General features: G+C 40.7%; 1 pseudogene; it reads left to right on the plus strand.

Annotated features, from left to right (window-relative positions):
* Window positions 1-2,842: 2,842 nt before the first annotated feature.
* On the plus strand, window positions 2,843-48,083 carry LOC104101460 (MADS-box protein 04g005320-like; annotated as a pseudogene).
* Window positions 48,084-72,089: the final 24,006 nt, after the last annotated feature.

The following is a 72,089-nucleotide window of genomic DNA, read 5'->3' on the forward strand; positions in this document are numbered from 1 at the left end:
ATTGACGTGGTTCGAATAGAGTCGGTTCCTCCTCTCTTAGGTTAGGTTGTCAAGCACACATCTAAAAAGGAGTTGATCGTCATTAACTATGAAGTTTTTTAACTATTCGATATTTAAAATATTCTCGATTAATTCGTGCCTAATAGACTCATTAAAGGGTAAAAAAAGTCTTCTAATTAAGTCAATTTTTAAGTTTTGTTTGCAAATTGAATTACATAAAAGGGTGAATATGTCCAAAAAATCTTAAATCATCGTTTTCTGAGGGGGAACTCCATGACTTGACATCCAATTCTCTGTATCATAGTACGTAAAAAGGAGTATTCTCTATCTCTCTCTCTCTCTCTCTCTCTCAAGAAAGAAAGGAAAAGAAAAGTTTTTTCTTTATTTTCTTATTTTCAATTTCTACTTTTTTCCTTCTTCTTTGGAGGTAACCTTTGTTTTTCTTTCCTTTCCTGGTGTGGAGAGCACTTATACTGGAAAGACTCCAAAGACATAAATTCCCCTCCACTCGTATGGAGAATCCGAGAATATTTGGAGTTTTTGTTTTTTGGAGGGGGGAGGGGGCGAGTGTAATATTAGGAAAAAGATGCATGTAAGAAAATTTGCAAGCAATATAAACTCGTTTTTTTATGGATTTATACTTTCAGAAATATATATTTTTTTAACTGCTCACTAAAATAATAGTCGATAATATATTATTTGTTTTGTATATATGAGTACTATATACATATAATAAATATAATTTATATATTTCTTAACTAATGAATTTAAATTTTCGGCTGATCGACGTATTTTATATTTTACCCTTATTTTGAGTGGGGATATACCATTTGATTGCTATTATCTCAAAATACTTTAGTATGCTTTATCACCATAATTTTGAATGCGATCATTCATGACAAATTCAAAAGAAAAAAAAACAGAAAGACCAGTTGGGCAAAAGATAAATTTTTTAGTTATAAAGAAATGTTTTTGAAGTATTAAAGGATACAACAACAACGTCCTAGTAAAATTTCACAAGTGGAGTTTGGGGAGAGCAGTGCGTACGCAGACCTTACCTCTATATCCCGAGAGAGTAGAGAGGTTGTTTCCGATAGACCCTCGGCTCAAGAACACGAAAAGAGATAATATATCAGTACCATCAACAAAATTCATTGAAATAATAACATCATAAGAACCAGTAAATAGATGAAAAATAAAAACAATAACTAGTAAATAAGGCCTGATACTATGAAAACGGAAGAGTAGTGTGTGAAAACGGAAGAGTAGTATGAACACAACATTGACCACTAGCAGTCTAATACAAAATTCTATCAGACTATCCTCACACTGGTACGAGTTGGAAATATACTCAACTACCTCCTAACCTACAACTTTAATACTCGACCTCCACAGCTTGCTATTAAGGGCCATGTCCTCGGATATCTGAAGCCTCACCATATCCTGCCTGATCACCTCTCCCAAATACTTCCTATGCCACCCTCTACCTCTCCTCGTACCCACCAATGCCAACCGCTCGCACCTTTTTACTGGGGCATCTGAGTTCCTCCTCTGTACGTGCCCGAACCATCTGAGTCTTGCTTTCCATATCTTGTCATCCATGGACGTCACATTCACGTTCTCCCGAATATCTTCATTCCCAATTTTATCCATTCTAATGTGCCTGCACATCTACCTCAACATCCTCATTTCTGCTACTTTCATTTTCTGAAGCAATATTAAAAGATATTACAATTAAAAGTTCTCATAGAAAAAAGTTAAAAGAAAAAAAGAAACCAGGTTAGCTAGTAAAAGATTTTAGGTCTCTCTCTATATATTTAGCTCTTATAAAACAGTAACCGCGAAGTAAATAATATTGCCTTTTCCCCTTTTTTTCACCATCAAGGAATGTAATGGGATAGAGGGGTCTTGACTCGCACTTTGGGAATGAAGAAATTTCTGAAGAAAGAGGTTTCCTCGCTGGGGCGGAGATATAGAGCCGAGTGCGGGTTCGGTCGAGCTCAATAGTTTTGGTTCGAACTTTATATTTGTCTTAAAAAATCCATTGAATATGTATAAATTGTTAATTTTGAACACAGTAACTTAAAACAATTAAAATCTCGAACCTATAAACTTGAAATTCTGGCTTCGCCTCTGTTTCCTCGGTTATACACGACCTTAATCTTGATTAATCAGGCCAATAAATTTTAAATAAGAGTGACTAAAAAAAACCTTTTTTCATATCTTCCTATTAATTTTTTTTCCTTGGCTAGGAAAATATTAAGTTACAAAAGATCAGAAGAGATAACAAAAGCACTTGCAGAGTTTGCACCAATGCATTTTCAAGTTCTAAGAGTAATATATATGCGTGAGTTTAACTTAGATACACTAAAATCGTAATTTTTTTTTATATTATTAACGTACTTTAATTAGTTATACATATAACTAACATTACGTTTTAAGTTAGTAATTTGATTATTATGAATAATTATATTCTTTAATTAGAAGTCTTTTTTATGTGATATGATAGTATAAATTTTCTTTGTGACTATTAAATATTTGCATGTATTTGTGGAGCTATGCTTACAATGTTGTATACGTATATAAAGAAACCTAAGACCTGACGCACAATAAAAACTACAGCTATTATCCTTACCCCAGAAGATAAAAAGAAAGAAAAAGAAGAGGTAAAGGATCAGAAAAGAAGGAGAAGAGGGAGCAACCAAAACTATAATTGAACTGTCTTACATAGACTTTTAATTATGGCAAAACACACCAGTTTTCCAGACTAAAACAACTGATTTAGAATAGAATTAATCTTGTTACATTTTTATATTATATTTCATTCAGAAAGCCAAAAAAAGAAAGCTAGCTAAAATGGGAAGAGGGAAGGTAGAACTGAAAAGAATTGAGAATAAAATAAATAGACAAGTGACCTTTGCAAAGAGAAGAAATGGACTGCTCAAGAAAGCTTATGAACTTTCTATTCTTTGTGATGCTGAAGTTGCTCTTATCATTTTCTCTAATTAATACTGGCAAACTCTATGAATTCTGCAGCAGCTCAAGGTAAGTTTTTATAGGACAAAATACGTCTTCAAAATATTTAGCGTAATATAACATTAAAGAAAGTTATCGGCCGAGCTCGCCCAAGACGCAGCGAGGTCAATGGCCGAGGTGCCGACATGAGCCGTGGTCAAGATATCGACGGTTATCGAAATCAAAATGCTAGCAAGGGTCGAGGTCGAGATTGACTATTGATAATAAGACTTGCAACGGTTAATTTGTTAAGATAGGGTACTAAAAGGGAATATTCCCTGCATTTGCACTATTAGGGTTTTCTAAGAAAAATGCCTCATATATATAGAAAGAAGAGACAATGATATGGGCATGTAATATTAACTCTGATAAGAACACTTTTGAGAAGAGGACTCTCTCTTTGGTAAAAACACAAAAGTTACCTTTACAAATATTCTTGGTGATATATTATTCCCCACCTTTCCATCAGATCCGAGGATTGTTCATGCGAATCCTGGATCTATCTATCATTCATCATTGTCACGCAAAATATTCGTCTCACTCATCCATTATTAGGCGAATCATTCTCTTTATTTACTTAAATATAATTTATTGACATTTATTGTTATCTATAATACCCTTAGCGTCCTTGCTTTAAGAGTATTTTGCATTTATTGTCACCAACCATATACGGAATCTGTCCTATCTACTATACGTTTTTGTGCTTAATATCTAGAGTTATTATCCTTAGTCAGAATTAACCCCATACTACGTAAATTTAATAGTTTCACCGGAGATTACATTTTATGGTCAAACAATTTGGCGCCGTCTGTGAGGATTTTCTAACTAAGTCGTTTAGTTTCTTCAAGATCTACTACCGGCACTGGTAGCTGACGTAAAAAAAATGAAAAGAAGAACCTTTTTTTTCTTTTTCTTCTCTCTCTGCATGCACCGATCTAACATGGCCGGTAACAGAGAATAAAGAACGAGAATGATAAGTGACCTCCCAACCAACCTCATGGACATCATCTATGAAAGCTCTGAAGCAGTGGACGAGGACACAATGCCGAACGCCTCCCCTAGGCGAGGTGGATCGCCCCCTCCCCAATGCAGCATCACAAAATCCCTCGGCAAGACAGCCTCCACATCCGTGGGAGAGGAGACACCGCCAGCGATAAAGAAACTTCTTGAGGCCTGGCTAACTGATACACTGACCAGCGTCCTCCATAAAACCGCTTAGGATGCAGCTGCAACAAATGCGAGAACCCGTGTTGCACCACCAATAAACGAGCAACACGATTAACCTCCCCCCCGAACCCGCGACGACAGGTATCACTTACAATATTGTTAACAATGCAGGTGGTGATGCTCTCACAACCATTCTGAAAAGGATGGAGAAAATGAAAAATGAGAACAAGGAACTTCGGGATCAAATGAGAGAGCATCAAGAAAGGGTCGATAAAATACCGGCCGCTCCTAAGTTATTGCCGAAGAGAGATGTCGTTCGGTTCGTCGAGAAGCCGTACAGTGATAGTGCTGCCCCATATGCCATACCAAAGACTTTCAAAATGCCACCTTACATGAAAATATACGATGGCACGACCGACCCCGAGGATCATGTGACCCACTACATCATCGCTGTGAAAGGCAATGACCTCTCCAAAGAACAAATATCCTCCATTCTGCTGAAGAAATTCGGCAAAACCCTAACGGGAATGGCATTAACCTGGTACTCGCAACTGCTAGCTCGTTCCATCGAAACCTTCGAGGAAATGGCCGATAAGTTCGCGACAGCCCATGCCGGGGCCAAGAAGGCCGAGGCAAGAGTGAATGATATCTTTGCTATCAAACAGTCCCCGGGAGAAGGACTGAGGGACTTCCTCGCCCGTTTCAACCGAGTAAGAATGACTTTACCCAAAGTATCAGAGGGAATGGCGGTAGCCGCTTTTCAAAACGGGCTAAACAGAAATAGTTCAAGAGCAACAAGAAAATTATTAAGCCGGCTTATGAAGTACCCCCCAACAACTTGGGACAAAATACATAATGCATATTGTGCCGAAGTTCGAGCAGATGAAGAAGACCTCAATGGGCCGATTCATCGACTGACCTCAGTACAACCAGAACCCAAAAAAGAACGGAGAAGTGATATCAGAAGAGATCCAGCGGCCTCACGGCTAAACTGGGAACGATATCTCCTATATGTCAGAACTACCGCTGTATCCTCACCTCGCCATGAAAAGGGCTAGCCCCTATCAAGAACGGGGACTCACCGAAATGAAAGAGGTATGCCCCATTTACTATCTGCTCACAATTTTTTTGTGTCACCTACAGAGATCATCTACACCTTGGAGAAACTCGGACCCAAGGTTAAGTTGCCACAGAAGATGAGATCGAACTCGAATACCAGAAAATAAGATGCTCTCTACGAGTTCCATCAAGAGCGAGGACACAAAACCGAAGACCGCATCGCCCTAAGACAGGAAGTCGTAAACATGTTGCGACAGGGACACCTCAAAGAATTGCTGAGCGACTGGGGAAGGACCAACTTTTCTAGGGGACGCGAACATCAAGGGCCGCCGAAGCCGCCCTCTCCAGCCCGCACCATCCACATGATCATCGGCGGTGGGGACGACGCTTCCGTCAACAGTGTGAATTTCACCACGACCTACAAGCTCAAACGGCCGATCACCCACGAACGGTATGATGAACTCGAAGAAAGTATCATCTTCGATAAGCCAGATACAAACGGTTTGGCATTCCCTCACTATGACGCTCTTGTTATTACTTTATGAATTTTAGATACCTACGTAAGATGAATTATGGTAGATGATGGGAGCGGCGCATGTAGTATCCATCCCCAAGTACTCACACAAATGAAACTCGAGGACAAGATAGTACCACGCTGCATCACACTAACAGGCTTTAACAATTTAGTTGAACGAACATCTGGCAAGATCACACTCCCCGTCCTGGCGGGTGGCGTCACTCTAGAGACCACGTTCCACATCATAGACCAGGATACGACATACAACACCATAATAGGGCGACCGTGGATACACTCCATGAGAGCCATACCCTCCAGCTTGTACCAAGTCATCAAATTCCCAACTCCATGGGGCATATTCAGCAAACGTGGGTGGCAACGCACATCCCAAGAGTGCTACTGCATCGCCCTAGACTGCACGACCACCTAATAAATGAGAGATAAAGAGAAGCAATCAATAGGGTTGAGGTCGATATGCGACGACATCAAGGACGTCATCAGAGACCCTGAGGTGGCCGAGGCTATAGGGTCAACCATAGAGGACTTCGATCCCGTTCAGCTAGATGTCAACGACCACAACAATAAAGCTTATATCGGCTTCAAACTCCAAGAACAGGGTAAGTTTCGCAAATTTCTAATTACTAATGCGGACCTGTTTGCTTTTAGCCATGCAGATATACCAGGTAGCCCAATGGAGATCGCCACACACAAATTGAACGTTGATGCACTCTACCCCCCAGTAAGGCAGGTTTGACGTAAGTTCAATTCCGCTATCAATGATGCAGTGCGCGAAGTAGTGGAAAAATTATTGGAAAATGGCTCTGTCAGAGAGTTGAAGTACTCCAATGGTCGCCAACGTGGTCATGGTGAAAAAGAAGAATGGAAAGTGGCGGATGTGCATAGATTTCACCGACCTGAACAAAGCTTGCCCCAATGATTCGTTTCCACTACCTCATATCAACCAGCTCATCGATGCGACAGCCGGGCATGAGTTGCTGAGTTTCTTGGACGTCTACTTGGGCTACAACCAGATCCTTATGAAGGAAAAAGAAAAGAAAAAAGCCACCTTCATAACCCACCAGAGGACGTACTGCTACAGGGTCATGCTATTCGGATTGAAAAATGTGGGGGCAACTTACCAAAGGCTGGTGACAAAGATGTTCAAAGAACAACTTAGAAAAACAATGGAGGTATACATCGACGACATGCTGGTCAAATCCAAAAAGAAAGAAGATCACATTGGCCATTTAAGAGAAGCCTTCGGCATACTCAGGCAATACGACATGAAATGGAACCCCGAGAAATGTGCATTCGACGTGGCCTCAGGGAAATTCTTAAGGTCTCCTAGTGTCGCAGCGGGATATCGAGGTCAATCCTGACCAAATTAAGGCCATCAAAGGTATACCAGAGCACTTGACTACCAAAAAGCAAGTCCAGAAACTGACCGGTCGTATCACCGCTCTGTCAAGGTTCATCTCGTGGTCCTCCGATAGGTGCCAAAATTTCTTCGGCGTAATCAAAATAGGAGAACGGCCTCCAATGGACCCATGAGTGCGTCCAAGCACTGAAGGAGTTAAAGATGTACCTGTCCTCGCCATCGTTGCTCTCAAAACCGGAACCAGGACAACCTTTCCTCGTCTATCTCGCCGTGTCCGAAGTAGCTATGAGCGCAGTCTTAGTCCAAGAAAATAAAGGTATGCAATCTCCCATCTATTACATAAGCAAGACACTAGTCGACACCGAGTTGAGGTACCCCCATCTTGAAAAGCTGGCTCTGGCCTTAGTCGTAGCTTCACGGAAGCTTAGACCATATTTCCAATGCCACCCCATCTCGGTCGTCACGACTTTCCCCTTAATAAGCATTTTACACAAACCTGAACTTTTGGGAAGATTGTCCAAATGGGCCATCGAACTAAGCGAGTACTATATTACATATCGACCGCGAACGACGATAAAGTCTCAGGTCCTCGCCGACTTCGTCGCTGACTTCAGTTCGCACATACTGCCTGAAGTCGAAAAGGAAGTCGTCCATGCTTCTCCCTAAATACACGACCTCTGGGTCCTATACACTGACGGCTCATCCAACGTGTTAGGGTTCGCGCTGGGATTCATACTCGAAGTCCCAACAGGCGAAGTGATTCGCCAATCTATAAGGTGCCCGAACAAGACTAACAACGAGGAAGAATATGAGGCCGTAATTACAGGACTAATACTAGCACTCAAATACGGGGCGAAGCGGCTAAGGTTGCACTGTGATTCTCAGCTCGTGGTCAACCAAGTCACATGGACTTTCCAAATCAAGGAGAAAAGGTTACAAAAATACCAGACCGAAATTTGCAGACTACTACCTGAGTTCGACAAATGCCAGCTTGATCAGATTGCCCGAGCACAGAATATCGAGGCGGATGGCCTTGCCAAATTAGCAGAAGCCACCAAAAACATCACAAGAGGAGACCAAAATTGAGATAAGAACTATAAACCTATCTTGGGACTAGTGCAACCGTATTATTACATATTTGCAGAACGACATACTCCCAAATTATTAAAAAAGAGGCCAAGAAGCTGTGAATGCAAGCGGCCAAGTACAACACCATTCACAATGACCTATACAAAAGAACATATGGCAGCCCCCTGGTGAAATGCTTGGGTCCAAATTAGACGCTTCACGTCCTTGAAGAAGTGCACGAAAGCCGCTGTGGAGCTCACTCAGGCAATCGAGCTTTTGTCAGGTGCCTCATACGAGCAGGATACTACTAGCCCACCATGAAAAAGGAGGCTGCAGATTTCGTGAAAAATGTGAGCAATGCCATAAGTACGCCCCAATGATCCACCAAACAGGCGAACACCTACAATCAGTAACTTCCCTCTGGCCGTTCATCTAATGGGAAATGGATATCATGGGCCCCCTCCTGGCAGGTAACGTACGATTTCTCCCGATTTTAACTGATTATTTCTCTAAATAGGTGGAAGCAGGAGCATTCGCCTAAATACACGAACAAGAAGTAATCACCTTCATATGGAAGAACATCATATGCGGTTTGGGTCTCCCCAAAGAAATCAGCTGCGACAACGAACCTCAATTTGCAGGAAAGAAGGTCGCCGACTTTTTTGAAAAATGACACATCAAGAGAATACTATCGACGCCTTACCACCCCGTGGGCAACGGGCAAGCGGAGTCCCCCAACAAGTTAATACTGAACATCATGAAGAAGAAGCTTGAAGACGCCAAGGGACTGTGGCCGGAGATATTACAAGAAACACTCTAGGCCTACTGAACAACGCCAAAAATGAGCACAGGGGAAACGCCATACTAATTAGTCTATGGGAATAATGCAATAATACCAGTCGAGGCCGGGGAACCCAATCTAAGATATTTCCATGAAAGCGGACCCCAAAACGATGACAGTAGAAAGCAGAAACTCGACGAAGCCGGGGAATGAAGAGATATGGCCTATGTAAGAATGGTCGCCTAAAAGCAACAAGCAGAACGCTACTATAACAAGAGGGTAAAGATCAGGCCACTTGATGTCGAGGACTACGTGCTTAAAGCTAAAACACAAGCAAGCAAATACCCACGGGAAGGCAAACTAGGACGGCCCCTACAAAATCACGGCATTAGCAAGCAAAGGGTCATTCATACTAGAAACAATGGAAGGAAAGCGACTATCAAACAACTGGAACATTACACACCTCAAATACTTCAACTTTTAAAGGACGAGGTCCCCAAAGTCGCACTATTTTTTCCCTCACTCGAGTTTTGTCCTAATTGGATTTTCTCGAGGAGGTTTTTAACGAGGCGAGGACGGGGATACTTTAGGATTGAAGTGCGCACAAACGAGGGCACTGGACAGCTAGTTTATTGCTCGATCTCTTACTATTTTTCCAGTTCGACCAATGATGGGACTAGATAGACTGAGACTGAACTACCAGCCAATGCCCGGAAAATATGTAAATCTCTCCAGGAATATGAATAAAGCACAGGTACATGAAGTTTATTTTTGCTCTCCAAAATTAAAGGTAACATTCGACCTCGTTCGAATTAATACCTATTCGGCCCACAACCTCAATTAAATAAAGGTAACATTCGACCTCGTTGGAATTAGCACCTATTCGGCCCACGGCCTCAATTAAATAAAGATAACATTCGACCTTGTTCGAATTAGCACCTATTCGTCCCATGACCTCAATTAGATCAAAGGTCATATTCGACCTCATTCGAATTAACACCTACTCGGCCCACGGCCTTAACTACATGAAGGCTACTTTTAACCTCGTTCATCCTACTCAAACAAATTTGTTACGACAAAGGCAATCAAGAAACTAAATCAGAAAAGTGCACAAACCAGAACAAAGAAAAGGAATCAGGTATGAATAACAAAACTAACGCTTCATACTCAGAACATTTGTTTTTACAAAGGATGCACGCCTACAAAAAAGTACACACAAGTCTGCGGCTAAGCAAAAAAGAACAACTAATCACCGCCTTGCCCAGCAACGCCACCAGCTTGATCGCCCAGACCGTATCCACCTATATCCTTGCCATCGCCAGCAATATATTAATCCTCATACCAGGCATCCTGTTCGATCCGATCCATGCCCGCATCCTCCTCGTCGTCGCCGGCCTCCAGTGTAGCGAGATCATAGCCACAAGCAAACCGAGCTTTACGTGCCTTAGCACGAGCGTCCTTAAAGTTTGTTTCTCACGGCCACATATTTGAAGACTGCCGACAACTGAGAGAGGAAGTAGCCCTGTTATTCAACAACGGACACCTCCAAGAATTCCTGAGCGATCGAGCCAAACATCATTTCAGGACTAGGGACTCAAATAAGCAGATCGAGCAGGAGGAACCTCAACACGTAATTTACATGATTATCGGTGGGGTCGACGTCCCCTAGGAGTCGATGTTAAAGCACACCAAAGTGTCCATCACAAGGGGAAAACGGACTCGAGATTACATGCCAGAAGGAACCATATCTTTCAACGACGAGGACGTTGAAGCCGCAAACGCACAATGATGCACTGCTAATATCTGTACTCAAAAATAAATCTCGAGTTAAGCGTGTGTTAATTGATCTAGGTAGCTCGGCCAATATCATCATATCGATGGTCATAGAACAGCTGGATCTATGAGACCAAATTGTGCTTACAGTCCGAGTTTTAAACGGATTCAACATGGCATGTGAGACCACTAAAAAGGAGATAACCCTATCAGTGAACACCGCCATTACCGTTCAGGAAACAAAGTTCTGCGTGATCGAAGGAGATATGAGGTACAATGCTCTATTCGGGAGGCCATGGATTCACAACATGAGGGGAGTGCCCTCAATACCACACCAGGTGTTGAAATTCTCAACACTAAGAGGGATTAAAATAATTTACGGAGAACAACCGGCGGCAAAGGAGATGTCCGCGGTAGACTAGGTGGTCCCGATATCTGCATTCTCAACATCAAAGAACCTGAGTTCGATCACCAAGGTAGAAACCAAATAGCAATCACCAATACCGGACCCGACCGAGATGGAAAAGTAGGGAATGAGAGAGGATGACGACTACGGAGTTCCCAAGTCTTTCATAGCCCTCGACGATACCGATGCCACCAAATCAATGGTCGAGGAGCTGGAGCAAGTCATATTGATCGAGCACCTGCTCGATCGGAAGGTATACCTAGGCACGGGGTTAAGTCCCGAGCTTAGGAAAAAACTCATTGAATTTCTTATAGCTAACATAGATTGTTTTGCCTGGTCCCACCTTGACATGACTGGGATCCCGCTGTAAATAACTACTCACAATCTAAGCTTGGATCCGAAGTTCCACCTGGTCAAACACAAAAAAGAGGCCTCAGTCCGAAGTCAAGCATGCATTCATCATAGACGAGGTATCTAAACTTCTTAAAATAGGATCCATTCTAGATGTTAAGTACCCAGATTGGTTAGAAAATGTAGTAGTAGTCCCTAAAAAGGGGAATAATTTAAGAATGTGTATAGAATATAAAGACTTGAACAAGGCATGACCCAAGGACTCATTTCCTTTGCCTAACATCGATCGCATAATTGATGCGATGACCGGCCACGGCCCCCGTCCCCATCAGATCCCTGAATATATCCAGCTGGGCCTCGGCATGAATCCATTCCTCGTACTAATCCCGCAGAATATCAGGAAAGGCAGAAGTGCGGGACGAGGACGGCTGAGCCAACAACTGCACCTTATCGGCCTCGAGAATTGCACTCGATCACTAAGGCTCGAAGCCTCTTTCTCCAGTTCCCCTATCCGCTCATCAAGATGCTACTCCCTCAGCCTGGCCGTCTCCAAAGCACTCTCCCACTCAGAACAAAGAATGCAGATCATGATTGTGAAAGCCTCCGCCTTTCGTGTAGCCGATAACTGAGCCAACACCGCTTTCTCTAAGCCCGCCGCCTTATCAGCAACCTCGCCACTCAGAGCGTCCACTTTGAGTTGACACTCCTCGAGCTCGACGTGCAATGAAACCACCTTGGCTTGAAGATCGGTGCATTGAGCCTCAACCTCTTTGCTCACCTCGAGTTTATCTTCTTTGTCCCTTAACCCCCCCTCGAGTTTGCTGCATTTTTTGATGACCTCACCAACTCGTCATCCTTATCCTTCAGTTCATTTTGGACAGCCCGGAAATTGCTGCTCCCTCTGAGACGCGTGCAAAGATCACGATGTTTATCACGGTATTCGCGATACTTCCGCTCCATCTTCTGAAAAATAGCCTTACGCCTCTTCTCCCGCCGGGCACTCTCGATCTCCAAAATCATGGTCTGATAGAAAGACAGAAAACGAGGAATGAGAATGAAACTGAGCTCAAAATAATAATAATAATAATAATAATAATAATAATAATAATAATAATAATAATAATAATAATAATAATAATCAAAAGGCTTACCCTAAGAGCGAGGGCGGCTATACTCCTCGACAAAGTAGCATCCTTTAACTTCTCAAGGGTTTTACCCTCCACATTGGAACAGAGGGGACCAAGAGAAGGGAACATGTCCTCAGTATCCACCAGCAAATCCCGGTCCAAGGGGATCGCGATGGTCCCCTCTAATCTCACCTCAAGTCGGGTGAGCCCTTCCCCCATCATCCGCACCTCCTCAGCATCCATATCGAAGTCTGTCTCGTAACCTTCTTTGGCCACGCTTTTCCCCTTTGTGTCAAGGAAGAAGGATCCTCGGCTGGTAGCGAGGCCGATGGCTCATCCTACCATAAGGCGTTAGGGACTCTCGTCGACGGCCCCTCAAAATCTACCACAGCCTCTGGGAGAGACGTACCCTCCTCGAACCTCGATGACGGTGGAATCATGGGCGGTAACTCGGCGTCATCTCCAAGATCTATGGTCACCATATTTCGGATGATGAAATCCTCCATCACCGAGCTCCCCGCACGGACAGCTTTTTCTCCGACATCTACAAATTGCTTTTACAGGAAGCAAATTACCACCATTCCACGACGACTCCTCTTCATCGTCCTCGTCTATTAGATGATGTAGAGGAGAAGTCGAGAGTCCCACGGCAGGCATAGTCGATGACCGAGCAGACCTCGCAGCGGCAGAAGGAACAATAGCTTCCTTCCTTTTGCGGAACGCTGGAGCAAGAGCCTTCCGCTTTTTCGAAGATCCTCGGGCTGCAAAAGAAAAGTTAGAAAATTGTCACCTCCTGCACAAAATCGTAACGAGCAGGCGACCATGAAGTCAAAACGGCGTGAACAAAAGATAGCCAACATATGGATGAATACAGATAGACGAGCTCACCGGTCACTGAAGGCGCGAGCCCGAATTTCTTGATAAAAGCCAACCATTCACGAATCCCCACTGTGAGAGGCAAGACCTTGATGACCCAGTCATAAATGTTCGCAATCAAAGGAGGGGGCGAAGTCTCAACTGCACGAGGAAAAGATGGAATGTTAGACTACGACTAAAAACGGGCAAAACAAATGCTTGGCAAGAGTTACTTACAAGCATAATTCCAAGCCTCAGGGAATCCGCTCGCGTTGGCCACCACGTCCTCGGTCTTGACGAAGAAGTAGCTGAGCGAGAATTGATGATTTGCTTTGTCATCTATCTTCACTAGCAAACTTTTTCTTCCTCGGTGACGAAGTTGCAACATCATCCCCCTATAGAAACTAGGGGCGAAGAGGTGCATCGGGCGACAGAGAGAGATCCCACGGCCAGCCAATTTCGCATACTTCGTCAATATGCGGATAAGTTTGTAGATATAAGGGGAGAGTTGGGCCGGGCAGAGGCCGTAGTAGCGATAACATTCCTCTGCCAATGGGAGAAGAGGAAAGGAATATCCTACATAGAACGGATACGCATAGAACGCATAGTATCCTGGGCGGTGTATTTGTACCACATCGCGTCCCGCCGGAACCAAATCTATGTGAGTCGAAATTTTGAACTTTGCCCTAAATTCAGTTAGATCAACCTCGTTCATCACCGATTCCGAGACCTCAGGGTCATCTTCAGGTAACTTCGAAAAGTCAGATCTAGTCTTTTCACTACGAGGAATTATTTCCTCCACCGTAGGAAATCGATCATCCTCAAGGGAAACAGAAACATCGTCGCCGTGAGGAGCCATACGAACCGCCAAGGGGGTAGGGTTAGCCACTACACTGGAGCCAGAGGTTGCGTTAACCATATTCTTGAAGGAAGATGTTTTAAGCACAGGAGTTGGAAGCAATAAAGATCGCCGGAATCAGGAGAGTTGACACCCAACGATGAAGCAAAAAGGAGACTAGGGTTCAATATGGAGTATGAAGGAAAGAAATGCAGGGGATTCGATATTAGGAGGATGCAAAACAAACAAAAATGGACTCAAATACCTATTTATAAGTGTTCAAGCACCAAAACCGAGAAATCAGGCCATCATTACCCAGCACAGGTATCGAAACATCAAAGGCGCAGGAAACGACGCATGGCGTCCGAAAAACGCATCATAATGATGGATGATGTCATCACGTCATTCTGAAACAATGCATCCCCAAAGTTTGCATCTCACGAAAAGTCATATTGCCACCTCGCCTAAAGCACCGCTATCCAACTTGCTCATCTCATTTCGTCCACTACGACTTACAAAGTTCGCTCATCTAGGCCGTCTTAGCTCGGGCTTAATAAGCGGAGGGACTAACTGTATAGGCCAATATCCGTCTTCAGAATATTTAGCGTAATATGGTATTAAAGAAATTTATCGATCGAGCTCGCCCAAGATGCAGCGAGGTCAATGGCCGAGTTGCCGACACGAGCCGTGGTCAAGATATCGACGATTATCGCAATCAAGATGTCAACAAGGGTCGAGGTCGAGATTGACTATTGATGATAAGACTTGCAATGACTAATTTGTCAAGATAGGGTACTAAAAGAGAATATTCTAGTGAATATTTACTGCATTTGTACTATTAGGGTTTCCTAAAAAAAGGCCCCATATATATAGAAAGAAGAGACAATGATAGGACATATAATATTGACTTTGATAAGAACACTTTTGAAAAGAAGACTCTCACTTTGGCAAAAACACAAAGATTACCTTTACAAATATTCTTGGTGATATATTATTCGCCACCTTTCCATCAGATCCGAGGATTGTTCATGCGAATCCTGGATCTATCTATCATTCATAATTGTCAGGCAAAATATTCGTCCCACCCATCCATTATTGGGTGAATTATTCTCTTTATTTACTTAAATGCCATTTATTGGCATTTATTGTTAGCTATAATACCCTTAACGTCCTTGCTTTAAGAGTATTTTGTATTTATTGTCACCAACTATATACGGAATCTGTCCTATCTGCTATATGTTTTTGTGCTTAATATCTAGAGTTATTATCCTTAGTCAGATTTAACCCCATACTACGTAAATTTAATAGTTTAACTGGAGATTACATTTTAAACAACGTTCATTAATTTACCCCCAAAACAAATTAGTAGTATATTTTTCTAGTGTCTGTTAGGGCCGCATACCTCGCCAGTGTAGGCCTCATATGCCTTAATTACGTTTTGGATCCTTCCAGATCAATCTTTCATCAATTTCCAGTTAATCGTACTAGGTATACCCTCGTGTAAGCACTCCGCCAGGTCCGTACTAGAAAAAACTCGGTCAAGGTATAAGATGATTCGGTCTTTTTTATGCCTTTATCTGAAAAAGATCGATCTAGATTTACTCGAAGATTAGAGATGTCACTGGTACTGTATTTCTATTATTGGCGTATTAATTGAGGGGTGCTTCTTATCATATTTGTGGTGGGAGAAAAATGTTTTGTGGGCTAAAATTTTCCATATATTTTGCCCTTATTTTGAATGTTATATACTAAGCAAAATTATACTTTCCATTTCTTAGAGCTTCTGCTCTTTCTTTTCTAGTGCTGATTGTTTATTGATGTGAGATCTGAGTCAGAATTTGATTTAATTCATGTTAGTGTGATATACACACAAGCTAAATTATAAGGTTAAATTATCTGCTTATTCAAGAATGCAAATATTACATGAGATCTAGGTTAATTTTCTTGTAGAGTACAAATAACATAACATATCAAGAATCTTGATGAAATAGATAAAGCACCAATTTCTGAGAATGAGGGGAGTCTATGATTTTAACTCTGGTTATGATTTGATGTGCACCTCCATTTTTCTTTCATTTTATGACACTTTATTTTAAGCATGGCATAAAGTGAGCTTTGATTAGAATTTATGCATATATTTCGAGCATTTATCTAATTAATTAGATTTCCTTTATCTAATAAGTACTGCTTATGTTATATGCAGATATAATAATTCTTTCAGAACTCGTTAATTAATGATATCAATAATCATATTAACTGATGGGATAATTTTAACCTTTCTAAACCTAAGAAGAAAATTATCATGCATAAGAAAGATGCAGGCTTCCTACGAAAAGGAAAAACAATTTAGGCTCTACCTTTCGATAAGGGAGGATTATAGATGGGGTTTAAGTTTTATGCATTAACGTTACAAAAAATAGTTATACAATCTGATTACTTATTAGGTATTTACAGTAAATAACTTGATAACCACTAATTGATATCAATGCAAGGCCTCCTTTCCTTGTGTCAAAGTTATAGATTCACATTTATGGTTAATTAAATCTTCAAATTTTCTGTCTCTTCATCATTTTCTTTTAGTTCTTTCAGAAGCTTTATCTATTCATTAGTTGTCAAATTCTTTGTACAGTAGTGAAATGATTCTAATAAAATACTGCATTATTTGACATAGCTTGTTGATTAGATTTAGACATTTTATCGTGGTATCTTGTAACATGCACAGTGTTACAACATTCTTAAATAACAATCATTGACTATAAAAGTCATATTTTTTCGAAACCAATTTTAGTATTATGTTCAGGGATGGACCCACATCTTGCTAAGGGGATTCAACTGAACCTGCTTCGTCGAAAAATACTATTGTGTATTAATGTAAATTACAGCTCGTAACTTTATATAAAATATTATATTTGAACCTACATGACAATTGCTTTGCTCCCGCAAAAGTGATCAGGCGGGTTCATAGTTCATGTGTTCAATTCCCAGTCAGTGCTTTTATACTTCTTTTTTGTATAGATAGCAACAAGAATGTGCAAATGCTAGGCCTAGTAAAACTGTTTTGCATCAAATTAAATTAACCATACCTTGGCTTGTTGATTTATTACTCCAATGGCTTATATTTTCTCGTTTTCTCTATTTTAATTTATTGTTTGTTTTCTTTACTTAAACTCAAATAAAACTTATACTGAAGTTTACTTTACTTCAAAAGGTAATTTTAGCTCTCTCCTTCTTAAAATTTGCTAACCCTTGCAAGTATATTTGATGAAATTATATATTATTTGTTAATTTAATTTATGTTGAAACTTTTCATTGTTTTTAATTAAATATTAATTACACTACTGTATAAGCTCTCTTATTTATTTATTTATAATTTTGGTATTGATTTAGTTTAGTTTGTAACTCTTTTCTTAGTGCCTTCTTTTATAACTAATAATTTGTTACTTATAAAACTAAAAAATATTTTATAATCTCAAATTTCTTAGAGTTAATAATTTTTTGATTGGTCAAATATTATTTTTTGGTTAAAGTATAACAAAATTTTAAATTAGCTAAATTTAAATAAGCAAAAATTTGTTAGAATTATAAAGTGTCGACTTTAAGATGAATTCATTTTAAGATCAGTATAATCCCACTAGTGGGGTCTGGGGAGGATAATGTGTACGTAGACCTTACCCCTACCCCGGGGTAGAGAGGCTGTTTCCGATAGACCCTCGGCTTCCTCCCTCCAAGAATTCTCCACCTTGCTCTTGGGGTGACTCGAACTCACAACCTCTTTGTTGGAAGTGGAGGGTGCTTACCACTAGAGCAACCCACTCTTGACAACATTTCACTATAACAACAAAAATATATCAGAATCAATAAGGCTGTTATAAAGGGGTTTGATTGTATATAGGATGAAAAGAAGTAATCAAAATTTTTATTAATTGCAAAACAAGATCATAAGATCTAATTTCTTCTGAACTTAGGAAAACCTTGAAAGTCACTGTTTATATGTATATATCTAATATTACCTTTCTTTTCATTTCAAGTGAACTATATCTCAGAAATAAATACAGAAATATGATCTTAGAGTGCTTCTAATAAGAAAACCATACACGCATGTTTATCATTATTTCTTAGGTGTTAAGTAAAGTCAATGATCACTGGTCTGTTTAGAGTCATGGTTGGCGAAATAGATAATTTTCAGAAATAGTAAACAAATAAAAAGGAAACATGAACATTTATCAACATTGGTGATTGTTTTGCATATGATTATTGACTTTCGAATTGATCGTGTCGAAAATTGCTCTAAGTGATATGTAACTCTCTTACAACAATAATAATCCAGTGAGTTCACAAGTGGAGTTTGGAGAAGATAGTGTATACGCAGGCCTTAACTCTACCCTTGGGAGGTAAAGAAGTTAATACCAATAAACCCTCGTCTCAAGAAGATGCAAAGCAACACTAGAAACAAGCAATATCAATCATAAAGGCCGAAAATGTAATAATATTAATCTAAGAAGCGGAAAAATAAACGAGAAGAAGTAGTAGCAACAAACAGTAACAACGGCAAGATAATATTAATAAACAAATGCGGAAGATAGTAGGAAAGCATCATGTAACACTAGCAATCTAAGAACAAGACACTATAACCCTAAAAATCCTGGTACGGAATAGAAAAATACTTGATTACCTACTAACCTTCTACCCTAATTCTCCACATTCACACCCTCCTATCAAGGAAAATGTCCTCGTTAACTTGAAACCGCGACATGTCCTACCTGATCACCTCTCCCCAATACTTCTTTGGTCTCCCTCTACCTCTTCTCATACCCAGCAAAACCAACCGTTCACACCTCCTTACTGGGGCACCTAAGCTTCTCCCTTTCACATGCCTGAACCATCTAAGTCTCACTTCCCGCATCTTGTCCTTTATGGGGGCCACACACACCTTTACCCAGATGTATTCATTCCTAATCTTATTCAACTTAGTATGCTCGCTCATCCATCTCAACATCTTCATTTTTGCTACTTTTATTTTTTGGATATAGGAGTTCTTGACTAGCCAGCACTCTGCCCAATACAACATAGTTGGTCTAACCAGTACTCTATAGAACTTATCTTTAAATTTTGGTTGCACATTCTTGTCAACACAAGGCGCCGGATGCTAACCTCCATTTCATCCACACCGCCCAACACGATATGTGACATCCTCGTCAATCTCTCTATTCTCTTGGATAATAGACCCAAGATACTTGTAATTTTCTCTCTCGGGGATGACTTGTAAATCAAGGCTCACGTCCATGTCCGCACCCTCCATTACCTTACTGAACTTGCACTCCAAGTATTCTATCTTAGTCCTACTCATTTGAAATCTTTAGACTCTAGGGCTTGTCCCCAAACCTCTAACTTGTCGTTAACACCATCTTGCATCTCGTTAGTCAATAGTATATCATCTGCAAATAATATTATCACGACCCGAAATTTCTACCTTCGAGACTGTGATAGCGCCTAACATTTCACTTGCTAGGCAAACCAACATTAGAATAACTTTAGCCACTTTTAACAATTCAATTTAATTAATAATAAAGAAACCAAATAACTGGAATAAAATCTGAACTAAAGTGAATAAATCAAAATAATAGCAATGTCTAAAATATCATCCCAGAACTGGTGTCACAAGTACACGAGCTACTAGAATAATATAAATACAATAACAACAACAACAACAACAACAACAACAACAACAACAACAACAACAACAACAACAACAACAACAACCCAGTATAATCTCACTAGTGAGATTTGGGGAGGGTAGTGTGTACGTAGACCTTACCCCTACCCTGGGTAGAGAGGCTGTTTCCAATAGACCCTCGGCATCCTTCCCTCCAAGAACTCCCCACCTTATTCTTGGGGTGACTCGAACTCACAACCTCTTAGTTGGAAGTGGAGGGTGCTTACTATCAGAGCAACCCACCTTGTCAATACTAGAATAATATAAATAAAGGTCTAAATAAAAAAAATAAAGTTGTCTGAAAAATAAATACACAACTAAGATAAAGTAGAAGGGAACTTCAAAGCTACGAACGCCATGCAGCTATACCTCAAGTCTCCTCTGGTAGCTGAATCCGAGCAAGTCTACGGTACGCCGCTGGGACCAACTTCGGTATCTGTACAAGAAGTACAAAGTGTAGTATGAGTAAAATTGAACCCATGTACTCTGTAAGTGCCGAGCCTAACCTCGACTAAGTAGTGACGAGACTAAGGTAGATCGCTTACATTAACCTGTATGCAATAATAATAATAATAATAATAGGAATAGAGGTAAAACGAGTAACTCATATCCACAATCGAGGACAATTCGGCAGTCACAATCAATTATTACTTTTATCATTCTGTTGCGGCGTGCAACCTGTTCCCACAATATAATCTTTCAATCAATTCTATTGCGGCATACAACCTGGTCCCACAATACAAACTTTTATTCAATTCTGTTGCGGTATGTAACTCGATCCCCAATATATCTTTCAATCAATTCTATTTATAAGGCAACAAGGTATACAACAATTATGATTTATAAAAGAAACAATTAGGGACAAGTAACAAATAAGTGTGAAATCAGGGAGGAGATATGCAATTTAATATATGAAATGCTAAATGTCAATTAGCAATTATGACACAAAAGTCAAATAAGCAGATAGTAATTAAGGCATGAAATCAAGGCATAATAGTATGCAATGAAAATAAGAGAATAAATTAGTATAACAATTAATTCATGAAATAAGGCAATTAGTGAAATACGTAAAAGCATGGAAACTAGCAATTTGACGACGTATAGACACTCGTCACCTTGTCTATACGCCGCTACACATGAAATTCACGTAACACATAGTTCAAGGGTTCTATTCCCTCAAGTCAAGGTTAATCATGACACTTACCTTGCTTCGCAATTCAAGTAATCACTCGACCACGACCTTTCCTTTCGAATTAGTCTCCAAATTAATCAAACCTAGCAATTTCTTGGTCAACAATTCAATTGGAGCTTTAGAAATTATTCACAATTCGAAAGAGGCTTAATTTAAGTCATTTCAGAAAAGTCAACCGAAAGTCAACATGAGGCCCACTTTTCGAAACCCGACAAAAATTTACGGAATCCAAACATCGTTCCGATATGAGTTCAACCATATAAAAATTATCGAATTCCGACATCGAATCGCCTTTCAAATTTCATTTTACTTTTTTGGAAGGTTTTATAAAAATCTCATTTTCTTCAATTAAATTCACGGATTCATGATATAAATAAGTATGGAATCATGAAATATAATCAATTTAGGATAAAGAACACTTACCCAGTTCAAACTTGTGAAAAATCCCTCTGAAATCACCCAAATCCGAGACTTAAAACTCAAAAATGAACTAAAAATGTCAAACCATTGAACTTAAGGACTGATTTGCGCACCTGCGAGCTCGCATCCATGGCCACACCTGCGCAATATAATGTCGCACCTGCGACATCGTAGAAGCGACCAATCGACCGCAGAAGTTGTCCTTCCTTCGCAGAGGCGATTGCGCACCTGCGCCAAATTTCTCCACAGAAGCGAAGCAATAATCCAGTGCCTAGGTCGCAGAAGCGACGCATTTCACGTAGAAGCAGAGCCGCACCTGCGCTCCAACATTCTGTAGGTGCGATTGCACCTGGTTCTGCCTAGAACCAGCTTCAATCAACATGCTCTAAACAATCTGAATCTTGTCCGAAACTCACCCGAACCACTCAGGACCCCATTCCAATTTACCAACCAGTCCTGTAACATAACGCGGACCTACTCGAGGTCTCAAATCACGTCAAATAATGACGAAACTACAAATTGCGCGTTGATTTGGACTTATTAGTTTATGAAATTTTAAATTCTATAACCCTCGTCGAAACATGTCAAATCAATCCACAATCACCTAAAATATTATAGGTAAGTCCCAAATAACATAACGGAGCTATTCGAACTCTCGAAATCTCAATCCGAGTCTGATATCGACAAAGTTAAATTTATGGTCAAACTTTGAAAATCTTTAACCTTTAGGTTTCTAGTTTCCGTCAAATGGCGATAATTCGAGCTAGGGACTTTCGAATTTGATTCCGAGCATATGCCCAAGTCTCAAATCACAATACGGATCCATCGGGACCATCAGAATACTTATCTAGATCTGTTTGCTCAAAATGTTGATCGAAGTCAACTCAAATGAGTTTTGAACCATTATTTCACACAATTATCAATTTTACACATAAAAGATTTCGGAAAAATATACGGATTGTGCACGCAAGTCGAGAAAAGCTAAATGGTGCTAATCGAGATCTCGGAGCATAGAATTAAATGTTAAATTTAAAGATGACCTATCGGGTCATCAAAAATAAACACAATGACACCTCTCTTTGAATATGGTGCGTCAGTGCGTCCATCGCCAAGGCAAATAAAAACTATGCAAATTCTTCTTCCTTTCCTTGTATTATTCCACTAACCTCCTGACAAGGTGGATGGATTTCGTAGTCGAATGTTTTGGCATGAATCCGAACCGGTTCTCATATATAAACATAGTCCTCCTTACCCTCACTTTCACCACTCTCTCCTAAACTTTTATAGTATTACTAAGCAACTTAATTAATACCCCTATATTTGTTATAATTTTGGACATCACTTTTGTTCTTGTACAACGGGATCGTTGTACTCCACCTTTTGTTTTCAGGCATCTTCTTCATCCTAGGAATAACTTTAAACAACCCAGTCAGCCACTCTAAGCCTGCTCTACCTACGTGCCTCTAAAATTCCACCAAATTTCGTCAACCTCAATCTCTTTATCCCTGCTCATCTTACGCATAGCCCCCACGTCTTTCTCAATATTTATGCGCTGACAATAACTAAAATCACGATGATCCTCGGAGTGCTCCAAATCACCTAACACAATATTCCTGTCCCCCTCTTCATTCATGAGTTTATGGAAGTAAGTTTGCCATTTTCGCTTAATCTGTGAATCTTCCATTAAAACTATGCCTTCCTCATCTTTGATACACCTCACTTGTTCCAAATCACGAGCCTTCCTTTCTCTTACCTTGGCCAGCCTGAATAGATTCTTGTCCCCACCTTTGTTCCCCAGTTCTTCATACAGACAACCAAATGTTGCAGTCTTGGGCTCTGTGACTGCTAACTCCTCCTCCTTCTTAGCCTTCTTATACTCTTCTTTGTTCATCTTTTATGTGCTCTCCACTAATTTCAAATACGTCATTTTCTTTGCTTCCACTTTTCCTTGGACCTCTTTATTCCACCACCACTTCCTTTTATGATCACCAGAGTAACCCTTCGAGACCCATAATAGTTCTCTCACAACCTCTCTGCAATTCGCCGTCAATGTCCACATACCACTTGCGTCCCCGCTACTCTTCCAGGCCCCTATAGCCAGCAACTTTTCACCCAACTCATGAGCTTTGTCCTTAGGAGTTGAGATGAAAGTAGCAGAAATGAGGATGTTGAGATGTACGTAACTCTCTTAATTAATAACATTAACCAAGATGTGATTTATATGTAAGTAATAACCCTAATTTATCCAAAATCAAGTAAGGCACGTGTAGAAATAACAGGTAACAAACATATGCCTAATATGTCCTAGTTCTCTAGGTCAAAATCATTAATGAAGTAAATAAAATATTAGATGATGAATGTTTAATTAAGTAAATGAAGCATAAACGTTCGTATATGATGACCACTGTCACGACCCAAAATCCCACCACAGGCGTCGTGATGGCACTTAGTCTCTAAGACTAGGTAAGTCGGTTACAATTTCATTTCGAGCCATTGTTTTTAAACATATAATTATAACAACCTCCCAAGACTGGTAAAAAGAGTCATGAACTCTAACTGGATACATGGAATGATCTCAAGGATCGAATATATAATACTATTCGAATAAGAGTTGATAGTACAATATAATGGAAAGACTCCAAGGGGCTGCGACGACCAAGCAGTCCTACCTTGAATCCCTGCGATCACACTCTAATCTCTACCCGAATCTGATATCTCCAATACCTGGCTCTACACAAAAATGTACAGAAGTTTAGTATGAGTACACCACAGTCGGTACCCAGTAAGTATGAAGACTAACCTCGGGAGAGTAGTGACGAGGTACAGTCAAGACACTCACTAGTCAAATAATATGTGCAATATAGAATACAAAAATAATAGAAAACAAATAGCAGTGATGGCAACAATAATCAACTTGTGACATAAATAGAAAGGCAATAGGAACACCATAAATATTACTCAAATGAATAATAAACACAAGTACAACCAATTAATCAAGTCCTTCAAAATATACATCTTTTATGTATGAGTTTTTCAAATAAAAATCTTTAGAATGTAATCCGTACAATTAAATATATCCCGAATATACTTCCTTCAAATAAATATCTTACGAATATAATTCTTTCAAATAAATATCTTTCAAATATAATTCTTTCAAGTAAATATCTTTCGAATATAATTCTTTCAAGTAAAAGTCACCATGTGACACCTCATTTAACTTTCCTGGTGTGAGAAATATATTCAACATATCGCATCGAATGGCATATATTCAACCACCTCATCGAATATATATATATATGTCTCATTCTCACCTGTCTCATTCTCACCCAATGTATATATGTAGATCAAATCAATTGGCACGGCAACACCCTTCGTGCATTTATCTCTTTCTCACCGTGCATACATATAACAGTACCAACTAGGTGGGAGAAATGCCAATAACAATAAAAGAAATAAAGTGGGAGGCACACATGAAGCAACAACGACTACAAGACACATAGAAAATATAGGTGCACAATAACAGCTCAAGATAAAGGCATAAATGTATACACAGCGAAAAGATATCACAATATAATGTATGTCTCTTGTCCTAGCCTACACGGAAACACCCTTCGTGTCATGAACATATGATAATATAAAAATAATTGTACGATATCACCCTTCGTGCTTTTACTCTCATCCTCACATGATAATATAAATGAAATGGCACAACATTATCCTTCGTGCATATTAAGAAAGGCACGGCATTACCCTTCGTGCTTTATACTTTTCCTCACATGATAATATAACTGAAATGGCACGACATCACCCTTCGTGCTTTACACTTTCAAATGGCACGGCATCGCCCTTCGTGCTTTACACTCTCAAATAGCATGACATCACCCTTTGTGCTTTACATTCTTCCTTACCAAGTACATGTATATCATTAATAAGAAAGATAGAAAGCATAAATAACATCAAGGAGAGTGTTTAAATGACAACACAATACAATAATTCATATCACAATTTGTCCACCTGCCACAACCAACTCCAAAGATACAACATAGATGGAAAAGTAACTCAGCATAGGACAACACCTTCTTTAATCCAAATTTTTGATAAATATATTAACGCCTATTTTTAAGCTTATTTAATTAATTATTTACAGATGGAAAATCCATAATGAAATTAATTCCAAGAAATATCAAATCAACAAATAAACGAAATTCACATAAAATCCAAGTGGCAATCACCCCAAATTATCATATAAAATACAAACTCGACAAACAAGGAACGAGGCATGACAAATAAAGGATTTACTATGTTTCAATAATTTTTCAATTTAATATATAAGGGTGTCTACAAATTTTAACCGGTATAAATTGTACATATAAACCAAGTACGTACTCGTCACCTCGCGTACATGGTTTTCAATTACACAATTTCCAAATAAGACTCAATGCCTAAGGTGTAATTCCCCCACTCAAGGTTAGGCAAGATACTTACCTTTTTTAATTTATGTCGATATTCCAAAATAGCGTTCTTGCTTGAATTGACCTCCGGACAACTCAAATCTATACAACTTGATTGTATAACTTCATTAAAATTTATCGAAAATAATTCCGGATAATAAAACGTCAACTTAAAATTTTGCATTAAAAAGTCAACGCGGGGCCCGCCTCTCAGAACCCAACAGAATTTTTATTAAATCCGAACACCCATTCTGATACGAGTTCAACCTTACCAAATTTACCAAATTCTGATAACGAATCGACCTCCAAATCTTAAATAAAATGGCAACTTAAAATTTTACATTAAAAAGTCAACGCGGGGCTTGTCTCTCGGAACCTGATAGATTTTGCACGAAGTCCGAACACCCATTTCGATACGAGTTCAACCATACCAAATTTACCAAATTCCCATAATGAATCGACCTCCAAATCTTAAATTTTTATTTTTGTAAAATTTTGCAAAAATCCCATCTTCTTCCAATTGATTCACTAATAAAAGATGAAAACAATCATGGAATCATGAAATATAATATAAACTGAGTATAAAACACTTACCCCAATCCATTTGGTAAAAATCCTCTCAACAATCGCCCAAATCCGAGTTCCCTAGCTCCAAAAATATTGAAATAAGCTAAAAAAAAATGAAACTGCTCAATAAAAACCCATTTCCCGTCACTAAAAGTCTATTTTTCGTCACTAAAAGTCCATTTCCCGTCACTAAAGGTCCACACCAGGGCCTGCTTGCACCAACAATTTAATATTTCACTAAAAAGGCTCTAACTTCCAATCAAGAGGTTGTGAGTTCGAGTCACCCCAAGAACAAGGTGGGGAGTTCTTGGAGGGAGGGAGCCGAGGGTCTATCGGAAATAGCCTCTCTACCCCAGGGTAGGGGTAAGATCTGCGTACACACTACCCTCCCCAGACCCCACTAGTGGGATTATACTGGGTTGTTGTTGTTGTTGTTGTAAAAAGGCTCTAAGTACATCATACGAACTCAGAAGTCGACGATTCTTGTTCCTATGAGTCACAAATAATAATACTAACCTAGTCGTTCAATTGAAACTCAATTCGGAGCTCATTTTCTCAATGCGATACCAATTTCGTTCGTTAAACAATTAACTCATGTTTCGCGCCAAAAACCCAATCGGGACTTGATGAAATTAGACAAAACATTCCAGATCATTCCTATATTTCATTATCAAACTCTCAAAAGTCTCGAAATCGAATTTCGATCTCTAGAACTAAAAATGGACCTTTGGATCATTATATGCTTATGCTCAAAACACCAAACTCTTCCAAAAACCCTTCCCAGACAGCCTGTAGTATATCAACCATAACCTTTTGTACTCAACTCCAACTGCCAAACGGTTTAAATTTATGAAAACTTGATACAAAGGGATACAATTTTTATTTTTGGATCATCGTCAAATTCCATAGAGATTACGAGATATAAGCTTCCAAAGTCAGCCATGTGCATCAGAAATTTCTGCGATGCACACTGCGAGGAAAAACAAGTGCAGTACCAGGCTTTAGTTAGTCGAACATAACTTTCTATTCCTATGTCCAAATTATGAATGATTTACATTTCTAGAAATTAGACTCAAAGGACTACAACTTTTATATTTGTTTCATCTCTAAATTCCTTACAGATTAGGAGATATAAGCTTTCAAAGTCAGCCCTCCGCAGCAGAAATTTCTGCGATGCACACTGCTGTAGCCAAAAACCAGCAGTTAAAAATGACCTAGAAATATTCCGAAACCACTTCGAAACTCACCCGAGCCTCTCGGGACCCCGTCCGAACATACCAACAAGTCTCAAAACTTATTATGGACTTTGTCGAGGCCTCAAATCACATCAAATAACACCAAAACAACGAATCACACCTCGAATCGAAGTTAAGAGTTTATGAAATTTTCCAAACTCTATATCTTGTGCCGAAACGTATCAAATCAATCCGGAATGACTTCAAATTTTGCAACAAGTCATAAATTACATAATGGAGATGTTTCAATTTCCATAATTGAATTCCGAACCTAATATCAATAAATTAAACAATCGGTCAAACTTTCTAAAAATCTTCCATTTTTCAACTTTCGCCATTTCAAGCCAAAATCAATTACGGAATTCCAAATACGTATCCGGACACACTCCTAAGCCGAAAATCACCATACAAAGCTATTGACATCATCAAAATTCGATTCCGAAGTCGTTTGCTCAAAAGTCAAACTCCGGTCAAACTTTACAAATTCAAGCTTTATAAAATCAAACCTTTTATTTTATTTTTTGCAAAAACTAACGGAAAACGTGCCTACGCACCTCAGAATTACTTCAAATTTTGTACATAAATCATAAATATTATTACGAAGCTGATCGAACTATCAGAATCCAAATCGGGACCAGGTATCAACAAAAATTCAATTATGGCCAAATTTTAGAATTCTTTAAACCTTTAAATTTCTAGTTTCTGTCAAATGGCGATAATTCAAACTAGGGACTTCCACATTTGATTTCGGACATACGCTCAAGTCCCAAGTCACGATACAAACCCACCGGAATCGTCAAAATACTGATCTGCATCCGTTTGCTCAAAACATTGACCGAAGTCAACTCAAATAAGTTTTAAAGGCAAATTTCACATTTTTTTTTGTTTTTTCACATAAAACTTTTCGGAAAAAGATACAGATTTTGCACGCAAATCAAGAAAAGCTGAATGGAGCTATTCAAGGTCTCAAAATACATAAATTAAGGTTAAAATTAAAAATGACATATCGAGTCATACATTCTCCACCTCTAAACCAAACATTCGTCCTCGAACGTGTCAAGAATTATTCTGAGTTTATCAAATTGCTGATTTTTCTCTTACACATATAGTTGCGGATGATTCTACGTCACCGCAATCGACATACATCTAACCACATTGTCACGACCCGAAATTCACCTGATCGTGATGGCACCTAACCCAACCCGCTAGGTAAGTCAATCATCAACTATCTGATTCCAATGAAATTTAATAAAGCAATTAATTAAAAGAAAATATATGAAACTAATACATTTCCCCCAAGAACTGGTAGTACAAATCATAAGCTTCTAAGAATATAAACAGAGTTTTACAGATCTAAAGCTACCACGAACAAGAGGCAGCTACATCCGGGATGCAGGTACATCTTCGATCCAGCTCCCATCGATCACAGTAACATCAGTAGCCAATATCTGCACGCAAGATGCAGAAGTGTAGTATGAGTACAACCAATCACATATACTCAATAAGTAACAAACTTAACCTTAGGTTGAAAGTAGTGACGAGCTAGCAAAAAGGTCGGGTCTAATACCAATATTCCACAACAGTTCATAACAGCATAGTACAATAACAAAGGAGTACCTCAGAAATAAAAGGCTCAGTTCGTTCACAGTTCCAGAAAAAAATAGGCATTTCTTTTCAAGTATCACAGTGAAAACCCAAATTTTTTACCGAAAAAGCCAAAATACGAGTAAGTTTGAAAACTGTGGTTTTTTCCCAAAACTCCTTTCAACAAATAGTAAGAAGTTTCATTTTCAGATAGCATGAGGAAAGTTCTTCTCTATGCCTACTTTTCAAGATACAGGTAAAATCATAAATGTTTCCAAAACTGGGTAGCAGAAGGAAATGCACCTCTATGCATGTATCTCAAGTACGCATGTCAAATGCAATGTATCTCGATGATGAGCTCATGCACTCACACTCTCAGAGTACTCAATCTCACTGTCTTGCATTCTCTCTCACTATGCTCAATGCTCAGCACACTCAATCACTAAGCGTTGTACAATACCTGCTGCGACGTGCCACCCGATCCATATATGACCATAAGTCCCGTTGCGGTGTGCAACCCGATCCACATATATATAGTCGACTTCGCTCACTGGGGGTGTGCAAACTCCGGAGGGGCTCCTTCAGCCCAAGCGCTATATCGCTGTGGCGTGCAACCCGATCCCATAATATATAAATAGCCATAAGGCTCGTTGCACCGTGCAACCCGATCCATATACATATACAAGCCTAAGGCTCATTGCGGTGTGAAACCCGATCCCACAAATGAAGTCAATTTAACTTGTTGTGGAGTGCAGCCCGATCCCAAAATGTGTAATCAATATAACCTGCTGCGACGTGCAGCCCGATCCCAAAATATCACTCTCACTCGGGCCCTCGGCCTCACTCAGTCGTCAATCTCTCCAGTCTCACACACGGGCTCACAATATCATGAAACTATAACTAGCTCGACAACAATGATATGGTATATCAATAAATAATAACTGAGACTGAGATATGGTATGAATACATGGATATGACTGGGTATGAAATATCAATGAAATCAGTGAGATGACAGTAAGAAACGACCACTATGGGTCCAAACAGTATCGGCAAAATGCCTAAACATGATATCTAGCATGATTGACAGCTTAATTACTTTATCAGATGGTGAAAACACGGATATCAACAAAGTAGGACCACTATACAGTGCCATGGGAACAACATAGTCTCAATTCACATGGTGCACGCCCACACGACCGTCACCTAGCATGTGCGTCACCTCAATACTAATCACATAACACGTATTTTAGGGTTTCATACCCTCAGCTCCAAGATTAGAAGAGTTATTTACCTCGAACAAGCCAATACCAATGCCTAGCAAGCCAAACGATGCTCCAAAGATGCCATACCGCATGTTCCGACCTCCGAACGGCTCAAAACTAACCAAAAATAACTCAAATACATCAAATAATGCTACAGGAACCAATCTCGATAAAAAAAGATCAAATCTTGAATCAAAACCCCAAAATCGGCCAAAAGCCCAACCCGCACCCGCACCTCAGAATCCGACAAAATTTACAAAATTCAACAACCCATTCAATTACGAGTCCAACCATACTAGTTTCTCTCAAATCCGACTCCAATTTGATGTTCAAAACTCAAAACTTCATATTATGAAACTTTAGGCCAAAACTCCCCAATTTCCTCTTTAAAATTCACAATCCAATTACCAAAAATGAAGGTAGATTCATGAAATATAACCAAAACTGAGTAGAGAACACTTACCCCAATTTATAAGGTGAACATTGCTTCAAGATTCGCCTCAATCCGAGCTCCATAGCTCCCAAAATGAAGAAAGAACCAAAACCCTCGATAATATAGCTTCTGTCCAGCTATTCCGCATTTGCGGATAATTCGTCGCATCTGCGACCACCGCTTTTGCGGTAAACACTTCGCTTCTGCGAAAATGACTAACCCAACAATCCCTCACACCTGCGATCTTGAAGCCACATCTGCGATCGTGCTTCTGCGCACTTGAACCTCATCTGCGATTGCGCAGGTGCGTCCAAGCACTCGCACCTGCGATCCTCACGCCCAGCTCCCCTTCACTCTTTTGCGACTCATTTGTCACTTCTGCGACCATCGCACCTGTGCAATACCAGTCACAGGTTCGAAATTCCAGGACCAGTAGCTGACCCGGTAGCGCGTCTCCTCACCATCCATGAGAGAATAGAGATATAAAGGCTCAAACTCCAAAATCAACAAATTCCGCATGACATGAATGAAAGAAGTGGAAATTTCCTAACAGCTCTATAGCCTCTAGAAGATAAGTACAGACGTCTCCGTACTGATCCACAAGTGACTACTAGACTCGTTCGTGACTCGTAGAACCTATAAACCTAGAGCCCTGATACCAACTTGTCACATCCCAAAATCCCACCACAGGCGTCATGATGACACTAAGTCTCTATGACTAGATAAGCCGATTACAATTTTATTTCGAGCCATTTTTTTAAACATATAATTATAACAACCTCCCAAGACTGGTAATACAGAGTCACAAACTCTAACTAAATACATTCAATGATCTCAAGGATCGAATATATAATACTATTTGAATAAGAGTTGATAGTACAATATAATGGAAAGACTCCAAGGGACTGCGACGACCAAGCAGTCCTACCTTGAATCCTTGCGATCACACTCTAATCTCTGCCCAAATCCGATATCTCCAATACCTGGCTCTACACAAAAATATGCAAAAGTGTACTATGAGTACACCACAGTCGGTACCGAGTAAGTATCAAGACTAACCTTTGTAGAGTAGTGACGATGTACAATCAAGACACTCATTAGTCAAATAACATGTGCAATATAGCATACAAAAATAATAGAAAACAAATAGAAGTGATGGCAACAATAATCAACTTTTGACATAAACAGCAAGGCAACAAGAACACCATAAATATTTCTCAAACGAATAATAAACACAAGTACAACCAATTAATCAAGTCCTTCAAAATATACATCTTTTATCTATGGGTTTTGTAATGATCCAACCGGTCATTTTGACTTTTAGAATCCCGTTCCCCTAAATAAAACTCTCTGTATGTTCTTTTATTAATTTATGACTTACGGGGATGGTTGGTTCGGGATTTGAAAGTGTTCGGGTTGAAATCGGAACACTTGGTTCCTTAATTTGGTTTTAAAAGCCTAAGTTTGACTTCAGTCAACATCTTGAGAAAACGATCCCGGAATCGGGATTTAATGGTTACAATAGGTTCGTATGATTATTTTGGACTTGGGCGTATGTTCAAATTGGGTTTTGGACAACCCGGGAGCGTTTCGGGGCTTAATAGTGAAAATCAACTATTTTAAGGTTTAATGTTCGTTAAATTTGGTTGGGAGTAAGTTTTTGAGTAATTGAGGTCCGTTTGGAATTCCGAGACCAGGAATAGTTGTGTAATGTCATTTAAGACTTGCACGCAAAATTTGGCATCATTCCAACTAGTTTAAGTATGTTTCGGTGCATTGGGAGTAAATCGAAGAACTTAAAGTTCATAAGTTTGATTCAATTGGTTTTGGGGTGTGATTCTTTAGTTTTAATGTTGTTTCGGGCATTCCGAGAGTTCGAGATAGTCCGTTTTATGATTTGAAACTTGTTAGTATGTTCGGGTGGGCCCCGGGGGCCCCGAGTGTCAATCGGACGAGGCTCATACCAAGTTGGAAATTGGGAGCCAAAGCTGAAGCTCCCAGCTACTGTCAGAATCGCACCTGCGCTTGGCCAGCCGCAGGTGCGAGAGACGAGTTGCATAAGCGAGTAGGCCAAGGCTGCCCAGGACCACAGGAGCGAACAATTTTCCGCACCTGCGAAGGCGCAGGTGCGAGGGAAACGGGCGCAGAAGCGGCTTGAGCCACAGGAGCGGCAGATTTGTCACAGAAGCGATGCCGCAAATGCTGCTGGGCAAAATGGTTTAAAGGGAACGAGGCTCAACCATTTTTAGCCCGTATTTCCTCCATTTTGGGGGGATTTTGGAGCTTTTTGAGAGAAGATTTCAACTAGCAACTTGAAGGTAAGTTAATTCTACACACTTTGAGTTAAATACATAAATTATGGGTAGATTATAACCTGTAAATCTTGGAAATCTAGGGTTTAGATGAAAAAACTAGGTTTTGACAAAAATGAGATTTTAACCATGAAAATGGTTATGGAATTGGATGGAAATTGTATATTTGAGTTCTTGAGATTATGGATAACGTTTTGCTCCGAAATTTCTAGAATCCGGGCATGTGGGCCCGGGGTAAATTTTAGAAATTTACCATTTTGGATAGGATAATTTATTTAATAGTCTAATTTCAATTTTAGAATATGTATTAATTATTTTATATAATATTTGGATAGTTTCGAAATTTTCGGCACCGAATTGGGATTATTATGCGACATTGTGATCTGAAAGTGGGCTTTGAGACAAGGTAAGTCTCTTGCCTAACCTTGTAAGAGGGAATTTACCCCATAGGTGTTTCACATTAATAATTGTTGCTAATTGTGGGGGCTACGTACGCACGAGATGACGGGAGTCCGTGCGTAGCTACTAATTATGCTATGTCCGGGTAGTTTAGGACTCATATCATAAATTACTTGTGATAATTGTATCTTTTATTTGATTAAATTACTGAAATTATATTGTAAATTGTTTGAGAAAATAGTAAAAGATCAAAACTTCATATACTCGAATTTTGTGTAAATTATTGAATTGTTAATAAAGATTGAACATCCTACGTGTTAATATTATAATAACTTCTCATTCCGAAGGTTCTTAAGAAAATGTCCTCCTTTCTTGTGGAGCAGGCCGAACGCCTCGGCAGTATAGATGCATCTATGGATCGCGCCGCACGTCCCTCGGCAGTGTACACGACACTCTGGATCGGGTCGTATGACCTCGGCAGAAATCGTGCCTAATAATAATAATTACACGATACCTTGATATTTTAAATGCTGCTTGTGAAGTTAATTGATAAATTAGAAATTTTTGAAATGTAAAAAATCAATTATTTTTGCTTGTTAAGAAAATTATTGTTGTTCATCTAAAAATCATGTTTAATTCAATATATTATATTGTAATATTATTGACCCATAGTGATGTCAAAGTCTACCTCTCGTCACTACTTCTTCGAGATTAGGCTTGATACTTACTGGGTACACGTTGTTTACGTACTCATACTATGCTTGCTGCACTTTTTGTGCAGGACCTGAGACAGGTACTATCGGAGGACCTATCGGCGCGCACCCATGTTATCTAGAGGCTTAGTTGTGAGCTGCCTTTATGAGCCGTTCTGCTATAGGGTGGGCGCCATTACGACATATAGGTGAGTTTGGGTCGTGACAACATGGTATTAGAGTACTAGGTTCACGTAGGTGTCACAAATTATGAGCAGGCCTAATAAAGTCTTACAGATCGGTACGGAGACGTCTGTACTTATCTTCGAGAGGCTATAGGATGTTAGAAAAACTACCTTTCTTCATCTCCCATCGTGCAAATAATGTAGTACTAAATATCTTTCTCTTATTCTCTCATAGATGGTGAAAACACGCTCTAATTAAGTTCCAGACCAGGGAAGCGCTACTCCCCCTGTTGTTAGAGGCTGGGGCAGAAGCCGAGGGAGGGCTCCAGCCTATAGTAGGGGACGAGGATCTCCCAGAGTTGTTCCAGTTATGCCACCACTGGGTCCATCAGAGGATCCTATTATTGAGGAACAGGGCAAGGTGCCCGTAGCAGAGCCAGCTCCGGTAGATTTCACGTATGCACCGGGATTCCAGGAGGTCATGGGCCGTATGTTGCGGTTCATGGACACTATGACTCAGGCCGGTTTATTTCCGGCATACCCAGCCACATTTCAGGCAGGCGGGGGAGCACAGACCCCTACCGCACATGCTCATGGCAGGCAGTTGTAGTATATCAGACCCAGGGTGCACTACCCGTGGGTGAAGTCCAGCCAGTGGCAGCAGCTACACCTGAGCCCAGACCAGCTGCAGCCGCCGAGCCGCAGAAGCTATTGGACAGATGGACTAGACTACATCCTCCTGTCTTTGGAGGTGAGCGACATGAGGATCCCCAGGACTTTATTGATTGGTGCAGGGATAGACTGCACAACATGAGGATATTAGAGTCTCATGCGGTAGACTTTGCTACTTTTCAGCTGGAGGGCAGAGCCCGTCGATGGTGGAAGTCTGATCTTCTAGGCAGACCAGCAGATTCTCCTCCCATGACTTGGGACAGGTTCACCCATATTTTCTTGGACAGGTACATTCCACCCTCCCAGAGTGAAGAGTTGCGGTTCCAGCTTAAGCAGCTCCAGCAGGGTCAGATATCAGTGACCGATTATGAGGCGAGGTTCTCTAAGTTATCTCGCCATGCACTTATGATACTCCTTACCGAGGAGGAGAGAGTGCGGAGGTTTGTTGCGGGTTTATACTGGCATTCAGGCCACCATGGCCCGAGAGGTTGAGATAGGGACTTCTTACGAGTTGGTTGTGGAGATAGCCCGAAGGATTGAAGGTGTGCATCAGCGTAGCCGAGAGCAGGTTATGAGGGATAAGCGGTTTAGATATTCTGGAGAGTTTAGAGGTACTCCGTCTAGGGGTAGAGGTCAATTCGTGAGAGGGTAGTCCAGCAGGCCCCCATATCCAGCACCACCGCCTCCTCGGGGTGCCCCAGTACGACCTTATTTCAGTACTATGCTAGAGAGTTCTTATCGCCCACCAGCTATTAAGGGTTCTTCCAGTGGGTATTCAGGTCCCCAAGGTCAGACTTCTAGTCAGCAGCCCATCGCATCGATAAGTTGTTACGAGTGCGGGGATTCCAATCACATGCGGAGATTCTGCCCCAGGCTTCGGGGCAGACCAATGCAACAAGGTCAGCAGACTATGATTACCGCACCAGTTGCTCCACCAGCCATCCGACCACCCAGAGGTGGAAGTCAGGTGGGTAGGGGTCGTCCTAGAGGTGGAGGCCATCTAGTTGGCGCTCCAGCTCGGTTCTATGCTTTTCCATCCAGATCAGATGCAGATGCCTCAGATGCCGTGATTACAGGTATTATTTTTGTTCGCGGCAAAGATGCCTCTGTATTATTTGATCCAGGATCTATGTATTCATATGTGTCATCTCTATTTGCTCATTTCCTGGGTGTTTCTCGAGAGTCCTTGAGTACTCCTATTTATGTGTCCACTCCTATGGGCGATTCTGTTGTTGTGGATCAGATCTATCGGTCTTGTGTTGTTACATTATGTGGTTATGAGACTAGAGCAGATCTTCTGATGCTTGATATGACTGACTTCGAGATTATCCTGGGCATGGACTGGCTATCCCCATATCATGCTGTCCTAAATTGCCATGCTAAAACTGTTACTTTGGCAATGCCGGAATTTCCTAGGTTAGAGTGGAAGGGTTCGTCTGTCAGCACATCTAATCATGTTATTTCCTTTCTAAAAGTTCGACATATGGTCGAGAAGGGTTGTTTGGCTTATCTAGCCTATGTTTGGGATACTACTGCAAAGACTCTGACTATTGATTCATTGCCTGTAGTTCGGGAGTTATCCGATGTATTTCCTTCAGATCTTCCAGCCATGCCACCAGATCGTGATATTGATTTTTGTATTGACTTGGCTCCAGATACCCAACCTATATCTATCCAACGTATCGCATGGCTCCGAAATAATTAAAGGAATTAAAAGAAAAACTTGAGGAGTTACTAGCAAAAGGGTTCGTCAGACCGAGTGTATCGCCTTGGGGTACACCGGTATTATTTGTGAAGAAAAGGGATGGAACTATGCGAATGTGTATTGACTATCGCCAACTGAACAAAGTCACCATTAAGAACAAGTACCCGTTGCCGCGTATTGATGATCTATTTGACCAGTTGCAGGGTGCTAGGGTGTTTTCTAATATCGACTTGAGGTCGGGGTACCACCGGTTGAATATTCGGGATTCGGATGTTCCGAAGGCTGCTTTCCGGACTAGATACGGTCATTATGAATTTCTAGTGATGTCTTTCAGATTAACTAACACCCCGACGGCGTTTATAGATTTGATGAACAGGGTATTCAGGACATATATTGATTCGTTTGTCATTGTCTTCATTGATGATATTTTGATTTCCTCGCGCAGTAAGGAAGATCACAAGTCGCATAAGAGAGTGGTGCTTTAGACACTGCGGGAACAAAAGTTATATGCTAAGTTCTCCAAATGTGAGTTTTGGCTAAATTCTGTAGCATTCTTGGGGCATATTGTATCGGTCGAGGGCAGTAAAGTTGATCCTAAAAAGATCGAGGCAATTCAAAATTGGCATCGTCCCACTTCGGCGACTGAGATCAGGAGTTTCCTAGGTTTAGCAGGTTATTATCGTCGGTTCGTGGAGGGCTTTTCATCTATTGCAGCACCTTTGACCAAATTAACCCAGAAGGGTGCTCCGTTCCGATGGTCCGATGATTGTGAGGTGAGCTTTTAGAAGCTCAAGACAGTATTGACTACAGCACCAGTGTTAGTCTTGCCTTCTGGTTCGGGGATATATATAGTGTATTGTGACGCTTCACGCGTTGGTTTGGGTTGTGTATTAATGCAGGAGGGGAGAGTTATTGCATATGACTCATGTCAGCTAAAACCCCACAAGAAGAATTATCCGGTATATGATTTGGAGTTAGCTGCAATAGTTCACGCTCTTAAGATTTGGAGGCATTATCTTTATGGGGTGTCTTGTGAAGTTTACACTGATCATCGCAGTTTGCAGCATTTATTCAAGTAGAGGGACCTAAATTTGAGGCTGCGCAGATGGCTTGAGTTACTAAAAGATTATGATATTACTATCTTATATCATCCGGGCAAGGCAAATATGGTTGCAGACGCCTTGAGTAGAAAGGCGGAGAGTATGGGTAGTTTAGCTTTCATTTTAGCAGAGAAGAGACCATTAGCTTTGGATATTCAGTCCTTGTCTAACAGACTTGTGAGACTAGATATTTCAGAGCCCAGCCAAATACTTGCGTGTGTTGTGGCCCGGTCTTCACTATTTGAGCAGATCAAGGCTCGCCAGTTTGACGATCCACACTTAATGGTTCTTCGAGAAACGGTACTACGGGGAGGTACTAAGGAAGTTACTATTGGTGCGGATGGTGTTCTATGACTCCAGGATCGTTTATGTGTTCCTAATGTGGATGGACTGAGGAAAAGGATTCTAGAGGAGGCACACAGTTCTCGGTATTCTATTCATCCAGGTGCTACGAAAATGTATCGTGAATTGAGGTAGCATTATTGGTGGCGGAGGATGAAAAATGACATAGTTGAGTATGTAGCTTGGTGTCTAAATTGCCAGCAAGTTAAATATGAGCACTAGAGGCCAGGTGGCCTATTTCAGCAGATCACTATACCAGAGTGGAAATGGGAACGCATTACTATGGACTTTGTAGTTGGGTTTCCGCGGACCTTGCAAAAGTTTGATGCAGTTTGGGTTGTTGTCGACAGGTTGACCAAGTCGGCACACTTTATTACGGTTGTGACTATGTATACTTCAGAGAGGTTGGCCCAGATTTATATACAGGAGATAGTTCGGTTGCACGGTGTGCCAATTTCCATCATATCAGATAGAGGCCCTTAGTTTACTTCACATTTCTGGAGATTAGTACAGAGTGAATTGGGGACTCGTGTAGAGCTCAGCACAACCTTTCATCCGCATACCGATGGGCAGTCATAGCGGAAAGTTCAAATTTTGGAGGATATGCTCAGGGCATGTGTGATTGACTTTGGAGGTCAGTGGGATCGTTTCTTGCCTTTGGCCGAGTTTGCTTATAATAACAGTTACCAATCCAGCATCGAGATGGCTCCATTTGAGGCTTTATATGTTCGGCGATGTCGTTCGCTTATCGGATGGTTTGAGGCCGGTGAGGCTAAGTTACATGGTACTGATTTGGTATAGGATGCCTTGGAAAAGGTAAAATTAATTCAGGAGCGACTTCGTACAACACAGTCCAGGCAGAAAAGTTACGCGGATCAGAAAGCGTGTGATTTATCGTTTATGGTGGGTGAAAAAGTTCTCTTGAAGGTTTCGCCGATGAAGGGAATCATGAGATTTGGGAAGAAGGGCAAGTTGAGCCCAAGGTTTCTAGGACCATTTGAGGTGTTGAGACGAGTTGGGGAGGTTGCTTATGAGCTTGCTTTGCCTCACAGTCTATCAGGAGTTCATCCGGATTTCCATGTATCTATGCTCCGGAAGAATCATGCCGACCTATTGCATGTGTTAGACTTCAGCACGGTTCAGCTAGATAAGAGCTTGGGTTATGAAGAGGAGCCAGTTTCCATTGTTGATAAACATGTTCGCCAGTTGAGGTCCAAGAAGATTACTGCGGTAAAATTCCAGTGGAGGGGCCAACCAGTCGAGGAATCGACTTGGGAGGCCGAGGAGGACATGCGGAGCAGATATTCACACTTATTCAGTACTCCAGGTATAATTCTAAACCCGTTCGAGGATGAATATTTGTTTAAGAGGTGGAGAATGTAATGACCCAACCGGTCATTTTGACTTTTAGAACCCCTCTCCCCTAAATAAAACTCCTCGTATGTGCTTTTATTAATTTATGACTTGCGGGGATGGTTGGTTCGTGATTTGAAATCATTCGGGTTAAAATCAGAACACTTGGTTCCTTAATTTGGTTTTAAAAGCCCAAGTTTGACTTCGGTCAACTTTTTGAGAAAACAACCCCAGAATCGGGATTTGATGGTTCCAATAGGTTCGTATGATGATTTTGGACTTGGGCGTATGTTCGAATCGGGTTTTGGACAACCCGGGAGCGTTTCGGGGCTTAATAGTGAATATCAACTATTTGAAGGTTTAATATTCTTTAAATTTGGTTTGGAGTAGATTTTGGAGTTATTGAAGTACGTTTAGAATTCCAAGATCGGGAATAGTTTCGTAATGTCATTTAAGACTTGCACGCAAAATTTGGCATCATTCCGAGTAGTTTAAGTACGTTTCGGCGCGTTGGGAGTAAATTAAAGAACTTAAAGTTCATAAGTTTGATTCAATTGGTTTTGGGGTGTGATTCTTTAGTTTTAATGTTGTTTCGGGCGTTACGAGAGTTCGAGCAAGTTCGTTTTATGGTTTTAAACTTATTGGGATGTTCGGACGGGGCCTCGGGGGCCCCGAGTGTCAATCGGACGAGTCTCGGACCAAGTTGGAAATTGGGAGCCAAAGCTGAAGCTCCCAACTGTTGTCAGAATCGCACCTGCGCTTGGCCAGTGAAAGGTGCGAGCACGCATGTGCGAGAGACGAGTCGCAGAAGCGAGCAGGCCAAGGCAGCCCAGGACCGTAGGAGCGAACAATTTTCCGCACCTGCGAAGGCGCAGGTGCGAGGGCAATGGGCGCAGAAGCGGCTTGAGCCGCAGGAGCGGCATATTTGGCGGAAAAGCGACGCCGCAAATGCGGCCCAGGCACCGCAGATGCGAAAATGGTGCTGGGCAGAATGATTTAAAGGGAACGAGGCTCATCCATTTTTAGCCCGTATTTTTTGCTTTTTTGGGGCGATTTTGGAGCTTTTTGAGAGAGGATTTCAACTAGCAACTTGAAGGTAAATTAATTCTACACACTTTGAGTTAAATACATAGATTATGGGTAGATTATAACCTGTAAATCTTGGAAATCGGACAAAAATGAGATTTTAACCACGAAAATAGTTATGGAATTGGATGGAAATTTATATTTGAGTTCTTGAGATTATGGGTAATATTTTGCTCCGAACATTTCCAGAATTCGGGCACTCGGGTCTGGGGTAAATTTTAGGAATTTACCATTTTGGATAGGATAATTTATTTAATAGTCTAATTTTGAATTTTCGAATATGTATTAATTATTTTATATAACATTTGGATTGTTTCGGATATTTCGGCACCGAATTGGGATTTTTACGCGACATTGTGATCGGAAAGTGGGCTTTGAGATAAGGTAAGTCTCTTGCCTAACATTGTAAGAGGGAATTTACCCCATAGGTGATTCACATTAATAATTGTTGCTAATTGTGGGGGCTACGTACGTACGAGGTGACGAGAGTCCGTGCGTAGCTACTAATTATGCTATGTCCGGATAGTTAAGACTCAAATTATGAATTACTCGTGATAATTACATCTTTTATTTTATTAAATTACTGGAATTATATTGTAAATTGTTTGAGGAAATAGTAAAAGATCGAAACTTCATATACTCGAATTTTGTGTAAATTATTGAATTATTAATAAAGATTGAACATCCTACATGTTAATATTATAATAACTTCTCATTCCGGATGTTCATAAGAAAATATCCTCCTTTCTTGTAGAGCGGGCCGAACACCTCGGCAGTATAGATGCATCTATGGATCGCGCCGCACGTCCCTCAGCAGTGTACACGACACTCTGGATCGGGCCGTACGACCTCGCCAGAAATCGTGCCTAATAATAATAATTACACAATACCTTGATATTTTAAATGCTGCTTGTGAAGTTAATTGATAAATTAGAAATTTTTGAAATGTAAGGAATCAATTATTTCTGCTTGTTAGGAAAATTATTGTTGTTCATCTAAAAATCATGTTTAATTCAATATATTCTATTTTTATTGACCCACAGTGAGTGTCAAAGTCGACCTCTCGTCACTACTTCTTCGAGATTAGGCTTGATACTTACTGGGTATACGTTGTTTACGTACTCATGTTACGCTTGCTGCACTTTTTGTGCAGGACCCGAGACAGGTACTATCGAAGGACCTATCGGTGCACACCCACGTTATCCAGAGGCTTAGTGGCGAGCTGCCTTTCTGAGCCGTTTTGCAACAACTAGTACCTCTTCTTGTACTTGTATTTTATTTATTTTATTTCAGACAGTATTTAGAATTTTGTATAATCTACTAGATGCTCATACACTTGTGACACCAGGTATTGGCACACACCAGTAGAATTTGTGAATTTAAGTATTTACTTGGGTTTTTAATTTATCTTGTTTTCTCATATCATTTTTAATTTTTGAAATTTCGAAGTGTTTGATTACTCAAATTTTTTTTAAAGAAATGAATATATGTTTAAATCATTAGTTGGCTTGCCTAGCTGGGATGTTGGGCGCCATCACGACCTATAGGTGAGTTTGGGTCGTGACAAGTTTTTTAAATAAAAATTTTTAGAATGTAATCCGTACAATTAAATATATCCCGAATATACTTCCTTCAAATAAATATCTTATGAATATAATTCTTTCAAGTAAATATCTTTCGAATATAATTCTTTCAAGTAAATACCTTTCGAATATAATTCTTTCAAGTAAAAGTCACCATATGACACCTCATTTAACTTTTCTGGTGTGAGAAATATATTCAACATATCGTATCGAATAGCACGGTAATACCTACGTGCACTTGTCTCAATCTCACCTATATATATATATATATATATATATATATCAAATCAATTGGCACGGCAACACCCTTCGTGCATTTATCTCTTTCTCATCGTGCATACATATAACAGTACTAACAAGGTTGGAGAAATGCCAATAACAATAAACGAAATAAAGTGGGAGGCACACAGGAAGCAATAACGACTACAAGACATATAGAAAATATAAGTGCATAATAACAACTCAAGATAAAGGCATGAATGTATACACAACGAAAAGATATCACAATATAATGTATCTCTCTTGTCCTCGCCTGCACGGAAACACCCTTCGTGCCATGAACATATGATAATATAAAAATAATGGCATGACATCACCTTTCGTGCTTTTACTCTCATCCTCACATGATAATATAAATAAAATGGCACGACATTATCCTTCGTGCATATTAAGAATGACACGGCATCACCCTTTGTGCTTTATACTTTTCCTTACATGATAATATAACTGAAATGGCACGGCATCACCCTTCGTGCTTTTCACTCGCAAATGGCATGGCATCACCCTTCGTTCTTTACACTTTCAAATGGCACGACATCACCCTTCGTGCTTTACACTCTCAAATGACATGGCATCACCCTTCGTGCTTTACACTCTTCCTTACCAAGCACATGTATATCATTAACAAACAAGGTAGGAAGCATAAATAACATCAAGGAGTGTGTTTAAACGAAAACACAATACAACAATTCATATCACAATTTGACCACCTGCCACAACCAACTCCAAAGATACAACAAAAATCAATTAATTTCAAAGCAAATAGCCCAAGGCTCCACACAACGTATATAAAACCTCAAAAACAATAACAGAGATGGAAAAGTAACTCAATATAGGACAACACCTTCTTTAATCCAAATTTTTGATAAATATACTAACGCCTCTTTTTAAGCTTATTTAATTAATTATTTACAGATGAAAAATCCATAATGAAATTAATTCCAAGAAATATCAAATCAACAAACACACGGAATTCACATAAAATCCAAGTGGCAATCACCCCAAATTATCATATAAAATACAAACTCGACAAACAAGGAACGAGACATGACAAATAAAGGATTTACTATGTTTCAATAATTTTTTAATTTAATATATAAGGGTGTCTACAAATTTTAACTGGTATAAATTGCACATATAAACCAAGTACGTACTCGTCACCTCGCGTACATGATTTTCAATCACACAATTTCCAAATAAGACTGAATGCCTAAGGGGTAAATCTCTCACACAAGGTTAGGCAAGATACTTATCTTTTTGAAGTTATGCCGATATTCCAAAATAGCGTTCTTGCTTTAATTGACCTCCGGACAGCTCAAATCTATCCAAATTGATTGTATAACTTGCTTGATTGTATAGCTAACGGAAAAAGTGCCTACGCACCTTGGAATAACTTCAAAGTTTGTACATAAGTCATAAATATTGTTACGAAACTGATCGAACTCTCGGAATCCAAATCGAGACCGGGTATCAACAAAAATATAATTATGACCAAATTTAAGAATTCTTTAAACCTTTAAATTTCTAGTTTCCGTCAAATGGCGATAATTCAAGTTAGAGACTTCTAAATTTAATTCCGGGCATACGCCCAAGTCGCAAATCATGATACGGACCCACCAGAACCGTCAAAATCCTGATCCGGATCCGTTTGCTCAAAACATTGACCGAAGTCAAGTCAAATGAGTTTTAAAGGTAAAATTTCATATTTTCTTTGGTTTTTCACATAAAATTTTTCGGAAAAAGATTCGGATTGCACATGCAAATCGAGGAATACTGAATGGAGCTATTCGAGGTTTCAGAATACATAAACGAAGGTTAAAATTAAAAATAACATATCGGGTCATCACAACCACACACTTCAACAATGACAAAGAAACATATAGTTGGAAGTTTCTTGTGCGCATAAATACTGAGACATGTACATGGATACCGATACTATATATAATAGGTGAAGAAGATATATTTAGGACAAAACTTACTACCATCTGAAGTTTACATCAAACTAATGTATACTAAGACATTGATAATTCATTGTAAACACCGGGAGCATGTAAAGTTTTGCCGTGGTATACTATAAACCCCATATATATGGTATCTATCTATCAACCATTGAGTATTTTCCTGTTCATATGTCCATTTTGTGTTATATAATATCTAATTACAGTTTAGGTAATTAAAGTAAGATCACTGAAGAAGATTGCCAAAGCTTAAAAATACTGATAAGCTGGGGATAGTGCGGAGAGTGGTAACTGGAAGAGAGAATTATAACTGCGTTTGGCACTGAAGAGAACGTGAATATTGAAGAAACAATGGAAGAGAAAAAGACATGTGATTATAAATCATCTTATTAAGGTTAAAATAAGAAATTTAAAGTTAAATTATTTCTAAATAGCTAAGTATGACATTCATTTTGGGGATTGGTGACAATCTTTCATTTAAGTCTGGTATGTAATTTAAGGTTCTCTCATGGTGCCTACTGAAAAGAGGAGCAATCAAGTGGTCAAAAGTGAAAGATTACAGAGCGAATAGGTCCTTATAAGGAACCTTCAAAAGGCCTGTCGTCTGGTGCGTACACAAAAGTAATGAAGTTGCTTGAACTACAAAATCATGTCTGTCTGTTGTGGCTAACAATAAAATGCTGGCCGAGGACGGCTCCTCTTCCCCTCACTGTCCTTTCCCTAATATCAACCTTGAGTTATCAAAGTATTTCCGACTCAGCTTGGCCCAAATACCCCCTACGCGACTAGCACTTTAAAAGGCAAAACTTGTAATTAACTAATTTGGCGATCTATCTTAGTAGAGCTTTTAGTCTTTTGATTATAGTAGGAATCACGAGAGAGCATAGGGTATCGCCTTATCATTGTCACGAGTCTGTTTATAGTTGCTACTGTTGTTATAATCAACACGTGGTATAAAAGAGGTTCTCATTAGTAAAGTTTAGTGTCCAACACTTTTTGGAGCTTTAAATTCTGTTTTCATTACAGAGTAGTTGATTCATTCTCTTGCCTTAGTACACTTACCTTCAGAAATCTATGGCTTCTTTGCCAATCAATGATAAAAAGTACAACAAAACATGTTTATGATAATTCCAAAAATACATCTAATTATCTTAACCAATGTCTTATATATTATTCTGTAACTTGCCCTTTTAGTATGTCCACGACACTGGAGAGATACCACAGATACAATTATGCTGCAGTGGAAGGAAGCCAACCTTCAACAGATTCACAGGTTCGTTCTTCTTACTCGAGCATCATAATTCCTCAAATTAAAGTTTATTGAAAATTTAGGAAATAGTTCAGTTTTTCACCTGAAAATAGTTAGTAAAAGTTAATGTTGATTACTAACTTTGAGCAAATTGATTTGCTTGCTATGCTTTTGTGAAAACAGAACACGTACCAGGAGTATTTGAAGCTTAAAATAAGAGTGGAAGTGTTACAACAATCTGTGTGTTAAATACTTATTACACCAAGACTAGATGTAATTTTTAACTCATTGCTGCATTCTCTATATTATCTTAAAAACACAGTCGATGCACTAAGCTCGTGCTATGTGTGAAATTCAGGGAAAGGACGGACCAATATTTGGTCTACATAACCTTACCTGGATTTCTAACAGGGGCATAGCCAGAGACGGCTCTAATGTTGTAGATAATAAGGCATACGCCTTCGGCCCCCAAATTTGAGAGGCCTATTTTTTAAAAAATAACAGGTTCATAGGTATTTTTAAAAATATATTTAATACTTTTAGTACAAAAGTGGATTTTTTTATGTAAAAGGTAAAAAAAAAATTAGATATGTAAAAATTTAAGTCTCACATTAAAATTTGGCTTTAGGCCATATATTTACTTAAGTTGCCCCTGGGTGTAGCCAGAAGCCCGACAACAGATTCGGTCGAACCCAGTAGCTTTTGCTCAAATAGTGTATTTGTGTTAAGAAATTCATTAAAAATGTACAAATATTAAATTTAAAACCCAATTTTTAGCACTTTAATAAGTTGTCGTTCTAAAATTCATAACACATAAAATTGAAATTATGACTCCACCTCTAAACTATTACTTTCTCTTTCATATAATATTCAAATATTAAATTTAAAATCCAGTTATTAGCACTTTAAGTCGTCGTTCTAAAATTCATAACACATAAAGTTGAAATTCTGACTCCATCTCTGATTTCTGCAAAGATTATTTCTAAAATTTACACTACATTCTCTTAGAAATTTGTGATCCTAAATAAGTTAAAAGGGGACCCAAAGTATTTGTTTGGTTATAAAAGCTTCTCACTAAGGGTAGAATTGTAAGTTTAAGCTAAATTGTTTCCAAATTTAGAAAGGGGTCATTCTTTTTGGAACGGACCAAAAAGAAAATAGGTTCACATAAACTGAAACGCAAGGGAGTATTATTTTTATTTAATAAAAACATTTTAAAATGTTTTATTTTAAATTTAAAAGGTGACTTTTAGCTTTAAAAGGTGTTTGTTGGCAAGAGTTAAGTCTATTTACATGTATTATAAATACATGTTGTCTCTCCAATGACGATATATATACATAAAAACAACTACAAAATTTTTTCTTCTTTTCTCTATGTTTTTTTTTACAACTCACAAAATTTGTTCCTTGTGAAATTCGGATTAATTGCTGGTATTCAATTTTATTTGGCTTTGTAAGATTTTTACTATCATCCCCGCAACAATGAAGTGGGAGGCTTAAATTCCTTGAGGACATTGATTACGTTATTAAATCCAATGAATTTCGTCCTCATATTCTGCAATACTTTTTCTAACATAGATAACTTCTTCCTAAATACAAATTCAACATAAAAAAGCAACATCTTATTACTCTATTCAAAATTAAAGAAAAGTTGTGTAATTATCTAATAAGGTCTAAATCGACTCATTTTAACTTGTTTTCAGACACAACACATGCTTGATCAACTTACTGAACTTCAACAAAAGGTACATACTACATACAGTATACTCATTCCTAAGAAATCAAGATGATATTGCTATTTGCTCAACTGTGTGTAGGAAAAATGGCATTTCCTATTTGTTTCTTTAACAGGAAGAATCTCGTACTAAAATGAACAAATCTTTGAGGATGAAGGTAACAATATTATACCTTGACTAAACTTTTTGTTTAATATTCAGCTTTTGAGAACAGAAAAAGGTCAAGCTAATAGCACATGATATTACTGCATATGTGGAGACAATGATCCTTATTGTAGAGATGTGCTAGATTGATGGACCTTGGTATATGTGCTGGTAGAGGTAGAAAGTATATATTCTTTCCAATAGTCGAGGTGTACTCAAGCTAACAGCTTGGACACCATAGTTGTAGAAAAAAGGTAAAAGGTCCAAATTAAATACACCCGTGACTTTGCAATTTGTCTTATATTTTCCCTTCATTAAGCTTTCGGTCAATGAAAGTCTCATTGTTATATTTCATCTCAAATATGCCCCCTCTCACTAACGGTTTGCCACCGTTAAAAAGTTGATCTGATTCGGTTGATATGGTGCAAGCCACATGGGGGTATTATTTAGACTTTTTAAATTATTCATGGGTATATTTGGACCTTTCAATTATTCAACGGCATGCTTCAAATTATTGCAAAAGGTAATCTATAAACCGATTTGATAATTTAGGAGTAAACTTGGACCTTTTATTTGGTCTACGTGACTTTACCGTGGAAAATATCTGAGTCAGACTGAACAGCCGTTAGTGGAGGTTCATATTTGAGTTGAAAGATAATAGTGGGGACTTTTATGGATCGAAAGGTAAACGAAAGTAAATGTAAGACAAATCGCATACTTAGATATAAAGTGTATGAGCAACTAGTAGAATATACAAAAGTCTAACTATTGTCCGAAATAAAGTAGACAGAATATAAATACGAAAGAGAGACTCTAGGGGCTGCAGAACGGCTCAGGAAGCAGCTCACCACTAAGCCTCGGGATATTGGGATGCGCGCCGGTAGGACCGCCAGATGCACCTGTAATGATCCGGTCGGTCGTTTCGAGAGTTATAGCCCTGTTTCCCCAATCTTTGCTTCTTTTATGCTTTATAACTATATTATGTCTTACCGAGTTTGTTGGTTCGGGTCCGGAGTGATTTTGGAGTGAATTGAGACACTTAGTCTCTTAATTGGAAGCTTAAATTGGAAAAGTCGATCGGATGTCGACTTTTGGGAAAATGACCTCGGATTTGAATTTTTATGGTTCCGTTAGCTCCATTAGGCAATTTTGGACTTAGGAGCGTGTCCGGAATGTCATTTGGAGGTCCGTAGTAGAATTAGGCTTGAATTGGCGAAAGTTAAAATTTTGACAATTTTGGCCGGAAGTAAAAATTTTGATATCGGGGTCGGATTGGATTTCCGGAAGTTGGAGTAGGTTCGTGGTGTCATTTTTGACTTGTGTGTCAAATTTGAGGTCAATCGGACGTGGTTTGGTAGGTTTCGGCGTCATTGTGGAATTCGGAAGTTTAGAAGTTCTTTAGGCTTGAATCCGGGTGTAATTTGGTGTTTTGATATTGTTTTGAGGGATTCGTATGTTCGACTAAGTTCCTATCGGGTTATAGGACTTGTTGGTATAATTGATTGAGGTCCTGGAAGCCTCGGGATAATTTCGGGTGGTTAACGGCTTGATAGGAGTTGAGGAATTGCAGCTGAAGCTGCTGCTATTGGTGTAACCGCACCTGCGGAGTGGGAACCGCGGGTGTGAGCCCGCAGAAGTAAAGGAGGAGCCGCAGATGCGGCTAAGGAGGATCTGGGCAGAGGGCGCAGGTGCGATGGCATTTCTGCACTTGCAATGGTCGTAGAAGCGGATTTAGGGGCGCAGGTGCGAGTTTGGACCGCAGGTGTGATGTGATTCCCGCACCCGCGAAGAGCGCAGATGCGGTCACTTGATTCCAGGAGCGGAGGCAGTTTTTAAATGATTTTCTGTAGAAGCGGGGCTTTGCCCGCAGATGCAGAAATAGAGTTGCAGGTGCGAGAAGTCTGGGCAGAACCTATAAATAGAAGACTTCGAGATTTTTTACCATTTTCATCATTTTTTAGCTCGGAGTTTTGGGATTTTGAGAGGGATTTTGAAGTAATCACTGAGGTAAGTTCCTTGTGCCTATTTATCTTCAATAATGATGTTTTCCCACTGATTTTTACACCTAGTTAGTGAGTGGTTGAGGTGAGATTTGGGAGATTAGGGCTTGGAAATTGGAGAATGAATTTTGGGGTTTTGGAGGGGCAAATGAGGTCGGACTTTGAGAAATTTGGTAGGGTTAAACTCGGGAGTGAATGGGCTTTTGGATTTTGTGACTTTCTTCGGGTTTCGAGATGTGGGTCCGGGGGCCGGGTTAAGCCGATTCCGGATTTAGCCTATATTTTAGTAGTTTTCTTGTGGGATTGATCCTTTTTAGCCTATATTGACTATCTCGTACTGTTTGTGACTATATTCGGGGCATTTGGAGGCCGATTCGATAGGTAAGGGCATTTCGAAGTAGGATTTCTACGCGGTTGAGGTAAGTAATAATCTTAAATCTTGTTTTAAGGGTATGAAACCCCGAGAATTGGTATGATGTGAATATTTGGAGGTGACACACATGCTAGGTGACGGGCGTGTAAGCGTGCACCGTGAGGGATTGTGACTTGGTCCGTCCCGTGAGATTGTAAAGTCGAATAGCCATTGTTATTACTTGTTTTTCCTTGTCTTTGAGAAATTGACTGCCTTTCATGTTAGAAACCATGCTTAGGCTATATGATATCACTGTTGGGACCCGCAGCAGTCGTATACTTGTTGAATTGATTGCTAATTAATGTCTTGTACTCAGTCACAATCTTACTTGTGTGTTATATCACTGTTCCCTCTCATTGCTTGTTGATACTTGTTGTATTCTCTATTTAGCCTAATTATTATGATATTTCGTGAGCCCGAGGGGCTGGAGAGGTTAGTGACTGAGATAGGGCCTGAGTACCGAGCTGCGAGCTGTGAGGCATATGGATCGGGTTTCACGTCGCAACAAGCCTTCGAGCTATATATATATATATATATATATATATATATATATATATATATATATATATATATATATATTATTAGATCGGGTTGCACGCCGCAACAATATTGGATCGGGCTGCATGCCGCAACAATATAGCGCTTGGGCTGAAGGAGCCCCTCCGGAGTCTGTACACCCCTAGTGAGCGCAGGTACCTATTGAGAGTGTGTATTGAGGGATGAGAGCCGAGAGTATGAGCTGTTGAGATGAGTTGAGTGACTGCTGCCTTGAGAGGCTGTACTAGCTTTTATTTATTGTTGCACTTAGTTGTTATCTGTTGTTGTCGTAAAATTTTTGGAAGATTCATATCTGTTTTACTTAAGCTCGAACTGATTTGACTTATACCACCGGATTTGAAAGTATGTTCACTCTTTACTGAAAACTTTTGAAATGATTTATATTTTCATAGCTCGTCACAGCTTCTCAGATCCTTATTTAACTCTGTTATTTGCTGAGTTAGTTGTACTCATGCTACACCCTGCACTTCATGTGCAGATCCAGGTGTGTACGGTTCTGGCGGTCGCTAAGTTCGTGCGCGAGTTGATTATCAGAGACTTACGAGGTAGCTTCCAACATCCGTAGTCCTTGTTTCTCCTTTCTTATTATCTTTTCTCTCTTGTATTGGCATTTGGCACAGACTGTAGTAGACTCTGTTTTTAGATTGGTTGTTAGATGCTCATGACTCAGTGACACCCCGATGTCGGGCTATCATTCCGCACTTGGGTTTTGGGTTTTTACCCCATTATTATGTAAACCCTCAGTGAGTTTAAATGCTTTAGCTCACTTCTGTTATATATTGAAATCATATTGAGAATGCCGGCTTGCCTAGTTCCACGATAGGTGCCATCACTACTGGTTAGGTATTTGGGTCGTGACAAGTTGGTATCAGAGCCTAAGTTACATAGGTCTCATGAGTCATGAGCGAGTTTAGTAGAGTCTTGCGGATCGGTACGAATACATTGTACTTATCTTCGAGAGGCTGCAGAATCCTTAGGAAACTCCACATTCTTGAATTCTTATCGTGCGAATCTGTTGATTCTAGTAACTAAACATCGGTTGTTTCATTCTCTCACAGATGGTGAGGACTCGTACTAGGGGGCAAGATGGTCAGCCACCAGTACCACCAGCCAGGGCCGCGAGAAGCCAAGGTCGCGGTAGAGGCCACGATGGGGGCAGAGGTGCAGCCCACACAGCAGTTTTGGCAGTACCTGCAGATCCACTAGTTGCCCTAGATCAGGATTAGATTCAAGTTGTTGATGCACCGGCTCAGGCACCACCTATGCCCATCGTGATTCCTGGCCTTCGGGAGGCCTTAGCTCAGATTCTGACCATGTGCACCGGCCTTGCTCTGGCGGTCTCTGTTTCGACGGCCACAGCCACTTCACAGGCCGGGGGAGGCACTCAGACTCCCGCCGCCCGCACACCTGAGCAGTTAGTACAGGGACTCCAGACACCGGGGGCACCACTAGCCCAGCCAGTTATAGCTGCTCATGACTATGTGGTTCCTTCTATGCCTGAGGATGAGCAGCGTAGATTGGAGAGGTTTGGGAGACTCCAGCCTCCATCTTTCAGTGGTGCAGAGGGAGAGGATGCATAGGGTTTCTTGGACAGGTGTTAGAGGATACTCCATATAGCAGGTATTCTGGAGACCAGTAGGGTCTCATTCACTACCTTTCAGTTCTCTGGGGCTACATTCAGTTGGTGGGAGGCTTACGAGAGATGTAGGCCAGTCGGCGCAGCGCCCTTTACCTGGCAGCAGTTCTCTATTATCTTTCTGGAGAAGTTCGTGCCTCATTCCCGCAAAGAGGAGGTGCGCAGACAGTTTGAGCAGCTTCGTCAGTGTGATATGTCTATGATGCAGTATGAGATGCGATTCTCGGGGTTGGCCCGTCATCCTATCTGGTTGGTTCCCACAAACAGGGAGAGGATCAAGAGATTTATAGATGGCCTCACTTTTCAGCTACGATTGCTTATGACCAGAGAGAGAGTGTCTGATGCTACTTTTGATGAGGTTGTCGGCATTGCTCGTCAGATTGAGATGGTTCGCAGTCAAGAGAGGGTTGAAAGGGAGGCCAAGAGGCCTCGTGGACAGGGTGGATTGCGGTGCTCCTTTTGGGGGTCAGTTCCAGTACGGGAGAGGTCGTCCTTTCAGACATGCTCAGACGGCTCATCCAGTTCACTGTGGTGCATCATCTGGTCATGGTTCTCACAGTTATCAGCAGGGCCGTTCATCTCTCGGTGCCCTCCCAGCGCAGAGTTCGTCCTGTGCTCCATTGGGTCAGGGTTCATCTATGCCAGGTCCTTTTGCCAGTTATCCCGGGGCTCGGGGATCCCTTTAGTCCTCTGCACCAGCACTAGGGAGTTTCTATGAGTGTGGATAGTTTGGTCACACAAGGAGAGAGTGTCCCCGTATAGTGGGAGGTCCTGTTCCGCAGAGGAGCCATTCTATGTCATCAGCACCAGCCCCTCCACCACCCGCTCAGCCAGCCCAGGGTGGAGCCCAGTCAGCTAGGGGTTGCCCGAGAGGGGGAGACAGATCAGGGGTGGCCAAGCCTATTTCTATGCCCTCCCTGCCAGACCAGATGCCATTGCTTCAGATGTTGTGATTACAAGTATTATCTCAGTTTTCCAAAGAGATGCTTCTGTATTATTTGACCCTGGTTCCACTTATTCATATGTTTCCTCGTATTTCACTCATTTTATGGATATGCCCCGTGAGTCTTTAGTTTCATCTGTTCATGTATCTACTCATGTGGGTGATACTTTTATTGTGGACCATGTATATCGGTCATGTGTGGTGACTATTTGGGGTCTGGAGACCAGAGTGGATCTTTTGCTGCTCAGTATGGTCGATTTTGATGTGATATTGGGTATGGATTGGTTGTCTTCATTTCATGCTGTTCTAGATTGTCACACTAAGACTGTGACATTGCCGATGCCGGGGTTGCCGAGGGTTGAGAGGAGCGATTCTATAGACTATGTTCCCAGTAAAGTGATTTCATACTTGAAGGCTCAACGGATGGTTAAGAAGGGTTGTCTATCATATTTGGCTTTTGTGGGGGATGTTAGTGCAGAGACTCCTGCCATTGATTATGTTCCGGTGGTGTGTGATTTTCCGGATATGTTTCCTGCAGACCTATCGGGCTTGCCGCCTGACAGGGATATTGACTTTGATATTGATTTGGTGCCGGGCACTCAGCCCATTTCTATTCCACCGTATCGTATGGCACCGGCAGAGTTGAAGGAGTTGAAGGAACAACTTCAGGAACTCCTTGATAAAGGGTTTATTCGGCCTAGCGTGTCACCCTGGGGGGCACCGGTTGAATTTGTAAAGAAGAAAGATGGTTCTATAAGGATGTGCATTGACTACAGGCAGTTGAACAAGGCCACAGTCAAGAACAAGTATCATTTGCCATGTATTGATGATCTATTTGACCAGCTTCAGGGGGCAAGGGTGTTCTCCAAGATTTATTTGAGGTCAGTGTATCACCAGCTAAAGATCTGGGATTCGGATATTCTTAAGACAGCTTTCAGGACCCGATATGGCCATTATGAGTTCCTTGTGATGTCTTTTGGGATGACTAATGCCCCAACAACGTTCATGCATTTGATGAACATTGTGTTTTAGCCTTATTTGGACTCGTTCATTATTGTATTCATTGATGATATCCTGGTGTACTCTCGTAGCCAGGAGGATCATGCCCAGCATCTGAGGATTGTGTTACAGAGATTGAGGGAGGAGAAGCTTAATGCAAAGTTCTCCAAGTGTGAGTTTTGGCTCGGTTCAGTAGCATTCTTGGGGCACGTGGTGTCCAGCGAGGGTATTCAGATGGATCCCAAGAAGATAGAGGCGGTGCAGAGTTGGCCCAGACCATCCTCAGCCACGGAGATTAGGAGCTTTCTTGGTTTGGCAGGCTATTACCGTCGTTTTGTGGAGGGTTTTTCATCTATTGCATCGCCCTTGACCAAATTGACCCAAAAGGGTGCTCCATTTAGGTGGTCGGAAGAGTGCGAGGAGAGCTTTCAGAAGCTCAAGACTGCTTTGACCACGGCTCCAATTCTAGTTCTGCCATCAGCTTCTGGTTCTTACACAGTGTATTGTGATGTCTCGCGGATAGGTATTGGATGTGCTCTGATGCAGGAGTTTAGAGTGATAGCTTATGCTTCGCGCCAGTTGAAGACCCATGAGAAGAACTATCATGTCCATGATCTTGAGTTAGCAGCTATTGTTCACGCCTTGCGGATTTGGTGGCACTATCTGTACGGGGTTCATTGTGAGATCTACACTGATCATTAGAGTTTGCAGCATCTGTTCAAGCAAAAGGATCTTAACTTGCGTCAACAGAGGTGGTTAGAGCTTCTCAAGGACTATGATATCATCATTTTGTACCATCCCAGGAAGGCTAATGTGATGGACGATGCCTTGAGTCGCCGGGAAGAGAGTTTGGGGAGTTTGGCATATCTTCTAGCAGCAGAGAGACCCTTGGCATTGGATGTTCAGGCCTTAGCTAGCCAGCTTGTCAGATTGGATATTTCGGAGCTGAGTCGGGTATAGGTTTGTGTGGCCACTAGGTCTTCTCTTTATGATCGTATCAGGGAGCATCAATATGATGACCTCCATATGCTTGTCCTCCAGGATAGGGTTAGGCGAGATGATGCTAGAGATGTGACTATTGGTGATGATGGCATGTTGAGGATGCAGGGCCGGATATATGTGCCCAATGTAGATGGGCTACGGGAGTTGATTCTTGAGGAGGCCCACAGCTCGCAGTATTCCATCCATCCGGGTGCCACGAAGATGTACCAGGATTTGAGACAACACTATTGGTGGAGGAGGATAAAGAAGCATATAGTTGGGTTTGTGGCTCGGTGTCTCAACTGACCAAGTCCGCACACTAAATTCCAGTCGATACTACTTATTCTTCAGAGCGGTTGGCTGAGATTTAGATCCGATAGATTGTTCACCTTCATACTGTCCTAGTTTCCATTATTTCAGATAGAGGCACACAGTTTACATCGCAGTTTTGGAGGGCCGTGCAGCGAGAGTTGGGTACTCAGGTTGAGTAGAGTACAGTATTTCACCCTCAGAAGGACGGACAGTCCGAGCGCACTATCCAGATATTGGAGGACATGTTTTGCTTGTGTCATTGATTTTAGGGGTTCATGGGACCAGTTTCTGCCGCTCGCGGAGTTTGCATATAACAACAGTTATCCGTCAAGCATTTAGATGGCTCCGTATGAGGCTTTATATGGGAGGCGGTGTAGATCCCCAGTGGGATGGTTTGAGCTAGGTGAGGCTAGGCTATTGGGTACAGACTTGGTCCAAGATGCATTAGACAAGGTGAAATTGATTCAGGAGAAGCTTCGCACGGCGCAGTCTAGGTAGAAGAGTTATGCTGACAGGAAGATCCGTGATGTGTCTTTCATGGTCGGGGAGAAGGTTCTGCTGAAGGTATCACCCACGAAGGGTGTTATGAGGTTTGGGAAGAGGATCAAGTTGAGCCCTCGGTTCATTGGGCCTTTTGAGGTACTTCAGAGGATCGGGGAGGTGGCTTACAAGCTTGCCTTGCCACCTAGCTTGTCGAGTGTACATCCAATATTTTATTTTTCAATGCTCCGGAAATATATCGGCGATCCGTCCCATGTTTTGGATTTCAGCACGGTTCAGTTGGATGGTGATATGACTTATGAGGTGGAGCTGGTGGCCATTTTGGAGCAGCAGGTTCGGAAGTTGAGGTCAAAGGATATAGCTTCAGTGAAGGTGCAGCGGAAAGGTCAGCCTGTGGGGGAGGCCACTTGGGAGACTGAGCGGGTGATGCGGAGCAGATATCCACACCTATTTGAGACTCCGGGTATGTTTCTAGACCCGTTCGAGGATGAATGTTTGTTTAAGAGGGGGAGGATGTAAGGACCTGACCGGTCGTTTTGAGAGTTATAGCCCCGTTTCTCCCATTTCTGCTTCTTTTGTGCTTTACAAATGTATTATGTCTTATCGGGTTGGTTGGTTCGGGTCCGGAGTGGTTTTGGAGTGAATTGAGACACTTAGTCTCTTAATTGGAAGCTTAAGTTGGAAAAGTCGAACGGAAGTCAACTTTTGGGAAAACGACCTCGGATATGAATTTTTATAGTTCTATTAGCTTCGTTAGGTGATTTTGGACTTAGGAGCGCGTCCGGAATGTGATTTGGAGGTCTGTAGTAGAATTAGGCTTGAATTGGCGAAAGTTGGAATTTTGGCGATTTTGGCCGGCAGTAGAAATTTTGATATCGGGGTCGGATTAGATTTCCGAAAGTTGGAGTAGGTTCGTCGTATCAGTTTTTATTTGTGTGTAAAATTTGAGGTCAATCGGACGTGGTTTGATAGGTTTCGGCGTCGTTGTGGAATCCGGAAGTTTAGAAGTTCTTTATGCTTGAATCCGGGTGTAATTTGGTATTTTGATGTTGTTTTGAGGGATTCGAAGGTTCGACTAAGTTCGTATCGGGTTATAAGACTTGTTGGTATAGTTTGTTGAGGTCCCGGAGGACTCGGGGTGATTTCGGGTGGTTAACGGCTTGATGGGAGTTGAGGAATTGCAGCTGAAGCTGCTGCTACTAGTGTAACCGCACCTGCGGAGTGGGAACCACAGATGCGAGCCCGCAAAAGTGAAGGAGAAGCCGCAGATGCGGCTAAGGGGGATCTGGGTAGAGGGCGCAGGTGCGATGGCATTTTCGCACTTGCGATGGTCGCAGAAGCGGATTTAGGGGCGCAGGTGCGAGTTTGGACCGCAGGGGCGATGTGATTCTCGCACCCGTGAAGATCGTAGATGCGGTCACTTGATTGCAGGAGAGGATGCAGTGTTTTAGTGATTTTCCGCAGAAGTGGGGCTTTGCCCGCAGATACGGCTCCGCAGATGTGGAAATAGAGCCGCAGGTGCGAGAAGTCTGGGCAGAACCTATAAATAGAAGACTTCGAGATTTTTCACCATTTTCATCATTTTTGAGCTCGGATTTTTAGGATTTTGAGAGGGATTTCGAAGTAATCACTGAGGTAAGTTCCTTGTGCCTATTTATCTTCAATAATGATGTTTCTCCACTAATATTTACACCTAGTTGGTGAGTGTTTGAGGTGAGATTTGGGAGATTAGGGCTTTGGAATTGAAGAGTGAATTTTGGGGTTTTGGAGGGGCAAATAAGGTCGGATTGTGATAAATTTTGTAGGGTTAGACTCGAGAGTGAATGGGCTTTCGGGTTTTGTGACTTTCGTCGGGTTTCGAGACGTGGCCCCGGGGGGCTGAGTTGAGTCGATTCCGGATTGTTGGCTATATTTTAGTAGATTTCTTGTGGGGTTGATCCTTTTAGCCTATATTGACTATCTCGTACTGTTTGTGGCTTGATTCGGGACATTTATAGGCCGATTTGAGAGGCAAGGGCATTTCAGAGTAGGATTTCTACGCGGTTGAGGTAAGTAACAGTCTTAAATCTGGTTTTGAGGGTATGAAACCCCGAGAATTGGTATAATGTGAATATTTGGAGGTGACGCACATGCTAGGTAATTGGCGTGTGAGCGTGCATCTTAAGGGATTGTGACTTGGTCAGTCCCGTGAGACTGTAAAGTCGAATAGCCATTGTTGTTACTTGTTTTTCCTTATCTTTGAGCAATTGACTGCCTTTTATGTTAGAAACCATGCTTAGGCCATATGATATCATTGTTGGGACCCGCAGCAGTCGTATACTTGTTGAATTGACAGCTAATTGATGTCTTATACTCAGTCACAGTCTTACTTGTGTGTTATAGCTCAGTTCCCTCTCATTTATTGTTGATACTTGTTGTATTCTCTGTTTGGGCTAATTATTATGATATTCTGTGAGCCCGAGGGGCTGGAGAGGTTAGTGACTGAGATAAGGCCTAAGTGCCGAGATGCGAGCTGTGAGGTGTATGGATTGGGTTGCACGTCCCAACAAGCCTTCGGGCTATATATATTATTAGATCGGGTTGCACGCCGCAACAAGCCTTCAGGCTATATATATATATATATATATATATTACTGGATCGGGTTGCACGCCGCAACAATATTGGATCGGGCGGCACACCGCAGCAATATAGCGCTTGGGCTGAAGGAGCCCCTACGGAGTCTGTACACCCCCAGTGAGTGCAGGTACCTATTGAGAGTGTGTATTGAGGGCTGAGAGCCAAGAGTATGAGCTGTTGAGATAAGTTGAATGACTGCTGTCTTGAGAGGTTGTACTTGCTTTTATTTATTATTGCACTTAGTTGTTATCTGTTGTTGTCGTGAAATTTCTGGAAGATTCATATCTATTTTACTTGAGCTCGATTTGATTTGACTTATACGACCAGATTTGAAAGCATGTTCACTCTTTACTGAAAACTTTTGAAATGATCTGTATTTTTATAGCTCGTCACTACTTCTCAGTTCCTTATTTAATTATGTTACTTGCTGAGTTGGTTGTACTCATGCTACACCCTGCACTTCATGTGCAGATCCTAGTGTGTATGGTTCTGGCGTTCGCTGAGTTCTTACGCGAGTTGATTATCGGAGACTTACGAGGTAGCTGTCGGCGTCCGCAGTCCTTGTTTCTCCTTTCTTATTATCTTTTCTCTCTTGTATTGGTATTTGGCACAGACTATAGTTGACTCTGTTTCTTGATTGGTTGTTAGATGCTCATGACTTATTGATACTCCGATGTCGGGCTATCATTCCGCACTTGTGTTTTGGGTTTTTACCCTGTTATTATGTAAACCCTCACTTAGTTTAAATGTTTTAACTCAATTCTGTTATATATTGAAATCATATTGAGAATGTCGGCTTGCCTAGTTCCAGGATAGGCGCCATCACGACTGGTTAGGTATTTGGGTCATGACATGCCTTAGATCCTACACAGTTAGTGCAGAAGTATAGCGTGAGTACATAAACAACATGTACCCAGTAAGTACCATGTCTAACCTCGAAGAAGTAGTAATGAGGGGTCGACATCGACACTTATTATAAGCTAATAGTAAAGAAATACAGAATTTTAAATGAGCATGGGTTATGTAAATAATAATAATAACTAAATAACAAGCAGAAAGTAAATAATCCTTTTACACATGGTAAGTTCCAAATAAATTTCTATCTTATATAATTTTGCCTCTCAAGCCAGGGAAGGATATCAAATATATGATTACACTTCGAATGTTATCGCGCGCGATTATACCGAGGTCGTACGGCTCGATCCAGAATAATGTGTACACTGCCGAGGGTTGAGCGGCACGAACCATAGATTCATCTATCTATTGCCGAGCGGTACGAACCATAGATTCATCTATCTATTGCAGATCCACAAGAAGAGAGAATACTTTATAAACAACCTGTTTAAGAGCTAAGATAAGGTTAATATACAACGAAACGCAATTTTCATTAACGGTCAAGTAACCCGCCAAAACTCAAGTGAGTGAAATTCGGTCCTTTATGATTCCTATAACAAGTTCTAATACAATTTAGGCACTTAAATTAACAAGTAGGGTGCAAACATTACAAATACTACATGATTTGGGTACTAAACTACCTGAACATAAGCATAATTAGTAGCTACGCACGGACTCTCGTCACCACGTGCGTATGTAGCCCCCACAATTAGAAACAAATAATAATTTAAAGCACATATGGGGTAAATTCCCTCTTAAAAGGTTAGGCAAGAGACTTACCTCGTCTCAAGGCTCACTTTCTGGTCACAATTTCGTTCTAAACCTCAACTCGGTGCCGAACAATCCAAAACTAGTCAAATGTTATATAAATTAATCAATACATGTTCAAAAGTTCATATTCTAATTATTAGAGTGCTTACCCAACCCCAATTGAAGGATTCCTAAATTTCATCCCCGGGCCCACATGCCCGAATTCTGAAAATATTCAAAGAAAGTTGTTACTCATAACCTCACGAACTCAAATATATAATTTTCAATCAATTCCATAACCATTTTCAGGTTAAATCCCATTTTTATCAAAACCTAGTTTTTTTCATCTAAACTCATGATTTTCATAATTTTACATGTTAAAATCTACCCAGAATCTATGTATTTAACTCACATTGTATAGAAATTACTTACCTCAAAGTGCTAGGTAAAAACTCCTCTCCAAGAGCTCCAAAATCGTCCCAAGAAATGAAAGAAAATGAACCAAAATAGCCTAAGTCCCGTATTAAATGGACCATTCTGCCTTCAACCATTTCGCACCTGCGGAGAGACGGTCGCTTCTGCGGCTCCGCATCTACGGAAAATCATCGCAGATGCGGCCCTTGCCCAGTTGGCCTTCTTCCGCATCTGCAGACAGCTGGCCCGCTTCTGCGGAACTGCTTATGCAGAACCGCTTCTGCGGTTGCCTCTATCACACCTATGCATTCGCAAGTGCGCGCAGTGTTCCGCATCTTTTGGTTTTTGGGCTGCCCATGCTGGGCCGCTTCTGCGGCTGCTTGCTCGCATCTGCGAGCTCGCACCTACGGCTGGCCCTCCGCAGGTGTGATTGCACCAGAAGTTGGGTGCTTCAGCTATTCACCCAAGGCTAAACGACCTCCGCGCATCGTCCGAATGGCATCCGGGCCCCCCGAGATCCTGTCCAAATATACCAACAAGTTTTAAATCATAAAACAGACTTGCTCGCACCCTCGAAACGCGAAAAACAACATTAAAACTAAGAATCACAACCCAAAACCAATAGAATCAACTTATGAACTTTCAATTCTTTCAACTTACTCCAAACGCGCCGAAACATACTTAAACTACTCGGAATGACTTCCAATTTTGTGTGCAAGTCTTAAATCACCATACAGAACTATTCTGAGGATCGGAATCCCAATTAGACCTCGATAACACCAAATCCTACTTCAAACCAAATTTAAAGAATTTTAAAATGTCACGACCCGAAATTCCCTCCTTCGGACCGTGATGGCGCCTAACATTTCACTTGCTAGGCAAGCCAATGTTAGAATAATATTAACAAATTTTTAAAACATTTTTAAATTATTAATAATCAAGGAAACAAAAGTGAAAGCAAAGTTTGTAACATAGTGAAATAATCCATAAAAATAACAGTGTCTAAATACCATCCCAGAATTGGTGTCACAAGTGTACGAGCTTCTAGAATAAATATAAATAAAGGTCTGAATAAAATAAAGCTGTCTAGAAATAAACACACAGCTAAAGTAAAATAGACAGAGATTTCAGAATTGCGGACGCCATTCAGTTATACCTCAAATCTCCTCTGGTAGCTGAAATCCGAGCAAGTCTATAGTACACCGCTGGGACCAACTCCAAAATTTGCACAAGAAGTGCAAAGTATAGTATCAGTACAACCGACTCCATGTACTGGTAAGTGCTGAGCCTAACCTCGATGAAGTAGTGATGAGGCTAAGGTGATTCACTTGTATTAACATGTACGCAATATTAATAACAACAACAAATAATAGAAATAAATCAAGTAACTCATTTATAATAATTGAAGCCAACCCTGCACTCATAATTCATTATTATTTTGACCAATTTTGTTGCAGCGTGCAATCCACTCTCACAATATATTCACATTTAATTTTGTTGCAGCGTGCAACCCGCTCTCCCAATATTTTCCTTTTAATCAAGTCTGTGATATATTTATTTCAATCAAGTATATATATAGACTTTTAAATAAGTCTGTTGCGGCGTGCAATCCAATCTCTAGATATTGACTTTTAATAAATCTATTGCGGCGTGTAACCCGATCCTCCAATATGGACTTATTAATAAGTATGTTGCGGCGTGCAACCCGATCCTCCAATATTGACTTTTAATAAGTCTGTTGCGGCGTGCAACCCGATCCTCTAATATGGACTATTTAATAAGTCTGTTACAGTGTGTAACCCGATCCTCCAATATTGACTTTTAATAATATGTTGCGGCGTGCAACCCGATCCTCCAATATTGACTTTTAATAAGTCTGTTGCAGCATGCAACCCGATCCTCCAATATATCCATTTCAATCAATTCTTATAGAAGAAATTTCCCCAATAAATGCAACAATTAATATAAAATTATAAAACAATAAGCATACAATAATTATGATTTAATTATGAAACAAACAATGACAAATAGCAAATTATTATAGAAACCAGGGAGAAAATAGGCAGTTTAATATTGAATATGCTAAATGTCAAATAACAATTAAAACACATAATTCAAATAGCATGTAACAATTAATGCGGAATTCAAGAATTAATATTTGACAAAGAATAGGAGAGAAATAATTAATATAATAATTAATTTATGATTTAAAATAATTTATGTTTTTTCAAGTAAGCAGGCAAACAATTAATTTGACGACGTATAGTCACTCGTCACCTCGCTTATACGTCATTCAAATGCAATTCAAACAAATAATTTGAGGGTTCTATTCTCTCAAGTCAAGGTTAACCACGACACTTACCTCGCTTTGCGAATTTCAATCAATTATTCAACCACAGCTTTTCCTTTTAAATTTGCCTCCGAAAGCTTCAAATCAATTCACAAACAATTCGATATATTCAATACTAATCATAGGAATTAATTCCATATGAATTTACAAATTTTCCGGATAAAAATCCAAAATTCATATAAATATTTGACAGTGGGACCCACATCTCAAATCCTGGAAAAACTTGCGAAATCCGAACACCAGTTCCGATACGAGTTCAACCATACAAAAATTGTCCAATTCCGATATCAAATCGACCTTCAAATCTAAATTTCTCGTTTTTGGAAAATTTTAGAAAAATCTAATTTTTCTTCCATAAATTCACGGATTCATGATATAAACGAGTATGGAATCATGAAATATAATCAATATAGGATAAGGAACACTTACCCTAATGTTTCCCGTGAAAATCGCCCAAAAATTCGCCTTAACCGAGCTCAAAATGACCAAAATGAGTAAAAATGTTGGACTCTTCGATATATACACTGCCCAGGCATTTCCGCACCTACGGTGCCTGGTCTCGCACATGCGAGCTCGCATCTGCGAGAAAATTCTCGCATCTGCGAAATGGGGCTGCCAGGCGAGGCCTCGCACCTGCGGAGGAAAAATGCGCACCTGTGCTGCCTTCGCTTCTGCGATAATCCAGTCCGCTTTTGCGGACGCGCGGGTGCGTGCAGGTTTCCGCACCTGCAGGCTTTTGCCCGGCTACGACCGGGCGCATCTGCGATCGAAGGCTCGCTTCTGCGAGCTCGCACCTGCGAGAAAAATCCGCAGGTGCGATTACAGCAGAAGGAAAAATACATATTTTTCTTAAGTCAAGTTCTTGATCCGATTTCAATCCGTATCACTCTCGGGGTACTCGTGACCCCGTATGAATATACCAACAAGTTCAATAGCATAATACGTACTTACTCGGGGTCTCGTATCACGCCAAACAACGCTAAAATTACAATTCACACCCCGATTAAAACTTTGAGTTTTAAACTTTCAATTTGCAAATCTCGTGCCAAAACATATTAAATGAATCCGGAATGACTTCAAATTTGGAACATAAGTCATAAATGACATAACGGAGCTGTTCAAATTTCTAGAATCAGATTCCGGCTCCGTTATCAAAAAATCAACCCTGTGGTCAAACTTGGAAATCTTTAGCCTTTAAATTGCTAGTTCCGTTAAATGGTCATAACCTGAGTTAGGGACCTCCAAATTAAATTTCGGGCATACGCCCAAGTCCCAAATCACGATACGGAGCTACCGGAACTGTCAAAACACTGATCCGGGTCTGTTTGCTAAAAAGGTTGACCAAAGTCAACTCATTTGAGTTTTAAAGCTCTATTTCACATTTTAATTTATTTTTCACATGAGAACTTTCCGAAAAATTTTACGGACTGCGCACGCAAGTCGAGGAATAATAAATGGTGTTTTTCGAGGGCTTAGAACATAGAATTGATTATTAAATTTAAATATGACATTTTGGGTCATCACATTCTCCACCTCTAAAACAAACGTTCATCCTCGAACGGAGTTAGAAAAAGTACCTGAGCTGGAGAAAAGGTGTGGATATTTACTCCGCATGTCCGAATCGGATTCCTAGGTAGATGCCTCTACCGTCTGACCTCTCCATTGCACCCGAACTGAAAGATAACTCTTAGACCTTAACTGTCGGACTTGCCGGGCCAGAATAGCCACCGGCTCCTCCTCGTAAGTCAAATCTTTGTCCAATTGGACTGAGCTGAAATCTAACACATGGGACGGATCACCATGATATTTCCGGAGCATAGACACATGGAACACCAGATGAACCGCTGATAAACTAGGTGATAATGCAAGCATGTAGGCTACTTCACCCACCCTTTCAAGAATTCCAAAGGGTTCGATATACCTAGGGCTCAACTTGCCTTTCTTTCTGAACCTCATTACACCTTTCATAGGTGAAACCCGGAGCAATATTCTTTCTCCAACCATGAATGCAATATCACGAACTTTACGGTCGGCATAACTCTTTTGCCTAGACTGAGTTATGCGAAGTCGATCCTGAATAATCTTGACCTTATCCAAGGCATCCTGTACCAAATGGGTACCCAACAACCGAGCCTCTCTTGGTTCAAACCAACCAACTGGCGATCGGCATCGCCTTCCCTATAATGCCTCATATGGAGCCATCTGAATGCTTGACTGGTAGCTATTATTATAAGCAAACTCTGCAAGTGGCAAGAAATGATCCCAAGAACCTCCAAAGTCTATAACACAAGCGCGGAGCATATCTTCCAATATCTGAATAGTGCGCTTTGATTGTCCGTCTGTCTGTGGCTGAAATGTTGTACTCAACTCCACCCGCATGCCTAACTCATACTGTACAGCCCTCCAGAAATGTGAGGTAAACTGCATACCTCGATCTGTAATAATATACACGAGCACACCGTGAAGGCGGACAATCTCACGAATGTAAATTTCAGCTAACCTCTCTGAAGAATAGGCAACTGCCACTGGAATGAAATACGCTGACTTGGTCAACCTGTCCACAATGACCCAAACTGCATCAAACTTTCTCTGAGTCCGTGGGAGCCCAACAAAAAAAATCCATAGTGATACGCTCCCACTTCCACTCAGGAATTTCTAACTTCTGAAACAAACCACCAGGTCTCTGATACTCGTACTTAACTTGCTGACAATTCAAACACCGAGCTACATATGCAACTATATTCTTTTTCACTCTCCTCCACCAATAATGTTGCCGCAAATCTTGATATATTTTGGCAGTACCTGGATGAATAGAATACCTGGAACTGTGTGCTTCTTCAAGAATTAATTCATGAAGCCCATCCACATTAGGCATACAAATACGTCCCTGCATTCGCAGAACCCCATCTTCCCCCACAATAACCCGTTTGGCATCACCGTGCCGCACCGTGCCCTAAAGGACAAGTAAGTGAGGATCATCATATGGCCTCTCTCTAATGCGCTCATATAAAGAAGACCGAGCGACTGTGCAAGCTAGAACCCGATTGGGTTCTGAAACATCTAACCTCACGAACTGATTAGCCAAAGTCTGAACATCTGCAGCTAATGGCCTCTCACCAACTGGAATATACGCAAGACTGCCCATACTCACAGCCTTTCTACTCAAAGCATCAGCCACCACATTGGACTTTCCGGTGTGATACAAAATGATAATATCATAGTCTTTCAACAACTCCAACCATCTTCTCTGCCTCAAATTAAGATCTATTTGTTTGAACAGATACTGAAGGTTGCGATGATCAGTAAATACCTCACACGAGATACCGTAGAGGTAATGCCTCCAAATCTTCAGCACATGAACAATGGCTGCCAATTCTAAGTTATGAACAGGATAATTCTTCTTGTGAACTTTCAACCGCCGCGACGCATATGCAATTACCTTGCCATCTTGCATTAATACTGCACCAAGCCCAATGTGAGATACGTCACAATATACCGTATACGATCCTGAACCTGTGGGTAATACCAACATTGGCGCCGTAGTCAAAGCGGTCTTGAGCTTCTGAAATCTCAACTCACACTCATCTGACCATCTGAATGGGACACCCTTCTGGGTTAGTCTGGTCAGTGTGCTTGCTATAGATGAAAATCCTTCCACGAACCGACGATAATAACCTACTAAACCTAGGAAACTCTGGATCTCTGTAACTGAAGTAGGTCTAGGCCAATTCTGAACAGCCTCAATCTTCTTAGGATCCACCTTTATGCCTTCTGCCGATACAACATGCCCCAAAAAGGCAACTGAGTCTAACCAAAACTTACATTTTGAAAACTTGGCATATAACTGATTATTCTTCAAGGTGTGAAGCACACTTCGAAGATGTTTCTCATGTTCCTCTCGACTGCTGGAGTAAATCAAGATATCATCAATGAATACAACCACAAAAGAATCCAAATAAGGCTTGAACACCCGATTCATCAAATCCATAAATGTTGTTGGGGCATTTGTCAATCCAAATAACATCACTAGGAATTCATAATGCCCATACCGAGTTTGAAAAGCTGTTTTAGGGATATCAGATGCCCTAATCTTCAACTGATAGTAACCAGACCTCAAATCGATCTTCGAAAATACCTTGGCACCCTGAAGTTGATCAAATAAGTCATCAATTCTTGGCAGCGGATATTTGTTTTTGATAGTGGCATTGTTCAACTGTCGATAATCTATACACATCCGCATAGAGCAATCTTTCTTCTTTACAAATAATACTGGTTCACCCCAGGGTGAGACACTAGGTCTAATGAATCCTTGATCAAGAAAGTCTTGCAACTGCTCTTTCAATTCTTTCAACTCTGGCGGGGTCATACGATATGGTGGAATAGAAATGGGCTGAGTGCCCGAAGCCAAATCAATACAGAAGTCAATATCTCTGTCGGGTGGCATCCCCGACAAATCTGCAGGAAATACTTCTGGAAATTCACGAATAATTGGTACTGAGTCAATAGAAGGAGCATCCGCACTGGGATCGCGAATATAAGCCAAATAGGCTAGACACCCTTTCTCTACCATATGCCGAGCTTTCATATAAGAAATAACCCTGCTGGCAGAATGACCAGGAGTTCCTTTCCACTCTAACTGAGGTAACCCTGGCATATCTAGGGTCACTGTCTTAGCATGACAATCTAATATAGCATGATAAGGGGACAGCCAATCCATACCTAAGATGACATCAAAATCTACCATATCAAGAAGTAGAAGATCCACACTAGTCTCAAGATTACCAATAATAACCACACACAAATGATAGACATGATCTACTACAATAGAGTCTCCCACCGGTGTAGATACACACACAGAAGCACTCAGAGAATCACAAGGCACAACCAAATATGAAGCAAAATAGGAGGACACATAGAAATAAGTAGATCTTGGATCAAATAGAGCTGAAGCATCTCTATGGCAAACTGGAATAATACTTGTGATCACAGCATCAGATGACTTGGCCTCAGGCCTAGCTGGAAAAGCATAAAATTGGGGCTAGGCCCCATCACTTTGAACTACGTCTCTGGGACGGCCTCTAACTGGCTGGCCTCTACCTCTAATGGTCTGACCTCCACCTCTAATGGCCTGACCTCCCCCTCTAGTTGACTGACGCCTACCTCTAGCTGGATGAACAGGCGGTGAAGCAACCGATGTCGGTATGATGGCACGAGAATCTTGTCGAGATCTGTTACTCGCCAATCTAGGGCAATACCTCCTGATGTGACCAATGTTTCCACACTCATAACACCCATCCTGATGTCATGGCTGCTGAAGCTGAAGCTGACCCAAATGGGCCGGATAACCGCTGCAATAACTTCGGAGTGGTGAAGCACTGATAGGAGCTGAATGTGCACTGAATGTCGATTGTCCAGAGTAAGGCATAATAGGACTGTGACTCCTTGAAGCACCGGAAGATACATAAAGTGCTGAATGAAACGGTCTGGGAGGATGACCCCTACCAAAATTACCTCTGCCTCTAGATGAGGCACCACTGAAACCACCGAACTGACGAGGCCTCTTATCGGATCTCTGCCCTCTCTCTTGTACAAGGACCATCTCAATCCTCCTTGCGACATTAGCAGTCGTCTAAAAAGAAATCTCACTTTCGGTCTCCTTGGCCATCTGAAGTCTGATAGGGTCAGTGAGTCTCTCAATAAACCTCCTCACTCTCTCTCCCTCCATAGGTAGTAAAAGGAGAGCATGACGGGCCAAATCCACAAAACGGAATCATACTGAGTAACAGTCATACTGCCCTGCTGTAGACGCTCAAATTGCTTGCGGAATTCCTCTCTCAGTGTGATAGGGAGGAACTTTTCCAGAAATAGCTGAGAGAACTGCTCCCATGTAAGTGCAGGCGATCCGACTGGTCGGGTTAATGTATAATCTCTCCACCACCTCTTGGCGGAACCCATCATCTAAAATACAGCAAAATCAACCCCATTGGTCTCAACTATACCCATGTTCCGCAGCACCTCATGGCAGCGTTCAAGATAATCATGTGGGTCCTCAGAAGGTGTACCACTGAAGTGAACTGGAAAGAGCTTAGTGAACTTATCCATTCTCAATAAGGCCTCAAAAGACATGGCGGGCCTATCACCGGTCTGTGTCGCAATAACTGGCTGAACTACCCCAACTGGCAGGGCTGCTGGAGCTTGATTCTGGGGATCCATCTACTCCGGAGCGGGAGTAGTGGGAGTTTTTGCTCCTCCCCCAGCCTGTGAGATGGCTGGTGCCACTGGAAATATACCATTCTGGGCCACGCCCTCGATAAGACTTACCAAACGGACTAGAGCGTCCTGAAGTACTAGAGTGGCTATGAATCCTTCCGGGACCTGAACTGGTCCAACTGGTACATTCTGAATTGGAACCTCCTCCTGAAGGTCCACCTGAGGTTCTTCAATAGGTACAGCTGCTCGAGCTCTGGACTGAGCTCTACCTCGGCTTCTGCCTCGGCCTCTAGCACGACCTCGGCCTCGACCTCTACCCCTGGCCATAGTTGCCACCGGGGGTTCTGGTCCCTGACCATCGGTAGGGGTATTATGTGTTCTCACCATCTACGAGAGAATAAGAGTAGAATGGTTCAATCATCGATGATAGAATAAAATCACACGACAGAATAAGAAAGAAATGATATTGTTCCTAAACTTCATAGCCTCTGAGAGATAAGTAAAGACGTCTCCGTACCGATCCTTCAGACTCTACTAAGCTTGCTCGTGACTCGTGAGACCTACGTAACCTAGTGCTCTGATATCAACTGTCACGACCCGAAATTCCCTCTTTCGGACCGTGATGGCGCCTAACATTTCACTTGCTAGGCAAGCCAACGTTAGAATAATATTAATAAATTTTTAAACCATTTTTAAATTATTAATAATCAAGAAAACAAAAGCGGAAGCAAAGTTTGTAACATAGTGAAATAATTCATAAAAATAACGGTGTCTAAATATCATCCCAGAATTGGTGTCACAAGTGCACGAGCTTTTAGAATAAATACAAATAAAGGTCTGAATAAAATAAAGTTGTCTAGAAATAAACACACAGCTAAAGTAAAATAGGCGGGGACTTCAGAACTGCGGACGCCATGCAGTTATACCTCAAGTCTCCTCTGGTAGCTGAAATCCGAGCAAGTCTATGGTACGCCGCTGGGACCAACTCCAAAATTTGCACAAGAAGTGCAAAGTATAGTATCAGTACAACCGACCCCATGTACTGGTAAGTCCTGAGCCTAACCTCGACGAAGTAGTGACGAAGCTAAGGCGGTTCACTTATATTAACATGTACGCAATATTAATAATAACAAAAAATAATAGAAATAAATCAGGTAACTCATTTATAATAACTGAAGCCAACCCTGCAGTCATAATTCATTATTATTTTAACCAATTCTGTTGCAGCGTGCAACCCGCTCTCACAATATATTCACATTCAATTCTGTTGCAGCGTGCAACCCGCTCTCCCAATATTTTCCTTTTAATTAAGTTTGTCATATATTTATTTCAATCAAGTATATATATAGACTTTTAAATAAGTCTGTTGCAGCGTGCAATCCAATCCCCCAATATTGACTTTTAATAAGTCTGTTGCGGCGTGCAACCCGATCCTCCAATATGAATTTTTTAATAAGTCTATTGCGGCGTGCAACCCGATCCTCCAATATTGACTTTTAATAAGTCTGTGTGCAGCGTGCAACCCGATTCTCTAATATGGACTATTTAATAAGTCTGTTACGGCGTGCAACCTGATCCTCCAATATTGACTTTTAATAAGTTTGTTGCGGCGTGCAACCCGATCCTCCAATATTGACTTTTAATAAGTCGGTTGCGGCATGCAACCCGATCCTCCAATATATCCATTTCAATCAATTCTTATAGAAGAAATTTTCTCAATAAATGCAATAATTAATATAAAATTATAAGACAACAAGCATACAACAATTATGATTTAATTATGAAACAAACAATGGCAAATAGCAAATTATTATAGAAACCAGGGAGAAAATAGGCAGTTTAATATTGAATATGCTAAATGTCAAATAACAATTAAAACACATAATTCAAATAGCATGTAACAATTAATGCGGAATTCAAGAATTAATATTTGACAAAGAATAGGAGAGAAATAATTAATATAATAATTAATTTATGATTTAAAATAATTTATGTTTTTTCAAGTAAGCAGGCAAACAATTAATTTGACGACGTATAGACACTCGTCACCTCACCTATATGTCGTTCGCATGCAATTCACATAACAAATAATTTGAGGGTTCTATTCCCTCAAGTCAAGGTTAACCACGACACTTAACTCGCTTTGCGAATTCCAATCAATTATTCAACCACAACTTTTTCTTTTAAATTTACCTCCGAAAGCTTCAAATCTATTCACAAACAATTCGATATATTCAATACTAATCATAGGAATTAATTCCATATGAATTTATAAATTTTTCGGATAAAAATCTAAAATTTATTTAAATATTCGACAGTGGGACCTACATCTCAAATCCCGGAAAAACTCACAAAATTCGAACACTCATTCCGATACGAGTTCGACCATATAAAAATTGTCCAATTCCGATATCAAATGGACCTTCAAATCTAAATTTCTCGTTTTTGGAAGATTTTAGAAATATCTGATTTTTCTTCTATAAATTCACGTATTCATGATATAAACGAGTATGGAATCATGAAAT

The sequence above is a fragment of the Nicotiana tomentosiformis genome, chromosome 10 (genome assembly GCF_000390325.3).
Source record: "Nicotiana tomentosiformis chromosome 10, ASM39032v3, whole genome shotgun sequence".
NCBI classification, from domain to species: Eukaryota; Viridiplantae; Streptophyta; class Magnoliopsida; order Solanales; family Solanaceae; genus Nicotiana; species Nicotiana tomentosiformis.